Genomic DNA, 72,089 nt, shown 5'->3' with positions numbered 1-72,089 from the left:
AACTCAAGAGTTTATGACCGTAAACTCTTTTTTTTGTGACCACAAAACCATAAACTCCCTAATGGAGTTTTCCTTGAACCCCAAACACACTAGCCTTTCCCTACAACACTTAGATGTAATCCTTGGGACTTATAACACTTGTATAAGGTGTTTAGCATGTCCTAGGGTGTCTTAACTTTGGTTATTAGTTGTTTAAAGACTAATTTGATACATCTATGTCGTATTATATGTTAACTAGGATCATAGAGTATGTTCAAGACTTCACTTGACACCTAGCAGTCCTACATCTTCAGTTCATCCGTACCACTCACTACATGTGAGTTCATACCCCTTAATTATCCTTTTAAATGTTTATAAATACTTTTCTGGGCGGGGGGGGGGGGGGGGGGGGGGGATACAAGTAAAGTTACGATAGTTATTATCTCAATCACATGTGATTAATAACTATCAACAAGTGAATCTCTTACTTTCAAATTGTTTTACTTCAAACTGTCTTAAAAACTCTTTTGCATATCAAATGATTTTACGTAACTTCTTTTATACTTTTATATTGTAAATTGCAACCCTAGATATGTATAGTTATATAAGTAATGTTTGAAGGACTTAGGAAGGCTAACCCGCCTTATTTCCTTTTCCCCGTTGGGATGTGGTCTGGTAGGATATCGGGTATCCGTCCGAAGTTCGTTTAACTATTAGTTATATATCATGTGTACATATATAGTCATAAAGGTTCTTCCAGTCAATTCAATACCCTGGGTAGCATGGGTATACTCCCATGTTCATACGTACAAGTTATATTACTAATAAACTACAATAGGCGTAGTTTAGGGTTTTACTAATACTAATACTAGAGCAATGAATCATACAAAGAGTTAGTTCATACATGATTCATAACTTATAGTGATGAGAAACAAACATAATACATAGTGATTAGAAACAAACATAATACATAGTGATGAGAAACAAACATAATACATAGTGATGAGAAACAAACATAATACATAGTGATGAGAAACAAACATACATGCTAGACAGAGAAAGAACACACAATACAGCTAACACATACATTACATATACATTACATTCAGTTATGTGAGCCATTAAATGGGTCATGGAACTACCTGTCATGACCGTTTTTGTATCCAGAATCTCCTAAATTGGGGAGCATATGAGTTTGCGTATAGATCTATATTGGATTGACTATCCTACACCTTTCTGCTCGCTACAGTGGGACTTGCAAGTCTACGGGTGCCAAATGTCATTTCTTACGGCATTTTACAACGTCGTTTTACTATTGAGTCGGTAGCAAGGTACAGGCTGATCACATGGTACTTTAAATGACAATTGGTTTAAGGTAGTTAGTACAGCAGTAGTTACTTAATACAACACTATAGTACTATAATATTTTTCCCTTTACATTCACTTCGTGAACATTCACACGATGGACGGTAATGTAAAAACTATATTTTTGGTTAATGATAGTCAGATTTGGGAAATTACACACTCTTACAAGAGACACACACAGTTACTAGATGCCTTAGTAGAAGGTTACTTTTAGTAGGACACATAGGGTTTTCTAGGATAGTTCAAACAAATACAATCTTTACAAAACTTATACATTACATCTTACAAATGCTTTCATACAAACTCAGACACTAATATACTTATGATCTCACCAGCTTTAAAGCTGATACTCGCTTTTGAAATAACTTGTATTCTCAGGTCACCAATAGACAGGTACCGGTGCCAGGTTTTTGAGAAGATGGAGCTTGTTCAAGACTCCTATTTTATTTTGATGTACTTTTGGTATCTATATAACTTGATAGAACACACTTGTATGAAATTATATTATTAATGCAGTGGATGATGTTGTTGCTTGTTTACTACTTTGCATTGTTGTGATATTATACATGACGTCTTCCACCCCCGAACGATTCCGCCATTCTGGTTTTGGGGTGTGACAGATTGGTATCTGAGCATTTTTTATAGTGAATTGAGTGTATCAACCCATAAAAGATATACGAACTATAAACATAAGTGGGATTAAATTTCTCTGATAAAGAGTTTATACTTTTAAATAATAAAATATTTTAACCAAGTATACATACCTGCATTCATACTAAAATCAGTGTCACTAGGACAGAACAAAAGTATTACGATTGTTGGACAGCACAAGTAAACTTAGAGACATATGGTCAACCCTGGGAAGATGTAGCCTGATCAACTATATTATCCGAGGAGTGACTAGCTTGTGCCTGAGGATGGTTGTGAGGTTGCAACAAGTCTAAAAACTTACCAACACTACCACAATAAGAACAGTAGAACATAACATTAAGCTTACAATACTATAGGAGTATTTTGTGTTACTATAATTACTTATCTAAGAACTAAATGTCTTTATTAGTATGTCAATGGTTATCCAATGGATACACTATGGTTATATGTACCTAGGGTGTCATAGACTAAGAATCTGTGAATCTTTGCTTTATCTCCTATCCCCGTTGGGTTGTGGGCTAAGAGTTAGGATCACTTATTCGAAGGTCTATCATGTTCCGGAATACGTATAACTGGTATGCCCTAGACAAGCATTGGAGTAACTGATAAAGATCACCTTATAATTATCTAGTTAGTCCGTCTATTAATTATTTCCTTACCCCTTTTCTCGCATAGATATCATGGCTGGATTCCATCATCATGATGACCCATACTTTCCACCCAACGGCAACGTTGGATGGCTTGAAGCAGAGTCTAATGATGAGCATCAAATCCCTTTGGATGATCATCAAGCAGAAGGCTTCTCGGATGGATCTGACTCCGAGCCCGAAGTCAACAACCTACCTCAAGTAGGTCAAGCCCAGAATAACAACCCCCAACCCGCATTTCAAGGACCCACACCTCTGTGGGAAACAAACTTGAATACATGGAGCCAGGAACAGGGTCAACCCATTCCCTACAATGGAGACAGAAGTTTCTACAACCTCACTGAGGGAGGTTCTGCTGACAGAGTCCTACATGTCATGGTTCGTAGGATTTCTCGGAACACGATATTGGTTCAATGATGAGAATTGTTATCGAGAATTTAGAAAAGAAAAGATAGATTTGAACAATTAAAGATGAAGAACACAAAGAGTAAATATTAATCAGATCTCATATTGATTAACACTGATTACAGAATAAGCAGAAGAGTGTTTCACTTTCGTATCTCTCTACTTCTAGCCTAAGTCCCTATTTATAGGGAACATACAAAAAATATACTAAGTCTATACATTTTCACTTCGCATACAAAATGACTTAGTAAAATAACATAAAATGCGAAACAACACTATACACTATTTTCGACTTTTTACAATTTACATCAACATTCTCCCCCTTTGTAAACAGTCGATGCAATTCAACTCAAAAGCTTTTGAATTGCAGAGTGAATTGTCCTTCGCACTTCTCCATACTAGGAGATCACCTTCTTCAGATCTTTCTTGTATCCTTCGTTATTCTTCTTGCAGTTATTCATACGTACAATGAAGTGCGTATATTGTGAAGAATTATATCTTTCAATCTCTGAGACTTTGAACAAAAACTTCTTCGGATTTCCTTTTGTATCCCTTCCCGAAAACACCATGCCAAATGGTTTCAGGCATATTTCACCAACAACATACTTCGACAAAGCAGATTGAGTCAAAGTCTCCTCCCATGGAACTTTTACTTCTCTTCCCAGCACATTCGCTAATTCTTCATTTGTAAGAGCCAAACAGTCGAAATAGTTATCGATGAATGTCTTCACATGTGCGAAGCCAACCTTGAACACATCTGTCTCAGAGCCTTTAAGACTATTTTCTTCCATACGCTTCAGGATCAGAGCTACTTGAATTAAATCATTGCAGTTCATCAATGGAAAATCAGCTACTGTGAAGTCATATTGTTTGTTGTCTACTCTGATAACAAAATACGGAAAATTTTGAAGCATCTCTTCAAACAAAACATCCTTCTTTATTGTCACTACCTTTTTAATCTTCATTAAAGACCAAACTTCATCTGGATTCTTCGCCAAGACTGCATGAAATCTGATTTTCATATGAGTATAATCATCAGGATTATCAAATTTCTCACTGATCTTGTATTGAGCATTGATGAACAGCATTTCGTTTATCGGGAAATCCAATTGACAATGATCTGAGTTCGCAATATCATAACTTCTTTTCGGCTTCTTCTCGAACTCATACATCTCCCTACACACAACTTTCGACTCTATTGTTTCATAAGAGTAAAGTTTCGCAGGATCTCCTTTGTTCATGGAGGGAGGATCACTTGCCCTTTGTCTCATGATTCTTTGAACTTGTCTCATCCTCTCCATCTCAGCCTCTGCATCAGCTTTCAGCTCCTCCTTTGACTTTTCGTATAATATTCCTTTTCCTCTTCCTACAACATCTTTCTAAGATTTTGAGCTTGAACCTCCTTCGTTTCTTCCAATAACAATACCTTTGGAAACTGTTTTTGTGGTAATTGTATTTGAAGAAATCGGTTTCATCGGAATAGGAAGAGTAGCTACAAGTTGAGTCGATATCACTTTTCCAACTGTTTTTATCTCCTCTTCTTTACTTCGACTTTTCTCTCCCCCTTGCACCCCTGTGTAAACAGGCGGAGCACTCTTCGGTAGTAAAGAAGTGAAATTCGTAAGTGGAGCAAGAGCTTTTTGAATAGCTTGTTCTAAAGTATTAATCTTTAGAGACAAGAATTCAGGAGTAAGGATTTGAGTTGATGAAGAATGCAAAATTGTTGTTTTAAGCTCAGTGACTAACTTTATCAGCTCATCAAACTTCTCCGTTGTTGCGACTTTATGAGCTTCAAGAACAGGAATATTATTAAGCTTTTGAAGTTTAGAAGAAATCTCCACAATTTGCTTTTGAACATCTGCTTGTTTCGTATGAACATCCTGAAGATCCTTCGCAAGTTCAGACTTCAACTCCTGAATTTTGAAGTTGACATCCTCACGAACTTTCTTGACATCTTGTACAAAAAGAATATGACGTTCTTTTGTAGCAGCTTTGAGATCTTGAACAGCAGAAGTAAAATTGCTCCCTTGTGATTTAAGTCTGAGCTCATTATTTTTATCTGATTGATCAATCTTTTGCATGATCCGTTTCTCAGCTCCTTTTATCATAACATCAACCTCCATGGCTGATATTGAAGACATTCTACCAGAATCAGCTTGCGTTTGAATAATGGTCTTTAACTTCTGATTCAGAATTTTAAACTGTTTCTTGTCATCAGCATATGATCAGGAATATCTTCTTCGTCTGAATCAAAAGGAATATCATCGAGTATCCCTCCAAAGGCACCTCCTTCGACTTCAGTATCAGACAATTGTTGCGAAGGTTGAGGATTTTCGGGTGACTGAGATGGAAAAAGTGTTGTGAATGGGTTTTGAAGGGCATGTTCAAAGATGGATGAAGTGTTAGATAAAGTTGTAATAGGTAATGAAATGGGTAAAGATGTTTGGATTGTTGGTGCAACACTCAGGATAGGTGAACCCCGTATCAGATACGTTGGCAACCGTATTGGAAATAGGTACCTCCTCAGAAACTGATTTGGTAAGAACTATTTCGAGTGGTTTGGTTTGCGAAGTGTGAATTATTGGTAAAGAAACATTTACCATAGATGTGACGGGTGGAGTTTCCGGAATACTTCTTCATCAGATGATTCATTGCGAATCACCATCTTTCTCCTTTGGACCAGCGTACGTTGCATATTTTTAGCAACATCTTCAGCTTGCTATCTTTTCTTGCCTGGAGACACCGGTGCAGGAATACTACGAATAGTAACACCTTTACTACTCACTTCAGCTTTGCGAATTTCCTTCAGTACCCCAGACTTAGAAGGTAAGAGTTCCTTCTTCGATTTTGATAAAGTTTCTTCGGTTGGAATAGCTTTATCTTGTACTGTTGGTGAGGATGAACCGTTCGCATTTTTCTTGCTAACCTTCTTTTTCTTTGATGGAGTAGCAACGTCTAGTAATACTCCAGTTTGATCAGTTGTATCAATATTTCGCAAATATCTCACCAAAACTTTCTGAGTTGGAGAAACTTTGCGAAGCATCGCATCTAGAATACGAGCCACACGAGAAAAAATTGCTTCATCATCTTGTACAGTTTTTGGAAATTGATAGAAGGAAAATTTAGCAACTTCAACATCTGTCATCACTGGAATTGCTTCTTTCTCATAGACTTTTTCCAGGATTAAGCTCCAGTATCTTGCACATGAAATCCCCTTCTCTGAATTTGTATTTTCCAGGCTTTTAACAAATTCCTTCCACAACTGAGTTGCATAATCAACATTGATATCATAGTATATGCCCATTACCATAGCATATACTTCCACTCTTTCTCTATCCAGTCTGACTGATCTTCCTGTAAGACACCTTAGAAAAATACCAAATAAGAAATTCCAGATACATGGCAATCCAGACTTTCGGAAGTCACTTATTTTCTCCAACTCCGGTTGATGCCCCATCTCATTGAACATATGAATGATCTGCGAGTTGACACGTTTGACAAACGGAGGGTTTTTTGGAATCTGCAAGATTTCCACAAAAAAGTTCTTGGACAGTTTAACCCGTTTGTTGTTGGTTAAATTGAAAGCAATCACATCCGCCGTGTGATTGTATGATGTCGTTCAAGCTGCACGAGATAGCCACACATTGGAACCGAGAATGAACTGAACATGGCAGTTGATAAAGGTGATCGTTTTAGAGAAACGATAAGCATCTTCAATTCTTCTAGATAAGCAGAAACTTTTGGATCAACTTGGTAATTGGTGCTTTGAATCTTCATCAGTGATTGAGAAAGAACCTCATCAGTGTTGGAATTAGTGGCTGCCATTGTTAGGGTTTTGAGAAAGAAAGTTGAAGTTTGGATCAAGGTTTAATCTTTGAAGTTTTGTGAGAGTTCTTGTTTACGTAACCGTACATAGTGTTCATGATCCCCCTTTTATAGGTTACTCAAAATTAATTTGAAATTAAAGCGGGATACATTTAATGTTATCCGATGTGGCACCTTGAAACTCGGTTCATGACTGCAAAAGATAACTATATTCCAAAAAGTAACTGTCACATCTCCTCGAAAACCAGATAGAATACCAACCATTTTGAGTATACAGCCTGTCAAGTATCCGTTATAGAATTCAAACTGGTAAAACCCTTCGCATGGAAGCAAGGCTCGTTCACTTTTGGGATTTAAAGTGAAGTCATATGCCAGACTTGCGAAATCATCAGTTTGAGTTGGTTTTACTCAGAACCTCAAGGATTTCATATGTGCATTGTGCCAACGAAATAAGATAAGAAACAAAAAAAATTTGTAATGTTGTGATGTCAAAAATTCAATTTTACATGAATGCAGTAAAACCCCAGGCAAAGGTTGCTTCGTTAATCATCAAGAGAGATAATCAACAGCTTGTGTAGTTTCCCGTGAATTACAATCGAATACTTGTAGAGAAGTATCAAAGGGCTTCTTTTAAAAGTCATTTTGGATTGGTTTGAAATTTCATTACATATCATCCTTAACATAAGGTGAGAAATTGTAAATGAAATTACTTGTTTGACCAGTGTAGTCAGTGACAAGTTGGCTTGTGAAAATATTTATCATGACAAGGATTTGCGAATAAAACTTACACTGAAATCATATTCAAAAGAAAATTTGTTCTGGATCTTGTTGGGTAACAAACATTCTTGGTTGTGAATATTTGATCAAGACCACACATGCGAATTGAATATGATTTGAAGTTTCGAAATTTTTGATACTGAAACAAAGGTTTCGTAAAAATCTGGAACAATGTTCCCCGTCAATTCCTTAAGGTTTATGATTTTTGGGTTTCACTTTCATCACGGACTCATGATGTTAGATCCTAAACACAGAGTTGTGATTTGTCTAGGTTTTGATTGGTTTGATCAAAGACCTCAAGGACAAATCTCTTCAAAAAAAATTTGGAGTGTAAGAATTGTTTGGTTTAAAAAGATTGGATAAGAATCGAAGTGTACCTCTGTTATAATGGAAAAAACAGAAAACTCTTAACTCATTTGAGAAGAGTAAGGTAGCTCGTTTTGACTTATGCGAATATAAGCCTTTTTGGGAAGAAATTTTCATGTGATAATTTCATTAAGGCTTTCTTTTCACACATAGAGTCGTGTTGAGGCTTTTGGTCTACATACAGCAGCATGCTTCTAGGGACATCCTAACTAGTTTTTTAAAGAAATTTAATACCTTCCCATAGAAACAAAAATGTATGACCTCTTCGCATTTTAGCCCTGCATTAAATTCTCAGCACACATTTGAAAGAACAAAGAAAACAAAAATATTTTTGTTATTTTTGAATTTTTCAAAATTACAGAAAAAAAATAAAATCTTTTTGGATTTTTAATTTTGCAAAATTGAAAGCATAACAAAATAAAATCTTTTTGTATTTTTGATTTCTCAAAAGTAAAAACAAAGAATAAAATCTTTTTGGATTTTTGATTTTTCAAAAGAAAAAAAAATTATTCGTAAATCTTACCTTAGTTGTTATGAGCTCCGATGCGAAAAGATGTGGATGCGAAGCCATGCGAAGCCTCTGAATGAACAATAACCTCTGAATAATATTGACTCATATCTGTTGAACAAAACTTTTAGTCTTGTGTTGATGAAATTGAATTCGCATTAATCATCCCCAAACCTTCTAAAATTCTAACAAATGATTTTTCATCAAGAGGCTTTGTAAAAATATCAGCAAGTTGTTCAGTTGTTTTGACAAAATGAATTTCAATATTCCCATCTTCCACATGATCTTTGATAAAATGATATCAAAGAGTAATGTGTTTTGTCTTTGAATGTTGCACTGGATTGTGACAAATGCGAATCGCACTTTGTGAATCACAATACAAAGGAATCTTTTTCATGTTTATTGCATAATCACGAAGTTGACTCTGAATCCAAATAATTTGGGAAGTGCAAGCAGCCGCAGATATGTATTCTGCCTCAGCGGTTGATATAGCCGCACAAGTCTGTTTCTTTGATTGCCAGCTTACCAACTTTCCATCCAATAGTTGACATCCACCAGTCGTACTTTTTCTATCCAAAGTACATCCTCCTAGATCGGAATCTGAAAAAGCTTGAATGAAAAATCCTGTTTTCGCAGGATACCAAAGTCCTAAAGAAACGGTTCCCTTTAGATATCGAAAAATATTAATTTTCGCTGCAGTCAAATGAGGTTCTCTTGGATAAGCTTGATATCTAGCACAACAAAAAACCGAAAACATAATATCAGGTCTACTTGCAGTTAAGTACAATAAAAAACCTATCATGCTACGATACAATGTTAGATCAACAGCAGGAGCATCTAACGAAGGATTTAGTCTTGTTCCTACTGCCATAGGTACTCTGAGCTTTGTGCTATTAAGCATTCCAAACTTTTCAAGCAAGCTCTTCATATATTTTTCTTGATTGATTAAGATTCCTTCCCTGTTCTGTCTTATGTTTAAACCAAGAAAATTATTAATTTTTCCCATCATGCTCATTTCAAACTGACTTTTCATTAAATTTTCAAATTCAATTGACAATGCTGGATCAGTTGAACCAAAGATAATATCATCAACATAAATTTGAACAAGCATTAGATGACACCCAACTTTCTTGCGAAATAATGTGGGTTGACTGATCCTTGTTTAAATTTAGATTGTTTCAAGAAATTTGAAAGTGTTGCGTACCAGGCCCTTGGTGCTTGTTTTAACCCATATACAGCTTTATCTAAAATATAAACATGATCAGGATGCTCATTGTTTACAAATCCTGGTGGTTGTTCAACATACAATGTTTCTTCAAGTTTTCCATTTAAGAATGCACATTTAACATCCATTTGATAAACATCAAAGTCTTTGTGAGCTGCATAGGCTAAAAATATGCGAACTGCTTCAAGTCTTGCAACAGGTGCAAATGTTTCTTCATAGTCAATGCCTTCTTGTTGCGAATAACCTATAACCACTAGTCTTGCTTTATTTCGAATAATATTGCCATCTTTGTCGGTTTTGTTTTTAAAAATCCATTTTAATCCAACAATTGAAACATCAGAAGGTTTAGAAACTAATCTCCAAACCTTGTTTCGTTCAAATTCAGCCAATTCAAATTGCATAGCAACAACCCAATCTGAGTGTTCCATAGCATTATTTACTGTTTTTGGCTCTATTTTCGAAATAAAGGCATTAAACATACAAAGTTCTTGGTTTGCATTCAGTACCTCATTTTTCGCACGAAGTTGAGCTCTAGTCAACACACCTTCTTGTGGATTACCAATTACCTGTTCTATTGGATGATTTCTTGTCCATTTCGCAAGTGGTGGATAATTTGGATCAAATTCTAATGGTGCATCTTCATACATATCTTCATTTTCAGATCCTGCAATAGAAAAGTTATCATTAAATTCATGAAATTCTACATTTTTATCAAGATTAATTGTCTCTGTTTCATCATGCTCCCCTTCAACATGATCTGCATTTTGATACTCCCCCTCAAAATGATGTTCATGTTGATTTTGCGAATGTTCCCCCTCAACTTGATGTTCCTGTTGATTTTGCGAATGCTCCCCCTCAACTTGATGATTCATAATTTCTTTCTCCCCCTCAAAAGTTGGCAGACAATCTTCATGGATACTTGTGTGTTCCTCCTCCATATGAACATCTGGTGTGCTTTCACAAGTTATCGATGTTGTAGTTATCGTTGATTCATCAGTATGTTTTGAGGATTTTGATGTTTGATTATCAGGAGCGTTATTTTCTGCATCAATTGCCCTGTCAGAAATTCCGAAAATTAAGTCATAATCAAAATCATTAATTTCAGAATTATCAATTTGAGTATTTGAATCCACAAGTATTGGTTTATTATCGAATTTACTATCAATTTGTTTAAGATAGTAATCATCAAATGTTAAATTGAAAGTTTCTTCAATTTTTCTTGTTCATTTATTAAGCACTCTGTATGCAACTGAATTCTGTGAATATCCTAAGAAGATGCCTTCATCAGCTTTAGCTTGAAACTTGGACAAATTATCTTTGAGATTCATAATAAAGCACCTGCAACCAAAAACATGAAAGAATTTTACATTAAGTTTCCGATTATTGATTATTTCATATGGAGTAACATTGAATCTTCGATGAATGTATGATCGATTCTGAGTAAAACATGTTGTGGACACAGCTTCTGCCCAAAGATATTGAGGTAGATTCGCATATGTTAACATGGTTCTGGAAGCTTCACATAGAGATCGATTTCTTCTTTCAACTACACCATTTTGCTGCGGAGTATATGGTGATGAGAAATTATGCGAAATGTCTTTGCTTGTGAGAAAAATGTCAAGAGTTTGATTTTTAAACTCCGAACCATTATCACTTTTAATTTTTCGTACATTCTTTTTCAGACTAATTTCAATCTTTTTGATAAAATCAATCATCGTCTGAGCAACTTCAGATTTTAACCTGAGAAAAAACACTCACGTGAATCTAGAGAAATCATCTACAGCAACTAAAATATACTGCTTTTTATTTATTGTTGCAAAAGTAAATATCACCATATTTACTATTTTTGAATCTATCACAATCGGATGACCTTTTCGATGTTGTTTTTCTTGTTCGCAAGCTGCACACAAAGAATCATTGTCAAATTTTAGTACTGGTAACCCTCGAACTAAATCTTCAGTATCAAGTTTATTTATATTTCGAAAGTTCAAATGTAACAATCTTCTATGCCAAAGCCAGCTGAGATCATTAGATGCTTTTGATAGTAAACACACAGCTGGTTTTCCCACAATTGGTTTGATGTCCAGTGTAAACATATCACCATATCTTTTGGATTTGAGAAGTATTTCATTTGTCTTTGCATTTGAGATGATACTTCCTTCTTCATTAAATACAACTTGATTTCCAGTACCCACAACAAGTTGTGATACACTTATCAAATTATGTTGAAGTCCTTCAACATAGGCAACTCTATTTACTGTGAAGTTTCCATTTGTGACTTTCCCATACCCTTTCACTTGACACTTGTGATTATTTCCAAATTTGACTACTCCAGCATTTTCCAAGCTTCTGTAATCTCGCAAATTTTCCTTTCTTCCAGTCATATGACGAGAGCAACCACTATCAATATACCATTTCATATCATATTGCTCGTCACATATCACCTGCATTTATTGAAAAATTTTAGGAACCCAAGACTTATTGGGTCCATCATTAGTAGAATTAAACAAATTTTTGGAATTTAAAAACCATGTTTTCACTTTGTTTGTAACAGAATCCATTATATCAACATCATCAGTTCTAGATATTGATATATAGTCATTCAATAATTTTGGATTCCCATTGATTGTAATCTTATCCTTCACAACATTCGCATTTTTGATAACTGGTTTCCATTTTTGAACTGGAACTTGCGAATTATGAGATGATGCACTAGCAATTGAAGAATTATTTGTGAACTTATCAAATGCTCTTTTGATTTGTTCTTCTGAAAACTTCCCACTTTGATATTTCTTTCCTTTCCCTTCAAACCAATGATTGATCGTACTTACATCAGATTTTCCTTTTGTGTATGAAACTTTGGTTGGTTTTGATATTGAAGGATTTGGAAAATTTGGTTGTTTTGGTGAAAATTTGACTTTGACTTGAGTTGAGTTCTTCAAACTTGATGAGTATTCATGAATTTGCCAACATTTTGAAACTTTTGATTATTTGCAATTTTTGCGAATTCTCAAATTTTTGATTGTTGTCATATTTGCGAATATATGGAACTTTGTCAACAGAGTTTATTTGTTTATGAAAACTTGAATATGTATGTGTGTTTTTGTTTTGAAATTTTGATGATGTTTTTGAAATTTGTTCTTTTTCATCTCTTGATTTTTCGTTAGACACAACTTACCAGAATATTGCTTTTCTTGCTTTTCTTTTTGAAACATTATTTTCTGTTGAATAATTTTCAACCATCAATTTGAATCCATGAGAATTTAGTTTCACTTCAACCTTTGAGTTTTCAACTTTTTCAAAAAATTTGTTTAATTTTTCACCTTTAACCACCCATTTTTGTAATGACTTTTGTTTTTGAAACACATAAGGATTTTGGGTTAAATTTTTTTCGTCTGTGTTTTGATTTACGAAAAAACCCTCAGTCGTGGACTTTTGATTATCTTTTTCAATCATTTTATTGAACTCAGGATGAACTTTCTCAGCATTTCCAGTAGTGACAAAAACTTGATTTGGAAAAATAGTTTTATCAGTACATACAAAATTTGGATATACCACTGTGTTGGTTTCCAAATAATGTGCGCCTTTGTCATTTAAAATTTTGCCAAATTCTTTTGTATTTTCAAACACTTGATCAACCACAACCCTTTGAGGTGTTTCAGTTGAAATTTTCTTTTCTTCTTTATTTTCATCAGTGTCATCAGATTTCCAGCTTTCAACTTCCACATTATTAAACTTACAATGTTGCGAAGTTGAAGATTTATCAATTTCATCCTCTACTATTGAATCAACTATTATTTCTTTACCTTTGATCTTGGATGTGATATTAATGATTGACCATTGAGAACAATCAACCTCTTCTTCTTTTATCTCACTGATTTCACTCACATTATCAGAATTTTCATCAATATTAGCATAATTGAATTGTGAGGCAAGAGTTGAATTTTCGGTTTTCTTTATGATTTTCACTTGTTCACTCTTTGTCAAACTTTCATTGATAATGTTAACCAACTCATCAGCATTCAGAAATTCATCAATTTTGACAATACCATATGAATATCTATCATCAGGTATTTTGTCAAATTGAGCAATTGTACTTTCGCAATCATAAGAAACAACATCAACTTTTTCACGTTCATACTCAAGAAAAGGTAAAAGTTTCCTATGTTGTTCTTTGCTAATATCAGAAGAATGATGTAAAGCTGTTAATTTTGCATACAATCGTTTTGCAGAATTACAATATATGTTTCTTTGTGCTAGCAACAACCTAACATCATTAGTAAGATTATTCCTATCACAATCTATATTTTTGACTTGCATTTCCAATTTTTCAACTCTACTCTTCTTTATTTCTAAATCTCTTCGTGTCTCACTAAGTTGCACATTTAATTTCTTAGCTTCATTACTAGAAGACACAATAACATAATCAAAATAAGCCACAGTATCATCAAATGAAACAATTTCAGCATCATAAGCATATAAAGGAATATTAAAAGATTCAAGAATTGCACGTACCTTGGTTGTCATGGGTGACTTGTCAGTGGATTTAGACACAAAACATCGCCCTGAAATGTTCTCTTCGCAATCCTCAAAACTTGCGAACATTGCTCCATGTGTGGGATGCCTCATTTCCTCATCATCAGATCCTGAAGACCAGATCTGATAAGTTCCACTTTCTTCTTCAGCAGATTCTCCCTTAGCAACTAAAGACACTCCTTTGGTCTTAGCACGTAATTCTTCAATCTTTTCGGAGTAGTATGATTCATCTTTACTTTTTCTTTCTTATCTTCTTTCTTTCGCAACATGCAATCAGCTGCGAAATGATTCACACCATTGCAATAGTGACAGTAAATTCCTGAATCACCCTTCAACTTTTTCTCTTCATTCGCATTTTTCTGTTTTTCATCTATTTTCTCCATTTTCTTCCTCTCCTCCCCTCCAGTTCTTGTGACAGCATTTTTCCCATCACTATTCTTTCCTTTTGGATTAAAAGGCTTTTTGAAAAACTTCTTAACTCTGTTGTTTGAATAGAATGCTACAGCTTCATCGTCGAAGTTCATCAAAAATCCATCTTCATCTGAACCATCTTTTTCATCAGTTTCTGATACCTTTGAAACAAGAGCCAAAGGACCACCAATAGCTTGTTTTGATTCTTCATACATTTCTGTGACCTCACATTCATGTGTGTAACAACCCGAAATTTCCATATCATTTATTGTAACTCTTTCGTAGTACAATTCACGCAACTGATCGTCGTTCCGACTTCGATTTCCGAATCTTCTGTTTAATTAAGTCATTATCTAGTACACATTTAAAATGACTTAATGGGAGTCTTAATACATTTAAAAATCATTTTAACACTCAACTTTAGTGATCGAAATATTTCTAGATATTACCGTATCGGGTTACGGTAACTTAATCGGGTACGACCAAAAACCCCGTCTAACGCCGGTATCGGGTAGAATTCCACCGTGTCCAAAACTTAAACACTATATAAATGTATTTAAGACTTCATTTGAAGCCTTTGGCCAATTTCTCACTAAACTCTTACAACCTCTCTCCTCAAGCTAGAATTAAGGTCCAAATCTCAAGTTTAAGGCTTCAAATCTTTAAGGTAACCTCCTTAGCTTGTTATTCAACACCTTTAGCCTTCAAATTGATGAACTAATTGAGTTTTAGGTCCAAGAACATGAGTTTACGGCCAAGGAGCAAGCTTGGGCCGTAAACTCCATTAAATGGGGTTTTAAGCCCTTAAACTCCTTCCTAAACTCAATTGGACTTTAGATATGGCTATGGGACTTCAAGATATGGACTTAGAACATTTAAAACTATGATTTTGAGGACTTTGAAGGAGTTTATGGCCAAGGCATAAGCTTGGGTCGTAAACTCATGTTAATGGGGTTTTTCATGCCCTTAAACCCTTCCAAATCACTTCTATGGCTTAGATATGAATTATAGGACCTTGGTTTTAGCATTTGGACACTTGAAACATGAATTTTGGGGGATTTAGATGAGTTTACGGCCAAGGTGAGTGCTTGGGCCGTAAACTCCCCAAAACTTGACATAAATCCAATTCTAAGGTGTTAGAAAGCCATCCAACACCACCAAAAGCCTTGGAATAAATCAAGGGACCAACCAAAAATACTTTAAGGGCCTAAAACACATCATTCATGGGATTTCTAAGAGTTTACGGCCAAGGCTTGTTCTTGGGCCGTAAACTCCAAAATTTTTGGTGTTAGAATGCAAACTAAACACCCCTAAGACTCTTAGATGAATTTTAGAAGTCCTTTCATGCAAGTTTTAGACCTTGAAACACTTTGTATGACCCTATATAAGAGTTTACGGCCATGAGGAGGGTCTCATGGGCCGTAAACTCCATAACACCCCTCAATTGTCCCATAAAACTCATGCTAGGTCTTGGAATAATCCTATTAATCACATGTGATTTGTTTTAACAACATCTAACACCATTTTCATGAAAATTAAGGAGTTTACGGCCAGGAGCCTATATTAGGCCGTAAACTCCCATAAAATAATCATTTTGATGATTTAAATTCATTCCAAGTGTTCCAATGCATTTTAGATAATCCATTCTAGCAATCCCCATGTCCCTTTAAGCCCTTAGATCATCAAAACCACACCAACATGAGTTTACGGCCGTAAACTCATGTGTGAGTGTGTTTTATGGTTGTAAACTCATTTAAATGTTTACTTATGGAGAGTAAACTCAAGTTCCAATTCCCTAGTGCCATTACAAGTCCGAAGATGTCACCCGGGTCACTCCAAACGCTCGTTTTGAGATGTTTAACCTCATTGGAGTGTAATGTTCCATATGATTAGTGAATGTATCTCTAATTATATATATATGGACATTATATCATTTTACATAGGGTCATCGTGAGTAATCAAACCCCGAACCAACGTATAGCATTCAAAACCGACACGTTTCCGAGTCCGGTGAGTTCATACCCTTACCCTTTTTCATTGTTTTCACTGTTTTCAGGGGGGAACACAAGCAAAGTACAAGGGAATTCTTGTACCCAAAACATGTTTTCAAATGTGTGCTTCGTAATTCATATGTTTTTATTACTGATTACCATATCCGATAACCACTTGAACATACAGATCACGTAACATATATTTGTGAAATAGATCTTTAAACTAGTATGTTTTGCATGTATTTCACAAATGGTTTTCCCACATTTTATCAGTTAAAAGCATGACATTGAAACATTTGAACACAATACCTGTACACTGTTTTGTCCTCGGTAACACTCCACACACATATACGAGTGGAGGACTATCATATTATTACTAGTAAATTTGTTATTCCTGTATGATTGGAGACACGTCCTCGGAGAACACTCCACCCAGGTTACGCGAGTGGAGGACTACACCCATAACCAGAATCTCTGGTATTTAGAGAGCGTGACTTGAGTGTATAGATCTATACGGGGCTGACTACCCCACACCTGGCTGCTAGCTACAGCCGAACCGAAATGGTTCAAGGGTGACGAAAGTCATAAGTATGTGGACGACTTATTTCCACATGTGGACTACTTATTGCCACAGGTTTTAGTCTATTGTATGGTTATGGAACTCGCAATTAGGGTAACAGAGATTTACTTATAGTAATGATGAACCACTTTATACATCTTTTACATCTTTCACGTTCTGTAACTAACAATCAGGAAAGTACGGGACTTTCCTGGGGAAACATGGAAACCAATCACGATTACATCTTTTACATCTTTAACATCGTTTACATTAGAAACCTACATGTAGGAAAGCATGGGGCTTTCCTGGGTAACACTTACATAATTAGAAAGAGTAACAAACTGAATAACATTACACCTTTTACAATTTGTAACATACAATAAGGAAAGTATGGGACTTTCCTGGTAACACATGATAAGTAAACAGAACAGTTTAACCAGTCAGATAACCAACTATACATTTTCACATGAGTAGACATGTTTTCAGCATACAAACTTACTATACTTTACATTTGTGAAACAATAACCAACTTTTAAGAAAATACGGGATTTTTCTTGGTGTTCATAACATTTCAGAAACAGAAAGGAAACTCGGAACATTTTTCACAGACAAAAACCACTTATGAACTCACCAGCTTTATGCTGATTTTCAAACCACTTGTGTTCTCAGGTCAGCGTTAGAACAGGTACCCGAAGATCCTTTTGCTCGAAGACGGAGTACATGAAGATCCGTTTCATTTTGTTTATATATACTATGTATTACAACTGTACAAACTTTACTTTTGAAAAAACTGTAAAACTTTATTATGTAATGTAATGGTTGTTTTACTTTACATACTATGTGCATTGGATTTGATACTCAACGTGGAGTCAACCCCGGAAATGTTTCCGCCTTCGGTTTTCGGGGTGTGATAATGTGTTTTCAGTTGATTGTAAAGATCATTCAATGTAGTTGTATCAAAACTTTGTTGATTCTTAATCATCATGCTCACACTTCGCCATTCCTTGCGAAGACCCATAATGAAAGTTAAATTGAATTCCATGAGAGATCTAGTGATACCATACCTATTGCAGCGAAACATAAGCTCATTCAGACGATCATAGTAATTTTCGAGAGTTTATGTATCCTTTTGTCTGAATTCCTTCAGTTCAACTAGACATTGCTTCACAGAGTTGATCTTCGTCTTTTCGCTACCTTGATACTTTTCTTTTAGAGTATTCTAGATATCTTTGGCTATTTTACAACTACGAATGTAATTGTAAACCACAGGAGGTAGAGCACCTCTTAGTTCCCTCATGCACCTCTTTTCATTATTCTTCAGTCGTTTTCGTTTTTCTTCAACATCAGTAGATGCAGTGGATGATCCAATTGGTTGAACATTAGCAGGAGCTTGTACTGTTCCATCGATACAATTCCAAAGTTCTTCATCGATTCCATTTAAGTAAGCTTCCATTCTATCAGCCCATTGATCATGGTATTCTGGAATTAACATCGGAATTTTGGTTGAGGAACCAAGCAAGTGAGAGAAAGAAGTCATTGTATTCATGTTGAAGTTCGCCATTGATGAACACAGAAAATATCCAAAAACTTGAAAACTTGATGAATTTCAGAATTTGATCAAATGAATTGATCACAAATCACTAATCGATTACTTGACTTAACAATTCAAATACAGAATCAATTCAAATCTGAAGATCAAAAGTGATTTTCAAAACCAAAAATGCGTGGAAGATTTTGAGTAAATTTGTAACTCAAAAAGCAAATGATTCTTATACGAAAATCAGATCTAAGCAGTTTGAATCCTGCTCTGATACCAATTGATGTCTCTCTCTCACTCTAACTACCAAATGGGTTTAAAGGCTAAAGCACCATATGCAAGTGGGTTTTACAAAAGTCAAACATTTACAAAGTCATGAATGAAGAACTTTGCACCCCAACAGTCAATCAACTATCAATCGAGTCTTGGAGATTGACGCCAATTCAGGCGTTAACACTGTCTGCATTCGCCAACTAGAGTCTGCTCACGAAAGGGCTCTGGTTCACAATGCAGCTCTTTGGAGGGAACTCGCTAAAACCCGAGTTGAAGTTAGAGAACTTCGAGCTCAGCAAGCAAGAGTTGATAGGCGCATTAAGGACATGGAACGTCTCCTGTCGGGATCAAGAACTCACTCTGGTAGTTCTCATCGCTGATAGATTCTCATCAACTTCTCTCTTTTGTATATAACCTAGTTATGTAAAACTCTGGTCTAATTCCCTATCTTTGTAAATCATAGGACTGTTAGGTCTTGGTTAGGTTGTGATTCTGTCAAAAATTTCCCATTTTGGTTTATGTAAAGCCTCCTACTGTTGGCCGTTTATCCCAAACTTGTTACATATGTAATTTCCAGTAATATTGACAGATACCTAATCTTATGGGAATTATTATCCAAATGTGATCATGTATTAGTTCTAGATCTACATTCAAGAGTATTGTTGGGCTATGAAGAGTTAATCCATGAGTCATTTTCATCAATTCTTCCATTAAAATTCTTATCAATGTTTTCATCTTCATAAACTTATAGATCAAAGATGCCATCTCACAGAAATCCAAGGAGAAACCCTAATAACGAAACACCACCTCCACCACCACCTCAACCACCTACTCCTCAATTTGACATGACAACTCTAAATCTTGTCGTAGCTACGGCTGTGGCTACATCCATGGCTCAATATCATTCATCTGGTTCCAGTGGAGGAGGAACCCCTATCCTATCTACTCAAGGTGAAATCCCGATGCGCTTGAAAGAGTGCTCCTACAAGGACTTCACCAACTATAAGCCATTGTCCTTCAAAGGGACGTCATTTCCCTCTCGCAATGGTTCGAGAAAACCGAATCCGTTTTCGAAATCTTCTCCTGTCCAGAGGAGAGCAAGGTCAAGTTCGTAGCTTTCACCTTTGAAACCAAAGCCCTAACATGGTGGAATAGCCATGTTAAGTCGCTATCTATAATAGCGGAAAATGTTATGGGTTGGGATACTTTGAAAGACCTCATGATCGAGAAGTACTGCCCGAGGGGCGAGATCTAGAAGCTGGAGGAAGAACTGTGGAGCCTAACCATGAAGGGCTCCAACGTAACCGCCTATACCGCCAGATTCTGCGAACTGGTGGCCCTCTATCCCAACATGGTTCATACATAGGGAAAGAAGATTGAAAGATACATATGGGGGTTGGTGCCGCCATACTAGGGAAATGTCTTGGCATCACACCCCACTACATTTGATAGTGCCAAACAATTGGCATAGTGGTTCATAGACCATGGGGTTCGTACCCTAGTCGCAACAACAACTACCCTGTCCATCTCAGAACCCGCAAGAACCGCTGATTCCAAGCGGAAGTTATGGGATGACAAAAAGAAGATAAAGACTGCAAAAAAGCAGCAAGTCGTGGCAGTACATGCTGCAATAGCACCTTCCGTGTAACAGCCCATTATTTCAAGTCAGTAAAAATCGAGTCCTGTAACCTTTTTGTGAAAGGAATTAGAATATCATCGAAAAATGAAGTACTCAAAAACTCTATTTCGAGTACACTATGTGGTAGTTATCGTCTTAAGGTTTCCAAACATATAAATAACACAAAAATCCGAGTTATGACGAAGAAATTATGATCATTCTAAGTTTTCCGACAAAAACCAGCAATGCGAAGTTGCGTAAAAACGCAAAGTTTCAATAAAACACTTTCTGACCTTAGGTGTCTAAATGGAAGTCATAGATATCGTTAAACTACAAACATGCATAAAAAGAACGCTCAAATCGGACATCGTAGGAATAAGTTATGAATTTTTAAAGAAATTCCTTAATCACGTCATTTTAATAAATAAATAATAAAAATAATTCCATAATTTGCCAACGGAATCTAAATGAAAGTTGTAGATCATAGTCTCACCTTCGCGGGGATATAAAGAACGTCGAAAACGGAGTTCGTATGAAGGAGATATGAATTTTCGAAGTTTGATAAATAATTTATATATAATTTTTATTAAAATTCGGTATTATCCGAAGAGGAGTCAGCGTCCTCATCCGAGGTACGTGCTGCGTACCCCTGTACGCCCTGCGTACCCGAGGAGCTTGGCCTCAAACCGTCCACGTCGCCCTATGCGAGGCTACCGACCCGCCCGTCCGACCCGCCGTCCCATCCGACCCGACAGCCTGAGCCGTCCCATCCGAGGCCGAGGCAGTCGAGGCTTCGGTCACGCATGACATACGCGTATGCGCTGTGTACGAGCGTACGCCCCACATACAAGGCTTCTCAGACCCCCCCTATAAATAGCATGCGAGGGTTCCCGGGGAAATGGCTCATTCTCTCTCCTTTTTCTTGCGTTTTACCTCGTTTTCCGTGCTCGCACTACCCCGAAGCCCTGGTCATTTTGTGCAAGTCCCGAAGGTCGATTTTACTCCCGAGGAATCCCGAGATTTCCGAGGAAAATCCATTTCCCGAGACGAAACTCCACCCGGTTTTCCATTTTGCTCTCTTCAAACTTTCAAGTGAGTTCATACCCCTTTCAAACACACTTTAAATACATTTTAAATGCTTTTATACTCTTTTAGGGGGGGAATACAAGTAAACATATGGTTATTATCGTGTATTTTATAAAGTTTCACTTCACTTGTTTTATCGAATAAATCACTTGGAACTCATTACTACTATGGAAAACTCTTGTCATACTTTGCGTGCATTAGACTTATACAAAGTATATAATGATTTCAAAGTACCTTTCATTGTTAAGTCGGTTTATACATTCTAAAAACTTATGATTTTGCTTTGTCAAACATTGTGAAAAAGGATAAACTTTGCATACAAAACTATCAGTTTAATACAGGCTTAGTTGAGAATCCATGAGACGTGTATATCTTTAAACGTTACTTTTCTTTATTAGAAAGTAATGTTGCAAGTCCTGTCTATAACCAGAGTCTCCCGTTCGGAGAACGTGTCAAATGTGTATAGATCTATACGGGAAATCATGATCCCGCGCCCTGACTGTTAGCTACAGTCCGTCTTTTGGGGTGACAGTTGTCATAACGCTGCGACGCCTGAAGAACGTCGTTACAGGCATATTATGTTTAGTATGGTTATAAAACTCATCGGATATACAATTATTATGGTATTATGCTTTTATGAACGAGTAGCTATTAAAACTATTCTTCATCTAACAAATGCGATCTTCGTATAGCTTTATTAATTAAAACTATGACACAACTTTTGAACGTCGGTTTCTTGCAATTTTCGGCCTTAGAGACTGCCATGTATGTTAGGAAAATAAGGGATTTTCCTGGTGCAATTATTTACAATTTATAACACGAACATTCATATGCATTTCATACTTTTATAAGAAAATAAGAGTTTTTCTTGGAAAACACAACAACTCGTATCTCAACCATTAGGGAAAATATGGGATTTTCTGGATCTAATACATTCACTTTAAACACAACAAATCACAACTCTTTACATTTGAAATGCTGCGTTTTCTGGAAAACATACACCCATTTTGGAATGGCATCCAATTTTTCTAAACTACTTATGAACTCACCAACTTAATTGTTGACACTTTTTCTTGAATTAACTTGTATTCTCAGGGAACCGCTAAGCAGGTTTGGGAATCAACTTTTGGGATTAACGCGCTGGCGTTAATTACTTCTTTTGAATGATGTTTATGTATTTATCTTTTGAACATGTAATGAATACAATTATGTAAACATCTTGGAAACTGTAATATATATGGTGGTGTGTACTTTCCTTTCTATGAACTGTTATGATACTGAATATGACGTCCTCCGCCCCCGAACGTTTCCGCCGTTCTGGTTTGGGGGTGTGACAGATTGGTATCAGAGCTTTGTTTATAGGGAATTAAGTATATCAAAACCATTCCTTTTTGATATACAACTATAAACTCAACTGGGCAAAAACACTCTGAGAAAATTCATACTTTTGAAATTAAATCTAATTAGTTTTAAGGTAAGCATGCACTCATTTTATACTAATTACAGTTTCATAATAAATAACTTTAGTAGTATTATAAATAAGTTGTGCAGTACAGGTACGCCTTGGGACATGTAATCGGATCTGGGAAGAATATAGCCTGATCAACTATATTTGTCCAAGAGCCGACTAACGTATGCCAAGGAGTGTCTGCAATGGACAACAAATTTAAAACTTACTAAAAGCATACCGCTAAAGGATACTAAGGGAGTATTCAAGTGCCGTCAACCATTAAACTTAAGGGTAAGTTTCATGTGCTCTAGCTTATAGTAAATTTTTCACTCTATTCTCGTATAGTCTAAATGGCGGGATTCCATCACCCCAATGACCCCTACTACCCCAACCAAGGTAATGGAGGGTGGATCGAAGAAGATCCTGAAGAAGACGAAGAGCCTATAGAGTTGGAGGGAGGGGATGAATCTGGCACAGATTCGGAGCCAGAAATTATAAATCCACCAATCCCACAACCTCCTGTCCACGTGAGGAACTTCCAAGGACCCACTCCAGTGTGGGGAAGTCACCTCCATCATTGGAGCCAACAACAAAGCTTACGCCCTCCCTACGGCATGTGCCGAGACTTTTATGATGTGAGAGGCGGGGGATCAGCCGACCGAGCACTTCCGGTCATGGTTGGCAAACTCGCCAACCAGTGCTATCAATCTGGAGTGCAAGCCAACCGAATCCGAGAGGTCAATGTGGAAGTACAAATCCACACGGCCGATATCAACCGCCTAGAGTTGTTGCAGAACGACATCCACATTCGCACCGAAGCATTTCAAGCACAAGCAAATGCGGCCTTCGCAGAATTAAGAGAACAACAAGCCGCGTTTGATAGACGCCTCATGGAGTCGAAGTAGTCCGACACGGAGTCGAGCTCCAAACACAAATCGCGCCGCAAGTAGCACTTGCCCGACTCTCAAATTTTGTTATAGATTAGGACTTCGGATAAAAGTATTATTTTCTTCAAATTGTTCTGTAATCGGAGGCCTTTAGAAAGGCCAAGAACTTTTGTCTAGACCCCGCTGTAACACAACTATATGTTTAATATATATAAGGGTATATCCCTTTTCTTGTTGTTGTTAATCATGCGCAATTCGTTCAATTCATTGGTACATCTATTCAAACTTTACTTCAAGCTCAAAACATTGTGTTGGTCAAACCCAACTTCTTAGAACTATTAGAAGTTAACTCAATATCATTCAACTCTGAACTGCCAAAACTTATAAATTTTTCCATTTTTTTTTCTTTTGGCAGCGCAATGCCTCCTCGTCCAAACCTAAGGCCCATGCCGGGTACGGCACCATCACCACCTCCACCACCAACTTATGACCCAGCCATGGTCCAGGCTGCTATCACAGCAGCAGTAACTGCAGCCCTCTCGCAAATAAACTCCCACGGAAATGGAGGGGCGGGAAGCAGCACGAATCATCCAAATCATGGCACTGGTCATGGCAAAGGAAGAGAATGTACTTACAAGGAGTTCTCTAACGCTAAGCCAAAAACTTTTAATGGAACTGGGGGAGTCATTGCACTAATGCAATGGTTCGAGAAGACCGAAACAGTCTTCGAGATCTGCTCATGCCTAGAAGCAAGCAAAGTCAAGTTCGCAGCTTGCACTTTCGTAGATCGAGCCCTCACTTGGTGGAAAAGCCATGTGAATTCGGTGACGCTCACTGTCGCCAACACCATGAGTTGGGACGATCTAAAGGTTCTACTACTGGAAGAATACTGCCCAAGGGGCGAAGTGCAAAAGCTTGAGCAGGAGCTCTGGAATCTGAAAATGACTGGGTCTGACCTAGTCACCTACACAGCTAGGTTCAACGACCTCGCTGCACTGTGCCCTACCATGGTCAACCCAGAATCAAAGAAGGTTGAAAGGTACATTTGGGGGTTGTCACCCCAGATTCAAGGGCATGTCCTAGCTTCCGGCTCAGTTACCTACAACAGCGCTAAACGCCTGGCTCAGCGACTCATCGACCACGGAGTAAAACACAGTATCATTTCAACAACCGCAAATCCACCTAGGGAGGCTCAGGGCCAGAGTAGGCCTTGGAACAAAAGGAGGGGACAAACTCTCCAGGAAAACCCCAAGAAACACCAAGTAATAGCGACCCACGCTATGACTGTACCTGCCAACCCTGCCCCCACAAGCTCATATAATGGGAAACTTCCTAAGTGCAACCGATGCAGCTTCCACCACCACGGTCCTTGCAATGATCTTCAATGCACCAAGTGTAATAAGAAGGGACATACAGCCCGCTATTGCAAAGAGCCAACCCAACCATCCGTCCCCACTACTAATACCGGGGTAAGCCGCGCCTGCTTTGAGTGCGGAGACACGGGGCACTACCGCAGGGACTGCCCAAAGGCAAACAACCGGAATACCGGCGGAAGGGGCCGAGTTTTCGCAATGGGACAAGATGAAGCCATGGCGGACCCTACTATTGTTACGAGTACATTTCTTCTCGATAACTCGTATGCATGCATTTTGTTTGATAGTGGAGCGGAAAGGAGTTTTGTGAGTCACGACTTTAAAGGCCTGCTAAAATCAATACCACAATCATTAAGTGAACCATTCATAGTAGAAATGGCCAACGGGAAAATCGAAGGCACTAAGGAGATATACGTAAACCGCACCCTAACTTTAAACGATAACCCCTTTTCAATCAACCTCATGCCAGTCTCGATTAAGAGTTTCGATGTCATCGTTGGCATGGATTGGCTGAGTTCTCATCATGCAGACATCCTATGTTACGATAAGGCCGTTCGCCTTAATCTGCCAACCGGCGAAACTTTCATTGTCTTGGGCGACAAACCCAGTACCACTCTTCGTATCATCTCAAGTATCCAAGCTCGGAAATGCCTACGCAAAGAGTTTCACGCGTTCTTGGCACATGTTGTAGATGTGAAACGCGAAGTCCAGGACATCAAGAGTGTGCCCGACGTATGCGATTTTCCCGACGTTTTTCCCGAGGACCTTCCGGGAATACCTCCCGTGAGACAAGTTGAGTTCAGAATCGATCTGGTTCCCGGAGCTACCCCAGTAGCCAAAGCACCCTATCGATTAGCCCCGGCAGAGATGCAAGAGCTGTCCAGCCAACTGAATGAACTACTTGGAAAAGGATTCATCAGGCCGAGCTTCTCGCCATGGGGAGCACCCGTACTGTTCGTGAAAAAGAAGGATGGATCATTCAGAATGTGCACCGACTACCGAGAACTCAACAAACTTACTATCAAGAACCGATACCCCTACCCCGAATCGATGACTTATTTGACCAACTCCAAGGAGCCAACTAATTCTCCAAGATCGATCTGAGGTCGGGATATCACCAGCTGCGAGTCCTGGAGAGTGATATTCCCAAGACAGCCTTCCGAACACGATACGGACATTACGAGTTCGTAGTGATGCCGTTCGGACTAACCAATGCCCCGGCTATATTCATGGATCTTATGAATCGGGTATGTCATCCATTCTTGGATAAATTCGTGATAGTATTCATAGACAACATACTCATTTATTCAAAGAATAAAGAAGAGCATGGTCAACATCTGAGGCAAGTTTTAAAGACGTTACGGACTGAGAGACTGTATGCAAAATTCTCAAAATGTGAATTTTGGATTAGAAAGGTGGACTTCCTCGGTCACATGGTCAGCAAGGAAGGAATCCACGTGGATCCATCAAAAATCAAGGCTATCAAAAACTGGTCTGCACCAACTACACCAACAGAAATTCGCCAATTTCTAGGTCTTGCTGGTTATTACCGAAGATTCATCCAAAATTTCTCCAGCATCGCAAAGCCTCTTACCGCCTTAACCCAGAAAGGTGTGACCTACAATTGGGGAGAAAAGCAAGATGCTGCATTTCAGACTTTGAAACAGGCCCTTTGCAGTGCGCGCATCCTTTCTCTCCCAGAAGGGACCGAAGATTTTGTGGTGTATTGCGACGCTTCGAAGCAAGGGCTGGGTTGTGTACTAATGCAGAGAGGAAAGGTTATTGCATATGGCTTACGACAACTGAAAACGCATGAGGTCAACTACACCACTCATGATTTAGAACTTGGGGCGGTGGTCTTCGCTCTTAAAATCTGGAGACACTACCTATATGGTACCAAATGCACTATCTTTACAGACCACAAGAGCCTACAACACATCTTCGACCAGAAGGAGTTGAACATGAGACAGCGATGTTGGGTCGAATTGCTCAACGACTATGAATGTGAGATTCGCTATCATCCAGGAAAGGCTAACGTCGTGGCAGATGCCCTTAATCGTAAGGAGTACTCTGGCCGAAGAGTGAAGTCATTAGCCATGTCAATCCATTCGCACCTGTCAACACAAGTCAAGGAAGCTCAAATCGAGGCCCTGAAACCTGAAAACGTGACAGGTGAGACCCTTAGGGGAATGGACCAGAATTTAGAAATCAAGAGTGACGGAGCACACTACCTCATGAACCGAATATGGACACCCAAGTTCGGTGGACTTAGAGAGGTAGTTATGAGCGAGGCACACAAGACTCCATACTCCGTACACCCCTGGTCAGACAAGATGTATCAAGATCTCAAACAACTCTACTGGTGGCCAAACATGAAAGTAGAGATCGCTACATATGTGAGCAAGTGTTTGACTTGCGCCAAGATCAAAATAGAACACCAGAAACCCTCAGGACTACTCCAACAACCTGAAATTCCTGAGTGGAAATGGGAGCAGATTTCCATGGACAACGAAACTGCCCAAAACTCAGGGTGGCCAAGATACTATTTGGGTAATCGTCGATAGATTAACCAAGTCTGCTCATTTCCTACCGATCAAGGAAACGGATAAAATGGAAAAGCTATCGAGAATCTACATCCGAGAGATCGTACGACTCCATGGAGTGCCAATGTCTATCATCTCGGATAGAGACAGCAGATTCACGTCTAGATTCTGGCAGTCATTGCAAAAATCCATGGGAACAAGATTGGACATGAGTACAGCCTATCACCCCCAAACTGATGGACAGAGCGAAAGAACGATCCAAACCTTGGAAGACATGTTGCGAGCATGTGTAATTGACTTTGGTAAAGCATGGGATGTTCACTTACCTTTGGTTGAGTTCTCTTATAACAATAGTTATCATACTAGTATCAATACTGCTCCATTTGAATCCCTTTACGGCCGTAAGTGCAGATCACCTCTGTGTTGGACGGAAGTGGGCGACACACAACTAGCAAAAGGTCTAGTCCCTGATAGCACCCTCACTGGTCCAGAGATCATCAGGGAAACTACAGAAAAGATCGTGCAAATATGAGAACGACTGAAATCCTCAAGGGATAGGCAAAAGAGCTATGCCGACAAAAGACGTAAACCCTTAGAATTTCAGATTGGCGATCGGGTACTACTGAAGGTCTCACCCTGGAAGGGCATGATACGCTTTGGAAAGCGTGGGAAGCTAAATCCTAGGTACATTGGACCCTTCGAAATCATTTCAAGGGTTGGTCCAGTAGCCTACAAACTCCGACTTCCAATCGAGCTTAACAAAGTACATCCAGTATTCCACGTATCAAACCTGAATAAGTGTTTGTCCGACGAAACACTTGTAATTCCACTCGATGAGATCGAACTAAATGAAAATCTTAACTTTGTGGAAGAACCCGTCGAGATCATGGATAGGGAAGTTAAACGAACTAAACAGAGTCGCATTCCAATAGTAAAGGTCCGATGGAATGCTAAGAGGGGACCTGAGTTCACGTGGGAACGAGAAGATCAAATGCAATAGAAGTATCCACATCTCTTCCCCAGCCCCTAACACTCTTCTTTGGTATTAAAATTTCGGGACAAAATTCCCTCTAACGGGGGGATGATGTAACAGCCCGTTATTTCAAGTCAGTGAAAATCGAGTCCTGTAACCTCTTTGAGAAAGGAATTAGAATATCATCGAAAAATGAAGTATTCAAAAACTCTATTTGGAGTACACTATGTGGTAGTTATCGTCTTAAGGTTTCCAAACATATAAATAACACAAAAATCCGAGTTATGACGAAGAAATTATGATCATTCTAAGTTTTCCGACAAAAACCGGCAATGCGAAGTTGCGTAAAAACGCAAAGTTTCAATAAAACACTTTCTGACCTTAGGTGTCTAAATGGAAGTCATATATATCGTTAAACTACAAACATGCATAAAAAGAACGCTCAAATCGGACATCGTATGAATAAGTTATGAATTTTTTAAGAAATTCCTTAATCACGTCATTTTAATAAATAAATAATAAAAATAATTCCGGAATTTGCCAACAGAATCTAAATGAAAGTTGTAGATCGTAGTCTCACCTTCGCGGGGATATAAAGAACGTCGAAAACGGAGTTCGTATGAAGGAGATATGAATTTTCGAAGTTTGATAAATAATTTATATATAATTTTTATTAAAATTCGGTATTATCCGAAGAGGAGTCAGCGTCCTCATCCGAGGTACGCGCTGCGTACCCCTGTACGCCCTGCGTACCCGAGGAGCATGGCCTCAAACCGTCCACGTCGCCCTATGCGAGGCTACCGACCCGCCCGTCCGACCCGCCGTCCCATCCGACCCGACAGCCTGAGCCGTCCTATCCGAGGCCGAAGCAGTCGAGGCTTCGGTCACGCATGACGTACGCGTACGCGCTGTGTACGAGCGTACGCCCCGCGTACAAGGCTTCTCAGACCCCCCCTATAAATAGCATGCGAGGGTTCCCGGGAAAATGGCTCATTCTCTCTCCTTTTTCTTGCGTTTTACCTCGTTTTCCGTGCTCGCACTACCCCGAAGCCCTAGTCATTTTGTGCAAGTCCCGAAGGTCGATTTTACTCCCGAGGAATCCCGAGATTTCCGAGGAAAATCCATTTCCTGAGACGAAACTCCACCCGGTTTTCCATTTTGCTCTCTTCAAACTTTCAAGTGAGTTCATACCCCTTTCAAACACACTTTAAATACATTTTAAATGCTTTTATACTCTTTTAGGGGGGGGAATACAAGTAAACATATGGTTATTATCGTGTATTTTATAAAGTTTCACTTCACTTGTTTTATCGAATAAATCACTTGGAACTCATTACTACTATGGAAAACTCTTGTCATACTTTGCGTGCATTAGACTTATACAAAGTATATAATGATTTCAAAGTACCTTTAATTGTTAAGTCGGTTTATAAATTCTAAAAACTTATGATTTTGCTTTGTCAAACATTGTGAAAAAGGATAAACTTTGCATACAAAACTATCAGTTTAATACAGGCTTAGTTGAGAATCCATGAGACGTGTATATCTTTAAACGTTACTTTTCTTTATTAGAAAGTAATGTTGCAAGTCCTGTCTATAACCAGAGTCTCCCGTTCGGAGAACGTGTCAAATGTGTATAGATCTATACGGGAAGTCATGATCCCGCGCCCTGACTGTTAGCTACAGTCCGTCTTTTGGGGTGACAGTTGTCATAACGCTGCGACGCCTGAAGAACGTCGTTACAGGCATATTATGTTTAGTATGGTTATAAAACTCATCGGATATACAATTATTATGGTATTATGCTTTTATGAACGAGTAGCTATTAAAACTATTCTTCATCTAACAAATGCGATCTTCGTATAGCTTTATTAATTAAAACTATGACACAACTTTTGAACGTCGGTTTCTTGCAATTTTCGGCCTTAGAGACTGCCATGTATGTTAGGAAAATAAGGGATTTTCCTGGTGCAATTATTTACAATTTATAACACGAACATTCATATGCATTTCATACTTTTATAAGAAAATAAGAGTTTTTCTTGGAAAACACAACAACTCGTATCTCAACCATTAGGGAAAATATGGGATTTTCTGGATCTAATACATTCACTTTAAACACAACAAATCACAACTCTTTACATTTGAAATGCTGCGTTTTCTGGAAAACATACACCCATTTTGGAATGGCATCCAATTTTTCTAAACTACTTATGAACTCACCAACTTAATTGTTGACACTTTTTCTTGAATTAACTTGTATTCTCAGGGAACCGCTAAGCAGGTTTGGGAATCAACTTTTGGGATTAACGCGCTGGCGTTAATTACTTCTTTTGAATGATGTTTATGTATTTATCTTTTGAACATGTAATGAATACAATTATGTAAACATCTTGGAAACTGTAATATATATGGTGGTGTGTACTTTCCTTTCTATGAACTGTTATGATACTGAATATGACGTCCTCCGCCCCCGAACGTTTCCGCCGTTTTGGTTTGGGGGTGTGACATTCCGTTGTTGCTCCGGTAAAGCAGTATGCTGGAAGTTTGCCCAAGAGCAACAAGGGCAACTTCCATCACATCGGTGCCTGCAAAGAAATGCAGTGTTTGAACTGCAATAGAAAGGGGCACACTGCCCATTTCTGTAAAGCTCTGGTGAAGCCAATCAACCAATTCCCCGGTGCAGGAGTGGACCAAGCTTGCTATGGATGTGGCGAGGTAGGCCACTACAAAAGGAACAGTCCAAAGGCAGGGTTTGCTGGTAGAGTGGCAAGAGTTTTGGACATAGGCCATGAGGAAGCGGTAGCTGACCCCACAGTGGTCACCGGTATGTTTGTCCTCGATAACGCTTATGCATGCATTCTATTTGATAGTAGAGAGGAGAGGAGTTTCGTGAACCAAAAAATTTGCTCATTTACTTAAGCAAAAATCACGAGCACTTAAAGAACCGTTCACTATAGAAATGGCTAATGGCAAGACAGAGAGCACAAGCAGTATATTCATAAGGTGTACCCTAACTTTAGATAGCCATTCATTTTCGATCGATCTCATGCCGGTCTCAATTAAAAGTTTCAACGTCATTATCGGCATGGATTGGTTAAGTTCTCATCGTGCCGACATCATGTGTTATGAAAAGGCTGTTCGCCTAAATCTACCGTCTGGCGAAACCCTAATAGTTTATGGCGACAAACTCGACACAAACCTTCGTATCATCTCGAGCATTCAAGCTCAGAAATTCTTGCGAATGGAATGTCGAGCATTCCTTGCTCATGTGGTCGATGTGAGCCAAGAAACGAAAGACATTCAGCTAATTCCAGTAGTACGCGACTTTCCGGACATCTTTCCAGAAGAACTCCTGGGATTACCTCCACAACGTCAAGTCGAATTCCGAATCGACTTAGTTCCAGGGGCTACCCTAGTAGCCAAATCGCCCTATCGGGTAGCACCTGCAGAGATGCAAGAATTGTCCTATCAACTTAACGAACTGCTCAACAAGGTCTTTATAAGACCAAGCTTCTCACCCTGGGGAGCTCCAGCCTTGTTCATCAAGAAGAAAGATGGATCGTTTCGTATGTGCATCGACTACAGGGAGCTCAACAAACTTACAGTCAAAAATCGTTATATGTTGCCACGAATAGACGACTTATTTGATCAACTTCAAGGAGCGAAATTCTTTTCAAAAATCGACATAAGATCCGGATATCACCAACTACGAGTGCTAGGGGAGGATGTTCCGAAGATAGCCTTCCAAACTCGTTATGGGCACTTCGAATTTGTAGTGATGCCGTTCGCATTGACAAACGCACCCACTGTATTCATGGACTTAATGAATAGGGTGTTTCGTCCTTACTTGGATTAGTTCGTCATCATCTTCATTGATGACATAATTATCTACTCTCGTAGTAAGGAGGAGCATAGTCAACATCTACGACAAGTCCTCGAAACATTACGTTCGGAGAAGCTCTACGCGAGGTTCTCGAAATGCGAATTTTGGATTCGACGAGTCGAATTCTTAGGGCACGTGGTTAGCGAAGAGGGAATACACGTGGACCCTTCCAAAATCAAAGCCATTGAGAACTGGTCAGCACCGAAGACGCCTACATAAATGCATCAATTTCTAGGCCTCGTTTGCTACTATCGCAGGTTCATTCAGAACTTCTCCCGCATAGCGAAACCTCTTACAACACTGACCCAGAAGGGCGTGACCTTTGACTGGGAAGAGAAGCAGGAGAGAGCGTTCCAAACGCTCAAACGATCCTTGTGCACTACACCAATACTATCCCTTCCCGAAGGAATAGAAGACTTCGTTGTCTATTGCGATGCCTCGAATCAAGGACTCGGATGTGTTCTGATGTAGCGAGGTAAGGTCATCACCTATGCCTCGAGACAGCTGAAGACACATGAGGTCAATTACACGCCCCACTATCTTGAACTAGGAGCAGTTGTGTTTTCTCTGAAGATCTGGAGACACTACCTATACGGTATGAAGAGCACTATCTTTACAGACCACAAAAGTTTACAACACATATTCGACCAGAAGGAGCTCAACATGAGACAACGATGGTGGGTCGAGCTACTTAGTGATTACGAAGGCAAAATTTGTTATCATCCGGGTAAAGCCAACGTAGTAGCTGATGCCCTAAGTCGGAAGGAATATTCTGGTCGTAGAGTCAAATCATTGACTATGGCTATCCATTCACACTTGTCGACACAAATTAAGGTAGCTCAGCTCGACACTTTGAAGCCTGAAAACGTAATGGGTGAATCCCTGAGAAGGATGGATAAGAACTTGGAGGTTAAGGGTGGCGGAGCATATTATTTCATGGACCGGATCTGGACCCTGAAACTAAGTGGTTTCAGAGACTTGGTCATGAACGAGGCGCACAACACTCATTATTCCGTGCACCCAGGTTCAGATAAGATGTATATGGATCTTAAAAGGTTATAATGGTGGCCTAACATGAAAGCAGAGATTGCTACCTTCGTGAGTAAATGCCTTACTTGCGCCAAGGTCAAGGTCGAATACCAGAAACCCTCTGGTCTACTACAACAGCCGGAGATACCAGAATGGAAGTGGGAGCGGATTACTATGGATTTCATAACCAAGTTGCCCAAGATAATGGGTGGACTTGAAACCATATGGGTCATCGTCGATAGATTGACCAAGTCTTTACACTTCCTTCCGATCAAAGAAACAGACAAGATGGAGAAGCTTACAAGAACTTACATTAGGGAGATTATACGACTGCACGGTGTTCCCTTATCCATTATCTCGGACATAGATAGTAGATTCACTTCGAGGTTCTGGCAGTCGCTACAAAGTTCCTTATCAACTAGGCTGGACATGAGTACAGCCTACCATCCACAAACAGACGGGCAAAGTGAGAGAACTATCCAAACCTTGGAAGATATGTTGCGAGCCTGTGTGATCAACTTTGGGAAAGCATGGGATACTTATTTACCCCTTATCGAATTTTCCAACAACAACAGTTATCACACGAGCATAAAGGCTGCTCCATTCGAGCCCTCTATGGTCGAAAGTGCAGATCCCCTATGTGCTGGGCTGAGGCGGGTGATACCCAATTAGCTAAAGGACAAGTTCCTGACAGCACTCTCATAGGTCAGGAAATCATACGGGAAACGACGGAGAAGATCGTTCAGATCCGTGAACGATTGAAAGCCTCCAGAGACCGACAGAAAAGCTACGCGGATAAACGAAGGAAACCTTTGGAATTCCAGGTGGGTGACCGTGTTCTATTGAAGGTCTCACCATGGAAGAGCTTGATACGCTTCGGAAAGCGTGGAAAGCTAAATCCAAGGTACATTGGGCCTTTCGAGATTCTCGTAAGAATCGACCTTGTAGCTTGCAATCTCAAGAGCAAACTCCAAACACTCTCAACTACCATCCCGATTTTCACCCGATTTCCCGAGAAACGTAAGTACTTCTTGGCTTGATTTGTTGTTATATCATAACAACTAGTGATTATACATCTTTTAATCCATCAAATTTCATGTTTTGATTAGATTTCCAAAACACCAAGAACACACACTAGTGTTCTTGGACTTTTAGCTCATTTCAAGCTTCCATATAGTAAGTACCTCTATCCTAGAATCTTATAAAGCTTGATATACATCTTTACATCAAGGAAATGTGCCAAGAACACCAAGAACAAGGTGTTCACGGTTTTGGAAGCTCCCAAAACCGTAAACACCAAGTAAGGTGCCAAAGGGTGCCCTAAGGTGCCTTAGTCCTTCACAATGCCTTAGGGACATGTCTACATCCTTCCTTGATGTCTTTATCACATGAAAAGGCACAAAAATCTCCCATTTATATGTGTTTACGGTTTGGGGAGCTCCCAAAACCGTAAACACCCCAAAGTGGGTATAAATGACCCACATTTCCTTCCTATGCCTTAGTAACTAACATGGATCCATTCTTTGATGAACTAAGGACTTGAAAACCCCCAAAATACCATAAACCTTATGAGTTTATGGTAGTAAACTCAAAGGAAAATGGTTTAGAAACCGTAAACTCCATGTAGGAGTGAAATGGTGCTCTAGTTCCTTCCTTAGTCACATACTTCAAGAAGAAAAGGTTCTAGGGACTTTTAAGGCTTCAAACACCAAATGGTCAAAAGTGTGTGAGCTTACGGTAGTAAACTCAAGAGTTTATGACCGTAAACTCTTTTTTTTGTGACCACAAAACCATAAACTCCCTAATGGAGTTTTCCTTGAACCCTAAACACACTAGCCTTTCCCTACAACACTTAGATGTAATCCTTGAGACTTATAACACTTGTATAAGGTATTTAGCATGTCCTAGGGTGTCTTAACTTTGGTTATTAGTTGTTTAAAGACTAATTTGATACATATATGTGATATTATATGTTAAATAGGATCATAGAGTGTGTTCAAGACTTCACTTGACACCTAGCAGTCCTACATCTTCAGTTCATCCGTACCACTCACTACAAGTGAGTTCATACCCCTTAATTAACCTTTTAAATGTTTATAAATACTTTTATGGGGGGGTACAAGTAAAGTTACGATAGTTATTATCTCAATCACATGTGATTAATAACTATCAACAAGTGAATCTCTTACTTTCAAACTGTTTTACTAAACTGCTTTACTTCAAACTGTCTTAAATACTTTTACATATCAAATGCTTTTACGAAACTTCGTTTACACTTTTATGTTGTAAATTGCACGCCTATATATGTATAGTTATATAATTGATGTTTGAAGGACTTAGGAAGGCTAACCCGCCTTATTTCCTTTTCCTCGTTGGGATGTGGTCTGGTAGGATATCGGGTATCCGTCTGAAGGTCGGTTAACTATTACTTATATATCATGTGTACATATATAGTCATAAAGGTTCTTCCAGTCAATTCAATACCCTGGGTAGCATGGGTATACTCCCATGTTCATACGTACAAGTTATATTACTAATAAACTACAATAGGCATAGTTTAGGGTTTTACTAATACTAATACTAGAATAATGAATCATTCAAAGAGTCAGTTCATACATGAGTCATAACTTATAGTGATGAGAAACAAACATAATACATAGTGATAAGAAACAAACATAATAAATAGTGATGAGAAACAAACATAATACATAGTGATGAGAAACAAACATACAGGCTAGATAGAGAAAGAACACACAATACAGCTAGCACATACATTACATTCAGTTATGTGAGCCATTAAGCTGGTCATGGCACTACCTGCCATGACCGTTTTTGTGTCCAAAATCTCCTTAATTGGGGAGCGTATGAGTTTGCGTATAGATCTATATTGGATTGACTATCCTACACCTTGTTGCTCGCTACAGTGGGACTTGCAAGTCTATGGGTGCCAAATGTCATTCCTTACGGCGTCTTACATCGTCGTTTTACTATTGATTTGGTAGCAAGGTACAGGCCGATCACATGGTACTTTAAATAACAATTGGTTTAAGGTAGTTAGTACAACGGTAGTTACTTAATACAACACTATAGTACTATAATATTTTTCCCTTTACATTCACTTCGTGAACATTCACACGATGCACGGTAATGTAAAAACTATATTTTTGGTTAAAGATAGTCGGATTTGGGAAATTAGACACCCTTACAAGAGACACACACAGTTACTAGATGCCTTAGTAGAAGGCTACTCTTAGTAGGAAAAATAGGGTTTTCTAGGATAGTTCAATCAAATACAAACTTTACAAAACTTATACATTACATCTTACAAACATCTTATAAATGCTTTCATACAAACTCAAACACTAATATACTTATGATCTCACCAGCTTTAATGCTGATACTCGCTTTCAAAATAACTTGTATTTCAGGTCACCAATAGACAGGTACCAGTGCCAGGTTTTTGAAAAGATGGAGCTTGTTCAAGACTCCTATTTTATTTTGATGTACTTTTGGTGTCTATATAACTTGACAGAACACAGTTGTATGAAATTATATTATTAATGCAATGGATAATGTTGTTTCTTGTTTACTACTTTGCATTATTGTGATATTATACATGACATCCTCCACACCCGAACGATTCCGCCGTTCAGGTTTTGGGGTGTGACACATCGGACGTCGAATAATGAATAATAAGAAAGTTATTCTATCGAGATTGTAGCTAGCAATCGCAGGTGGGGTGTCAATATCCATATACATTCATACATATCTTCCTAGCTCTCGCAATACTAACGATTATAGGTATCAGGGAAGCCAAATTTAATCAAGGCTATTGAATGAATACTAACAGCTCACTAACACATTAACCTTATGTACTTTATCTTTTATCTGCTATCTGTCCTATAGTTATCATAATATAAACCCCTTTAATTTTATATTTGATAATTATATCTTTTATATCTCATATATATATATATATATATATATATATATATATATATATATATATATATATATATATATATATATATATATATATATATATATATATACCCTAACTATGGTTAATTTGATAACTCTATATTTAGGCGGAGTAACGATTAGGTGCACTGCATATCCCTATATTTGACCAACATAACTTCTAGGTACTATGTTATCCTAGGGAGTTAGCTATTATAACATCTAGGTATTATCTCTTCCTAGACTATCAGGAATCATAACCTTAAGCTTAATATCATATCTTACAAACAAGTATAGTATCTATAGCTATATTATCGTAAGGTTTCTAGCATTATAAAACGAATGCTATTTATGGATATAAATATATTTTGATAAAGAAATTTGATAAACATGTATCCCCCCTCTCCATAAAACATTTTAAATAGTGAAATTAGGGTTGTGAAGTCACTTTAGTAGTGTATTCAGAAACATCCAAGCCATTGCATCTGAAACTTTGCGCCATTAAGAGGACTTCCGAAATAGCTTGAGAGGTATAGAGAGAGTATTTGGTATGAGAAAATCAGAAAGTGAGCACCTATATTGATATTGGTTGTGTGCGCGGCACACTTTATGCGTGATGTGCACTTGCTTCATGGCTCCATCCAAAGCTTACCCCGTGTCACACTTCTGATGGTCCACGTCTCCCTAATCTCAACGAATCTGGGTGTCAAGCGTGCACGACGAGCATGGCGCGCATTTGACATGTGTGACAACCCGAAACTTCCATTCTGAACAAACCATATCAAGCCAATAGAAGTTAGAACAGTTACAGTGAAATTCCAGACTTTAGGTATAAGTTTGAGTATTTCAGGTTTAGCACTTAAGGAGATATCAGGAGAGTGAATGTACTAGGGTTTTATGCAACACTGTTATTCCAGTACTCTATGATATTAGAGTTCATTCTGGGAATAAAATATTTTCTACCAAAAATCTCAGGACTATATATAGAAATCTGAACCATATTCATTCATTAGTCGCATTTCCAACTAGAGAAAAGTCGAATTCTCTCTTACGAATCTTCGGGTTTTTATCCCAAATCGTGAGTACTTCTATCTAGTTATATTATATAGCTTAGATTGTAGTTTATAACATCAAAATCGGATTAAAACCCCAAGATTTGGGAGTTTACCGCCCAAGAACACTTGGAGAGTAAACTCCTTTTTAAAGGCCAAAAGAGTGCCCAATGTCCGTCAAAGCCTTGGAACTCAAACTAGAAGCCACCATTACATGTTTTAGACCACAAAACAATTTAAAATCAAAGCTAGATGTGAGTTCACGGCCAAGGAAGTTCTTGGGCCGTGAACTCCATGTTTTTGTTCCAAAATGCCCTAAAAAACCCCATTAAGCCAAGAGACTAAATTGGACATGTACCTAAATGAGTTTAGGACTAGCAAACACACTTAGAACACCAAGAGTAAGGTGTTCACGGCCCAAGAAGTCCCAGGGCCGTGAACTCCATATAATGGTGCCAAATGGTGCCAAAAACTCTTCTAATGCCTAGTACAAGAGCCTAGTTTAGTTCCTAGTTAATTTAGGGACTTGAAAACACCATAAACATCCTCCCAAGGGAGATTATGGCCGTAATCTCCAAGGGATATGGTCCCAGGGCTGTGAACTCCTCAAAGGAGTTAAAAGGAAGTCCAAACACTTGTTTAAGCCTTGAAGCAATTCACCACTTGAGTTGTAATAATGTTAGGCTTCATTTAGGAACCTTATTGAGAGTTTACGGTCAGGAGTTTACTCCCCTGGGCCATAAACTCCAACATATATGGTCTTTTGACCATAAACTTCCATGAGAGGTCTTGCACTCCTTTGTTGCAACCCATTAGCCTCCTAGCACTTGACCAAAGTGTTTACCTCGCATTAGAATGTTTATATATGTTTAATTAGTGTTTTAATCACTAATTGTTTATATACATATGTCTTCATATGTAATTAGGATCATTGTGTGTGTGTGTGTGTCTAAAGTCTTCACTTGACACCAAGCACTTGTCCGATCCTTCCTTACGATACAGGCCGTTCAATTCCAGTCACTTACTACAGGTGAGTTCATACCCCTTAATCAATGTTTTAACTGTTTTTAAATGTTTTATGGGGGGGTACAAGTAGAATCATGCTAGTTACTATATCAATCACATGTGATTAGTAAGCAGCATTCAAATGATTGGCTACTCATTAGCCGTTTGACCAAACAGTTTCCTTCAAATGATTTTCATAAACATTATATATGGTTAAAACCCCTTATTAAATTGTACATTTTTACTCTGTACATTTCATTTCAAACTCATTTACAATTGTGTTTCAAACAAATGTTCCTCTATACTTAAACTGTTTTATCAAACCCATGCTTTCAAACCGTTTTGTAGATTGACATCAAGTCGATCTTTTCTTAGATAATAATTATGTTCAAAGGTTTTACAAAACTTACTTTATGCTTTTATTTTATAAATTGCATGCCTATATATGTATATTTATATGAGGAATGTTTAAAAGACTTAGGAAGGCTATCCACCCTATTTCCTTTTTGTGCTTGAGATGTGGTCTGGTGGGATATCGGGTACCCGTCCGAAGGTCGTTTAAATATTAGTTATATATCATGTGCACATATATAGTCATAAAGGTCCTTCCAGTTCATCCAATGCCCTTGGGTAGCAAGGGTATACATCCATGTCCATACGTACCAGTTAGATTACTAGTAAACTATCATAGGGGTAGTTTAGGAAGATACTAGAACTACTACTAGAACGCGATATCATACAATGAGTCAGTTCATTCATGAGTCAATACTTGCTAGATAGAGAGCACATACATTACAGCTAGAACATTACAGTACATTACTATACTTGCTAGATAGAGAGAACATACATTACAGCTAGCACACGTAGAACATTTCAGTACATTACATATACATGAATACGTTGACATAATTGTGATCCACTGTATTAGAGCATGCCTTCAATGGCATGGCCCGAGTTGTAGCCAGAGTCTCTTGGAGGGAGAGCGTGAGTTTGCGTATAGATCTATACTGGATTGACTATCCTACACCTTGCTGCTAGCTACAGTCGGACTTGCAGGTCTGCGGGTGCCAAACATCATACCTTTTGACGACCTACATTTGTCGTTGTTAACCAGTCAATAGTATGGTACAATTAATCACATGATGCCTTAATATAAACCCGGTTTAAGGTAGTTAGTACAGCAGTAGTTCTTATAGCACTACATTACAATACTACATTAATTTTCCTTTTACATATATCTAGTGATTCTTTTCAGTTAAATATTAAATGTAAAAACTATATTTTGTTAATGATAGTTACACTTAGGAAAATTACACGCTTTTACAAGAAACGAACATTTAGAACAGTTAAGTCTTGGTAGAAGGCTGCATTCAGAACAGTTAGGTCTTGGTAGAAGACACCTTTATATACTAGTAGGAATCATAGGGATTTCTTGGGTTTCTCAAACATTTACAGTTGTTTTACAAAACATTTTCAAAACTTACAGTTCATATACATTTTCAATACTTACGGTTCATATACATACAAATACTTACATACAAATTAAGACACTAAAATACTTATGATCTCACCAGCTTCAAAGCTGATACTCTCTTTCAAAATAACTTGTATCCTCAGGTCAAACATAGATAGGTACCGATGCAAGGTTTAGAGAAGATGGAGCTCGTTCAAGACTCATCTTTTATTTTGATTTATGCTTTAGTGTTTATCAAAATTTGACAGAACACACCTGTATAATAATTATATTATTAATGCAATGGATGATGTTGTTGTTTGTTTACTACTTTTCATTGTTGTGATATTGTACATGACATCCTCCACCCCAGAACGTTTCCGCCGTTCTTGGCTTTGGGGTCTGACAACATGCACCTCTAAATCTTTTATAAAAATTAATAGCTTTCTTATATGAATCTTGTTTCTTACCCTCTTTAAATATTTATGTAGCTCCCTACTAGTACAACTTTCCTTTAGGTTGCGTTGCCAAATTTGAACTTTTATTTTTAACCTGTATTTTATATTTTTCTAAAAATCATACCTCCTTCATACGAACTCTGTTTTTTTTACTTTTTTTCCTTTCAAAATGCTTATCTCTCATGCCACTACGATTTTCCTTTTTGTGACATTAGTCGAAACTCAACAGATTTCATTATGCCATTTTGGCGTTAATAGCGTTAGTAACGCGGTTGGTTTTTATCTTTTATAAAATCATAACTCCCTCAATTAGAGTAAGATTTTTGCAACACTTATATCATTGGGATCACTTTGTTGTGTACTTTCCAAATACACCGACCATTATGGAAAGTGATATAACTTTTTAGTCACTCATTTTTGACCATTTTATTATTATCTAACTGATCATATTTTTCCTTCAATATGAAAAGTTCTATTATCATCGTTGGTTGATGCTAATCTCTAGTGAAGATTGGTGACGGGAATTTCCTAATTGTCACACCGCGAGTGGAGGTGTGGGTGTACACTTGGTAAGTTAAATGTAAACTCGGGAATACAAAGGTCTTGGGATAACATCCCGGGGTACAGGGTTCCAAGAGGCGCGCCCATGGCAAGGTCTACAGGCAACACCCCTTGCGATGTCCAAATGACAGAGCCCAAGCGGTGGTTTCACTTTTAACCACTTTTCAGGATAAACTATAGGCATGTATTTTACCTGCCAAAACCTACTAATGACATCATGGTGATGTAGGCGTCGATTTTGTACAGTAACTACCCTTTTTGGTGCAACCAATTTTAACCATTTTTCCTTATGGTATAAATGGAATCTAGATGTTACAGAAAAGAGGTTGATCATTTACATATACAAAATTGATCATTAACTACTATCTATCTCTTAAGAATACTAATTATCACAACATATTCAGTGTTTATGATTTTGGATTAGTCCTGTAATCCAAATCAAAATTTCTTGGATTATCCTAGTTCTTGATTCGTGTAACCCTAGGCAACAAGGGACAAATTACAAATTTCATAAACGGGTTTAATCACGATCCAAGTACTATTTATTCCGAAATGCTTATATTTAACATATACAAAACAACTATATGTGTTAATGAAGATCATGGAGTATCTTGCATTATATCTAGACATTCCTTTTGTCAGGATCCAATACATCACTATGCTTGAAAAAAAATCTCTACTATTTAGAGAAAATTGTATTAATAATCTTTAATATATAAATAAGATTCCAATATATGAAATAAGTTATATTTATTTGTCTTCAAAAATCAATTTCGTAAGGTTGGAATGTGTATCTTATTTGCATAATAAAGGTAACAATATCATAAATAAGTTTGATTCAAATCATATTTGAGTCTAAGGGTGTTTCTTATACAACTATTGTTTAGAAAATATTGATATTTACTTTATAATTATATTAAGAGATCTAATAGTCAAAATAAGAATAATTATTTCAGAATATGAATGTAATCGTTTAAAAAATATTAAGTAAATTATCAATCATCTAATCATATAACTAAGACAACTATTTAGCCAAACTAAATGTAACATATATTGTTTAAAACACACATTGTTATACAATACAAGTCCTTTATGTTCAAAATATAAATAATAAACTCCAAATGTTTTAGTCTTCGACCTTTGGTTCTTTGTTCAAGTAGAGTTAAAACTAGCTTGTTCTCAACCTCTTACTATTCTTGAACATCTAAATCACATTTACAAATATTAGTTTAACACTTAGTATCAAGTAATCAAGTATTAGATGAAAAGTAAAAGTTATATCATATAAATACTTGAAGGGCCCAGTATAGGCATTTTATGGGCCCACTATATGGCTTGATACATCGATTAAATCATCAAAATGTTTCGATTGTGTTTTATGAGCTTCTATATATATGAGAGAGGGGGAAGGGGTAGCGGGAGGTAGATGGATAAGTATATATATACAACTTCCGTTGCGTCTAAGAACCATTCTTAAGCTTTAGTGTTAAGTAAGAAAGTTGTTAGTGTATAGCTTTTCTTATTAAGGATGTATTGTAGGCATAAGATATTTAGGGTATTAGCACTTTGGGATGTATACAGAACTTTTACAAAATTCATTTAGTATTTTTAATATTTAAATCTTTATGATTAATACCATTTATATATGTAAAACATTAATTATTAAAATAGGACCCAAGTTGCAAAATAAATAAATGATTAGATACCATTTATCTCATTTATTTAATCAAACAAAATAGATAACGGTTATCAATTATATTCCAATATAATTCATAGGGGTATGGGATCGTTAACAACTTTTGTTATTTGACATGTTTCATCTCATATATGCCCTGAGTCTCTTAAAGTTAGATGTCCTTTATCGTAAAAGAATCGTAATCAAATCATCTAATTAGAAAAAACATTTGGAAGTGACACTCAGTGGTTATGTATCATTTATCGAACTAGAAATACCAATATTGCATTGGCCATCAAAAGATAATAAAAACGTATCATTTATCCCACAAGTATTGTACAAGTGGCGTGCAAGTGCTTTGCAAGTGCTTTTCAAAAGGATGGAACAGCGCATTTTGAAAATGAGATCTTATATGTTTTATAATTCTATTTTTTGTAAAACATGTGATACCAGGTTATTGCATGCATTTTGAAAATGAGATCTTATATGTTTTATAATTCTATTTTTTGTAAAACATGTGATACCAGGTTATTGCATGCATTAACTAAGCAATGATATATTTTGTTAAAATCATATTTTATTGTTAGGTTCTTTATAAAATCCAATTTTATATTTTGACGCTTTCAAATTTTACAATTAATATCTTATATTAAAGTTTGATGTTTGAGTGCTAAAAAATCATTTATAAACATTTTAATAAAACTTCATTTTATTATTTAACGTTTGGCGTTTGAATAAATCTCTAAAATCATAATTTTGAAATTTTAATTTTAATCATCAAAATTTGTTGTTATAGAGTTTTAAATGATAAAACTCAATTTTGTTTTAAACTCATTTTATACATTTTATGTTTAAATTTTTTTTTTTTTTTTAAAAAAAAAAAAACAAACTCCGTATGATTATTTTTTATGTTCAATATATTATCTATCAATCATTAATCTTTTTTTATCAACTAAGCATAATATCAATATAAAAACAAACATCACAAGCATAATATGTGCATAAATCAAGCTATAAACTAGTGAAATTTAGTGATCACAAAAATGTTAAATCCATTTTTAAGGTATATAACCAAAAAAAAATTATGATTTTCTTCATGTTTCCACTTCCTTAAATTACTACTTGCGGCAAGTTCTTGAAAACTCCATGAAGAGTTCTAAAAACTCTTTAAAATCGTGGACATGGTTATTTGCTCTTCAAAATGTAAACAATCTTCAATCATATTATACTTTTATATAAAGTAAACTAGTGTAATACTAATCTATTATTTATAAAAATAAATAAGATGAACACTATCTGTTTAATTATCGCATTCCATATAAATAAATAAATATTTCAACCTATTTAACAACTCAACAAAATCAACATCATAAATGGTTTATGACTAATTTATGCATTTTAAATACAAATCTACATAAAAACAACACTATGTTATTTAAAGATAACTTTTATTATAAAAAAAAAATACATGTTAACTTTGGTCATATAAAATAACAATTATAATATTTTAAAATTTTCATAAAAATATATATGATATTTTCTTACAAAAGAAGATCATCTATGTTCTAAAAAAAACCAAAGATTATCCAAATAATCTTATAATCTAGAGTAAATTACATGAATGGTCTCTATGGTTTAGGATACTTTACACGTTTTGTCCCTAACTTATTTTTTTAACTCGCGAAATTTCTACTATTTGTTTTGGATACACGTTTGGTCCTTACAGTTGGTTTTTGTTATGCGCTTGGTCACTATCTTATCCAAAAAGATTATTATTTAAATAGGGAAAAATTATGAGGTAGGTAAGGTAACGTAAAGTAAGGTGTGGGGGGTGAGATTGAGAGTGTTTATTTATATAAATTAAAAAATCAATGGCAAAATAGTTTTTTAGGTAAGTGGGACCAATCGCGTAACAAAAACAAACAGTAGGAACCTTCCGAGTTAAAAAAAATTTAGGGACCAAACGTGCAAATTCTCCTAAACCATAGGAACCATTTGTGTAATTTACTCTAAACCATTCATTTTTTCTAATACCAATTATTGCATTTTAATATAAATTTCGTTTTCTAAAACCACAAAATTAACAACAAGAAGCATTATAAGTTCAAATAACATAAAACTATTCACTACAAGGAAAAAGACCATTATCGGCGACAAAAGTCGCCGGTAATACTAATAGCCGCAACTTATCGCCGGTATTGAGTCGCCGGTACTGCCTCGTCGCTATTGATCAGTTTGTCGCCGCTAATGATAAAAGTCACCACTATTGACCTTGTCGCCGCTAATAAGCTAGTCGTCGGTAATGACTTCTGTTGTCGCCGGTAAAAGTGTCGTTGGTAAAAGTGTCTCCGGTAATTGTTTTTCAATTTTTTTAATTTTTTTTTAATTAATGATGGTTGCCGGTGATAATATCGTAGGTAAAAGTATCGCCGGTAATAACAATCTTCGATTAAATATCAAAACCAATAGTGTAGACGCTAATTACAAAACAAACATCCTATTAAATATCAAACATAATAGTGTGAATGCATACAAACAAACATCCAAATACAATTAAATATCAAAAGTCATAATATCCGAGTAGCAAAACAACAAAATTTTTACAATCTACCAAGTAGCAAAACGTGACAACACATGCAAATAAAACCATCCTTACATACCATCATCGTCGTTCCCATCGTTTCCTTGATTATTTTGGGATTGAAAAAACGAATAAAACTCATCCTTACATGCCGGGTCGCCGAGCATTGCACGAAGATTTTCCAACTACATAATTAATAACAATATATATATAAACTTATAAGTTAGATCGTCAAACATAAACAAAAACTATCAAAATACATTTTTATTTTTAAACTAAGATAGAAAACCAAAGTACATTGCTATTTCTTGCACTTGAGATAAAAACCAAATTACCAAACTTTTTAGCAAATAATCACCACAAAATCAAAACTACCAATTGAACATGCATTTTACGATGCTAAAGTAGATTGCTATTTTTAAACAAAGATAGAAAACCAAAGTACATTGCTATTTCTTGCACTTGGGACAAAAACCAAATTACCAAACTTTTTAGCAAATAACCACCACAAAACCAAAACTACCAAATCAACATGCATTTTACGATGCTAAAGTAGATTGCTATTTTTAAACAAAGATAGAAAACCAAAGTATATTGCTATATTTTGCACTTTGGACAAAAACCAAATTACCAAACTTTTTAGCAAATAACCACCACAAAACCAAAACTACCAAGTCAACATGCATTTTACGATGCTAAAGTAGATTGTTATTTTTAAATTAAGATAGAAAACCAAATTACATTGCTATATTTTGCACTTGGGACAAAAACCAAATTACCAAACTTTTTAGCAAATAACCACCACAAAACCAAAACTACCAAATCAACATGTATTTTACGATGCTAAAGTAGATTGCTATTTTACCTGTGATGGTTGTGATGGTGGTTGTGATGGTTGCGAAGGTTGTGGAATCATCGGGAGACTAGAAGGTTTACGGCCAATGCCTCTAATGTGGCCACGTCGCTCTCCTAATACTTTCTCGAAAGTCACTCTTTCTTGAGCGGGCGTTAACTCACTTTCACCTTGAGTTTGTTCTAACAGCTCTTCAACTAACCAATTCTGTAACTCCCAAAAGTGAGTAACAATTAAGTATAAATAAACATTTAAATATATGATAAAATTATAATTAAATACTTACATATTGTTGTTCCGATTCAACAGTAACAAATACACCATTCTTATCAGTATGAGTTTTGCGAAATGTTTCCACTCTCTTAAGGTTCTGTTTAACTTTAAAAATTAGATTATATTTTAAATAAATAATTACGTGTATCGTATGGTACCTTCTTATAGCAAGTACTGCTATACGAGTTCGAACCCCCACGATTCACATTTGTTTGCTTTTCACGGATTTTTTTGTTCCTTTCTGAAGCAATTATGTGTTTGTCAGTTTGAAAATACTCAACTGTCTTCGCCTAGTTATCAACAAGCATACCATCCGGAGGATTTGCCAATGCTCTCGGGATATCTTCATACCCTCCGACCATCTTGAAATATTCTTTTGCATCGGCTTTACGCTCTCGAAAACCTTTTAACAAGGCTGCTTGAAAACTCTCTGTCAATAGAGTAGCTTGTGCATCGTGGTACATTTGATTGAGATCAAACTTTGTCTACGAAAAAAAAAGTTAACCAAGTAAAAAACAATTATAGTTAAACCTATAAAATATACTTAAATAAATAATTACTGCTAAATGTTGTAATATAGTGTCCTTTATATCAGGGGAAACTCTTTTTCAACTCCATTTGTCAAAAGGGACCATCTGTCACATTGTTTTCCTAACTTCTCGGGAAAACATGTCTCCCGCCTCTCCTACGGGATTAAATGTGATATCCCTATCATATTGCATGCCTATTGGTTTCCCCTGGTTCTGCAAGATTGCTTTTTCAAGCTTTATATTTTTTTCTTTTCCTCGAACTTTCCTTCGGGCACGTTCCTCAACTACAAATGTAATTAAAAATTATTAGAAACGACATTTAATTTATGATAATTGAAAAAAAATAGTAAATAAAATTTCATGATAAGACTTACCATCCTACTCGTGCTGGCCAGGACCTCTACCACCTGGGAAAGGTGGGTCCTCAGCTCCATCTCCCCCATGTCCACGACCCATGACAGCAGCCATGGTAAAAGCCACACTCTCATCATTTCCTGAAAAATTATAAGATATACAAATACAATTTTTATTATAGATACACATTACATAGAAATAAACATTTAGATAGGAATAAACATTTAGATAAGAATAAACATTTCTATTTAAACTAGAAATCCAAATAAAGTTTATATTACAAACACATATTACAAATACACATTTCTAGCTAAGAAGAATCTTCCTCATATCCTTCAGTATCTTCTTAGGTATCATAGTTAGAATCGGTGTCATCGTAATCAGTCACACAATCAAAAACATCATTGACTCTACCAGTTGGCGAAGGAACTTCAGATGCACTTTCTACATCAACAATGACTCTAGGAATGTTTTGAAAGTACATGCTGAAATCGATAAAAAGTGGAGCATCGGATGAAGAGATATTTTGAAGTACATCGATCCATCGGCTCTCTTTACAAACGGGACAAACTTGCAATGAATCGTGTTCTTTCCAAAAGAGACAACAATCGTTTTTGCACACATGTATCGACTCATACCCCAAGCCAATAGACTTTAGGTTCTTTTTGGCTAGATAATGTGAAAGGGGAACCTTGTTGCCTTTGGGAAATGCTAATTGCAAGACCTCAAGGAGTTGATCAAATGAACTATCAGTCCATTTGTTGTTCACCTTGATATGCATTAACTTTGCTAGAAACTCAAGGGAAGAAAAGATGCAACCAGTATATAATTGAGTTTCCATTTCTTCCAACAACTGTGAAAAATCATCATCCACACCGCTACCCCTTGTATTCGAGGTTCCGTCATCGAGGTTGGTATCATTTTCTCTCGACTCCCACATCACATCGTCGATTAAATTGGCCATTTCGTTACTTGGCAAGACGACTGGAGGAATAAAAGATTCACCATGATAGATCCAAATTTTGTACGCCTTACTGAAACCATTTATAAATATATGGCGTTCAACTGCAGTCGGGTACTTGAAGTAACGGTTATCACATTTTTCACACGCACATCTGATTTTACCATTACTATCAAGGTGTGACTTAGACTTCTCGATAAAAGCTTTGAGTCCTGCTTGGAACTCGGGATGGTTTCGATATGGATTAGTAGTCCAGCTTTTATCAATAGACTTGATGTTGCTGAAACATAATTTTGGGTTTAGAGTTTAGTATACAAAATTAGCATTATTTTTTTTCCAACCCACATTTTTTTTACATCTAAAATAATACAAAAATTAAATAATAAAAAAATAAAAAAAATAAATTAAAAATTTTTATTTATGCATTTTTTTAATTAACTTTAATTAAAATAAATTAAAAATTTTAACTAAACAATTTTATAATAGACATTATGTTGTTGTTTTGTTCTTTTTTACCGTCGAGATTAAAATACATAACATCCTTTAACCTATTTTTATAGTAACCGATTATTATTGGTTATAGAAATATAATCTTATGAACTAATTTGAAGATTATAAGTTAACCATATAACTTATTGGTTAATTAATTTGGAGTTAGTTTGGGTAAAAACTAAAACTTTCTAGTTTTTGTATATAAGTTTTTAAACAATTATATATATATATATATATATATATATATATATATATATATATATATATATATATATATATATATATATATATATTGTATGTTTTTTTTTTCCAATTATAACAATAATGAATTTTTACGTATATAAGTTTTTAAACAATTTTATAATTTTTTTTGTGTTTTTTTTTTCAAATTATAACAATAATTTTTTTTTTCAATTATAGCATCCTACTTATACCAAAACCACATAGTTTTATATAATACATAAGAAGATGAAATTCACATACTTTTACATACATATACCACATATACACCAAATACAAATACATACACATACACACAAAATAACATCCTACTTAAACCAAATACACATAATTTCACATATATACATAATAACATCCTATTTATACCAAATACAAAAGTTTCACAATCATATATCACATTTACAACAAACATACATACATTCACATACATACAATAACATTCTACTTATAACAAATATATATAATTTCTACCAAATACTAATATACCACATATACATCAAACACACATACATTGGCATATATATATACCAAATTCACATATATTCAAACAAATACGAAATATACAATCTAATTTTCACATAATTTCACATATAAATACAAAATTCACAAAAAAAATGAAATAATAGTACCTGTAGTGGCGGAAATCAACGGATATGTAGCCGGAAAAACTAGTCTTCACCCGAAATTACCCTCACCGGAAAAACTGAACAACACCACCAAAATCACTGAAATTGAACAATTTATTGTAATTTAGTCATCAAAATCAGCTTTTAATAATCAACAAATGTCCCTAAATGCTAAACTACAATTGGAAGTTATACAACTAATTGAAATTCAATAAGCACAAACAAGAAATTGAATAACTTGCTTCTAATCCAAAACAACACCACCAAAAACAAGAATATGAACAATTTATTACCATTCAATCACTAAATAAACCTACAAATCGAAATTAACATACAAAATAAAAATAAAATCACCAAATAAACTTACCTTTCTTCAAGAAATGGAGATAGAAATTGATCCAAAGGCTTTAACCACACCAAGAGATATTTGCTTGGAACAATGTGGGGAGAAATTTGCTTGGAAGAAGCAAAGTGAAGAGAAAATCAGCCAAATGGTGAAGGAAATTGGAAGCAAACAGAAAGCAAAATAAAGAATGAAAGGTTTCTGTGCGTTTTTTTTTATCTGTGATAGGCAATAGCGGCGACACCTTTAGCGGCGACACCAGACCCTTAACTAGCGACAAACTGGAGGGAAGGGTACCGCATCATTTTTAGCGGACTATTAGCGGCGACTTTTTTTAACCTTTAGCGGCGACTTTTGTGTCGCCGGTATTAGGTTATACTGGATAACACACCCCACCCGTTGGATTGGATATCTCATCGAACGGTTGAGATGCAACAGAAGAGGAAAGTGCGAATTCGGGTGTCAATCCTTTAGCGGCGATACTATTACCGGCGACATGGGGCTTTACCGGCAACTTTATCTAAAGTCGCCGGTAAAGCCCCATATCGCCGGTAATAGTGTCGCCGCTAAACAGTATATTTCTTGTAGTGATTTTATTTCTTCCGGGGATCATTTTGCATGTATAAAAAAATTAATATAACCATAGAAATCAATAATAACAACATTTGAAGTCTTTGATTCTTTAAGAAATACTGAAAGTTTTCGGAGTGATGACAAGAATACAAAATAAGAATACAAAATGAACTCCTGTGGAAGAATTCGCCAATAATTGCCAAATTGAGTTGGATGCGAGTGAAAGATTAATACATTGGTGCCTTATTTCCCATCGCTAGAATCCACTACATTTGATCCAGCAGTGAAAGATTAATACCTTTTTCGATACTTGAGAACTTAAAAGTTTCTTTACCTCACAAAGAAGATCTATCATATATACACAATCCTTAGCAAATACTAGTAGATTAATTGGAATCTGTCGTACATATATACACAATCCTTGGCAAATACTAATAGATTAAATATATACACAATCCTCACCAAATGCTAGTAGATTAGTTGGAATCTATCACATAGATTAATTGGAATCTATCACATAGATACACAATCCTAACCAAATACAAATAGATTCATCGGAATCATGGGTACGGATGTCTCTCCACCTTGTTAAGACGACTTCTTTGGTATCGTATTAATGGCATGTTCTACAAAAATAGCTGGTAGTGGATAACGTTTTCTTAAACATTACATTGAGTAGCATTTGGATTTAAAACGTTTTGTTTAAAGTAAAATAGAAATATTTGTTTGTCAAACGAGACTTTCTGTTCAAAATTAAACATTTTATGAAATACTAAAAGATCTCAAAAATTCTCAAACTTTCCTTATCAAACACGCTAGATGGATGAATCAAAAATAATAACCTTACTAAAAACTATTTCACTAGAATAGGTTGCGTGTAGCAACATATACAAAACAAGTCGTAAATTAACGTGTTTTGCGGGGATTTCGCACAAAACATGCACACAGGATACCCGGATTTTGTCACAAGCAATTTGATTGGACAACAAATAGTACAAAGACATAGGGATTCCATGAAACTTTGGGCTTAACTAAAAAAACAATACATGATAAGATATCAGTAATTAATAATGGTGTCAACCAAGCAATCCGCCACCGGAGGAACCGTAAACCGGAGGTGGTTCAAGAGGTTGAGATGATAAAGAACCACCTACATTACGCCCTACGCCACCACCCAAATGCAATTCAGATAAATTTGGTATGTTGGAATTGTCTCTTGTTCCAGCTCCCTGATCATACAGGAACCCTTTGAACAAATGACCACCGATTGTCACGCATGCTTGGTATGCATATTCGTCGTCTCCGTCTTCTACAGCCGTTACTCTCACACACTTGAAAACTGCCGGAGCACGCACTTGAACCGGCAATGATTGCATAAAACTTGGATCTAAGTTTTAAAGAAACCATTTTGTTAGTGTCCCATAAAATGATGAAGCGATATAACTCCGCCATTAACTAAAGATGATGGTTTGTCAATTACCTTGGTGATGATGGCTAGAACTAGTGTCGAAGCTTCTTGGAGGTGTGGTATTTGAAGTTGAAGTGTGTGACGGAGTCGTGGTGCGCGAAGTGAGTCGAGGTTTCTTGGTGACGGAAGTAGACGCGGAGGAACCTGCTGCAGCGCCGCCGGTGGATGGCATGAGCTGACGTTCGCGACGGCGAGCAGCTGGGACCCAAGTGCTTTTCACGTGGGTAGCACAATCAAAACCTCTACTTTTACAGCAAGTTCTACACCGTCGGTGATTGCAGTCTTTCTTAGCTTGGTTTCCGCAGTCTTGACAAGTCAGGGTGGATCCTGACGTTGACGCCGACCCAACACCACCGCCGCCTCCGCAAAATCCATGATCGGAAACTAACGATTTTTTTAAGTAACTTTGTTGTGGATGCGATTGCCAAAACTGAATGCTATTACTAGTAGTGCTCGCGTTGTTACCTCTAATCCCACGATTACCCACCATACCGTCATCTAGACAAGGGGTGGCGGTTATAAGCGGGATGACACCAACGCCAAGCGCCGTCGCAGTGGCGGTGGAAGCATTGGAGAAAGGTGCGTTGAGAGAGTGAGCATGCGCATGATCAGAAAGATGATGGCTCGAGGGAGCAACCACAAACATACCCATTTCAGCTGGTACACCATAGTTGATTTGCCGAGCAGAGGCTGACGACCAAATACCCGTCGAGCCTCCACCGGGGGCGGCGGAACCGGCATTGAAGCCCAAGGAGAGGTCCTGATCAGAAGGTCTGAGAGCAGAGGAAGACGAAGGATTAGCCACCCAGTCTGCAAACGCACCTGAATCAGAAGGCAGCCTAGTATTCCTGCTAGAAGCCACAACTACAATATTTATTATAACTTCCTGTATTAATCTTCTTCTGAATGGAACTTTTATCTTACAATCTACAAACCCTTTGTGACATAGGGCTGAAACATACAAATCGAAGATCCGAGAAGATCTACTTTAGCTTACAAGCGCAATTATTAGATTTGCAGACAGCAAGAGATGATATACAGAGATTTTCAGTAAGATCAGAAGATACTGCCACTGCAACAAACTAAATCATAAATTCATTGGTTCTTGATGTTCTCCGTCTCGTGAGCTTTTATGGCGTCTTCTTGGGAAGCGAGAGACTTTTGGTGGGTTGGGGTTTAATTTCTCTCTCCAATAATCGAAGAGTGACGGGTACGAAGAGTTTCTTTATTTGTAGTTTTTTGTGGATGGGAAGAGGTTTTAAAGTCACATGAGAGAACCCCCACACTACCCTCTTCCATTCTCTAGGGTTGCTACAACTATATCGCTAGTACTGTCAAGACTGCTGCTAACTTCTCAAACAACATAAATCCTCACCTTTTTTCAAGCGCGTAAGGTACAACATATTTTGTTATATTTTTACGTGTAATTATTTTTGGTAATATATTTCTTTAAGATGATTCTTTTAGTAAATATAGTTATATTTTACAACACATATTGTGTTTTGTTATGTTTTTACGTGTTATTATTTTTGGTATTATCTTTCTTTAAGATGAATTTTTTAGTAAATATAGTTATATTTTTCATTAAATTTATAACAATATTTATGAAATATCAACATAGAAAGTTACCAAATGTTACATAATCGTTCCTAGTTACTTTTTTGCGCCAAATGGATCTTGAATACATTTAACTTTATGATGATGGTTATCATTTTTGTAAGGATTCGATATATATATATATATATATATATATATATATATATATATATATATATATATATATATATATATATATATATATATATATATATATATATATATATATATAGAGAGAGAGAGAGAGAGAGAGAGAGAGTGAGTGAGTGAGAGATGATGATGATTCAATTGAGAAAAAAAACGTTGACAATGATCGAATCATTTCCAATCAATCATTTAATCTAAGCACAAAAAGACACAGTGACAAACTTATAAATATGATAATAATCTTCGATCTCAAATACATAACTGTACAGAATTAGATAACACTTCAAACTCATTCCTAATCGATCGTTCATCATCCAAATTTGTCTTCCAACCTTCAACAATCACCCAAATTTCTTCAATTAAATCGTCATTAACGTCAGCCACTCTTAATCATTCATCGAACTTCGTCAGTAACACGTTTATCAACACCATTCAACAATTGACAATAAAAATTCGTTCTTTTAATTCAACCTTCAATTCTGTTTGAATATGATCAAATCTTCAACATCTACGATTAATTATACTCTCAATGTCATTAGATCAACATCATCGATAATCAACAAAAAATCGACTTATCATTCATTGAACATGGATCATCAAATAAAACATCAAAATTAAGGTTAGAAAATGATAAAATCGTTTTTTTTTTTTTTTTTGAAAAATTTCATATAATTCTCTATCAATCTATTATTTTGTAAGATTTAAATAGTCAAAGTATTATGTTTTTAACATTTAAAAAAAAAATAATTTGTATGAACTCCAACTGTTTGATGAAATGTATAAACTAAGTTACCATGTTATATTCACATATAAATATGTTTTTTTTCTCACCTGAATAAGTATAAGATTATTAAAAACAAAACAAATATATAAATCTGTATGTTATTCATATGTGAATAACATATAAAAATTATATATATTTGTGAAAACACATTGTAATATTCATATGTGAATATATTGTGTAATATTCATAAATAAATATATCATCTAATATTTACAAGTGAATATATTATGTAATATTCACATGTGATATACCATATAATACTATATAATATTTATATATGAAAATATCATTTAATATTCATAAGTGAATATAATATCTGATATTCACAAGTGAATATACAATGTAATATTCATAAGTGAATATATCGTCTAATACTTAAATATGAATATACTATGTTTATTATATGTTATATTCATATATGAATGATTCTTAAATTGTAAAAAAAAAAATTAATCATATTTTTTATTCATAAGTGAATAACAAATGTACTGTAGTAAAAATCTGATACAGTTTTATTCACTTATGAATAACAATAGCTGAAAATATCAATATATATATATATATATATATATATATATATATATATATATATATATATATATATATATATATATATATATATTGATCTTAAACTATATCAATATAGATGTCTATTTGTAGAGAATAATAAACCATAAATTTTGGTATATTTAAACTCATTTTCAATAAAAATAGTTTCTTAAAAATTAAAAAAAAAAAACGAAAAAAACTATGTTTTTGTATATATTAAGGTAATAATTAGTATAGTTTAAGAAAACATATTTTGTTGGAAAATACATGTCTATTCATTTCCCATTTCCGTTTGTAGGACGGAGGCTTTTGTGACAAAAATAAATGATTGGATGACAATAATTCCCCCATTCTCAACATTTTTTATTTTCTCAATTGAATTTACATCTCTCTCTCTCTCTCTCTCTCTCTCTCTCTATATATATATATATATATATATATATATATATATATATATATATATATATAGTCCAGTTCCTGTGATGACTCATTTTAAAGTGAGGACACCTTACAAAAATTGAAGAAAAATACAAATCATAAAATCGAGCATAAATCTAAATCCGGGAGAAAAAAAAATGGAAATTTTTTTTTGCATCATTAAAATAGAAGCAGTGTGAATGTATATAAATATTTAACTGCCCCCAATAACACGTTACGAAGAATGTCATTCATTAAAATCTAATTCCCAAAATCTCAAAACTAGAATTGATATATAAGGTAACTTTATCATTTACCCATTTGCTATAGACATCTTGTTGAACATGAGGCTTGGATCACAATCAATCTCATTTAGTGTTTAACTTTAGGTAACACACGTTAGATGTGTTTCTCTCAACATATAAGAGGAACAAATCTCATCTTAACTACATAAGCCTCTTGCATAATTCACACCACACCTGATAATGACTTTGTTAATGATCAACATTTGACCACATCAAATCATAACACTCACTACACTTAAGTCCAACTATTTATCTCATGTATTAAGGATACAAAGATAATACCTTTTTATCAAGTATCATTCACAAAAGCGATCCATGGGGTGGTCTTAATGTCGGTCCGTCAAATACCAGTTCTCTTACAAGTATCTATCAACCTTGGTTACAACCCATTTCACAATTTCATCTTATAAGAGTCAACCAATCCAATTTATATTAGTCTTACTTCATAATTGCTCCTAAATTTATAACTCACTATGAACTTTTAGAATAAAAAGATTATTTATGGATTAAACATGTTAATATAAAACACTCACTACAAAAAATATGTCTTTTAGTGGCACAAAAAAGTGTCTCTAAAACTGTCATACCCACAAACCAGAACGGCGGAATCGTTCAAGGGCGGATGACTTCATGTAGTATCGTAACAATTGAATACATAGTAAATAAAGTAAAACAACCATCATATATATAATTTAAAAGTTACATTATTGAATTATACTTGTTCAAAATAAATTACAATATGATGACAAAAATAAGTTTTAAACTAACGTCTTAGCGTCCCTTCTCCAAAAGCTGGGGTTTACCTGTATTACTGAATCCATGAGAAATACAAGTAGTTTTGAAAGAGTGTCAACAATGAAGTTGGTGAGTTCATAAGCGTTTATGTATAAAATTTGTAAGTTTGGTATAAAATCACTGAGTTTATTACTGAAAAATCCAATATTTTTCCATGAGTGTGTGGTAGTTAAAAAGTTCAAAAACTGTAATGCATTAGTAGTTTTTGATGTCTAGAATAACAAATTTGAGTATGTATAAAATTACTAAGACATTTGATAACCCTGTAAATCATCGTGTTTTTAATACTCCATGTGAGTTTTATTTCCATGCTATTGACCTAGACTACCTGTAACAACGTTCTTCAGGCGTTGGAATGTTATGACGTTTATCACCCCAGACCTGCCGGTCTAACTGTAGCTAACAGTTTAGGTACGGGATTGTCAGTCCTATATAGATCTATACACAAATATCATGATCTCCCTACAAGAGATTATGGTATATAATACAGGACTTTAATTACATACTTGAAAGTACGTGAAGTTGAATGTAACACCAAAAGTTTGGAAGGCCAAGAAAAGAAAGAAAACCTTAATTTTAAGGGAGACTCGACGAGTCCAAGGATGAACTCGGCGAGTCCGAGCGGGACCCGGGTCGAGGAGTAAGTGACCGACTCGGCGAGTCTGGTCTGTGCAAGGAAAACCCTAAAATCGGGACTTGGAGCCTATTTAAACGTCTCATTCTCTCCCCTAGGGTTCCTTTACTGCCCCTTTCACCCAGAACATCGAACCTTAAGCCCCATTGTTGCACATTCAAGCTTCCAAGCCATTTGTGGGGTGATTTGAAGGAAGAAGAAGAAGGGGAATCATTGAAGCTTCAAGGATTGGCCTTGGATCCGAAGATTGGAGAAGTTTTTTGAGTTATTGAAGGTATTAAGTCGTTCTCTCCTTTAGATCTAGTATGGTTGTGAGTTTTGGGGGTTTTCTAGACATGATTAGTTACTTCTTTTGAGTTAGAAGCTAGATCTAAGGTTGCTACTTCAGATCTAAGCTCAATATGGTTTTCAGAAGCATAAAGTAGCAGCCCTTGAGTTGATTATGGAGCCTCTTTGCCTTAAACCCTAGTTTATGGTGTATTTTGCTAAGATCTCCTTCTTTACATGTAATGTTTGCAAATTTACGTGAGAAATAGGCTTGGGAAGGGTAGATCTACAGTTTGGAGTCCATGCATGACTCAAAAGCCCTCTGCATTTAAAGGGATTTGAATGGACTCGACGAGTCCTTTGAGTGGACTCGACGAGTAACATGAAGGTGAGGAGCAACTCGACGAGTAGGATGAACAACTCGTCGAGTCAGATGAAGATTGCCTTATACTCGGCGAGTCTGTTCTTGGACTCGGCGAGTCAGGTTGCGAAACCCCAAACCCTTCGAGTTGAGACTCGAATCAGTGAGTCGGGTGGAGACTCGGTGAGTTGGACAGGTCAGGACTCGGAAATCGGTAGACTCGGTGAGTCATGAACTGACTCGGCGAGTCGAGACGCGAAAGGAAGGACTCTAAATATATGAACTCGGCGAGTTAGTAGGGTGACTTGGCGAGTAAGGTTGACCTGGAAGGTTGACCTTGACCAGGACTTTGACTTGGACCAGGGTTGACTTGGTTGTCTTCGGGGGTCAGTTAGGCTCAGTGTTGCTTTGATATTGTTAGTTCGCGGAGGAAGGAGAGCAGGAGTTCAGTACGTTGCTGGGCAGCAGCTAGTGAGATCATCAGCAAGTTCAGCCAGTGCAGGTGAGTTTCTCATTGTGTGAATGGGTCTAAGGCCACAATGCCGGCCCATGTAGTTATGAGTAGAAGACCCGGGGGTTAGCCCTAGGTACAGTATGCTAGTATGATTTTCAGGACGAGGTCCCTTAATAGTGGGCGGGTGCCCAAGGATTTGTTTATATGATAGTCTATACTTGTTGTCTGTGTGATATATGTATATGCCTGGTAGGGAGGTGAGTGTGGGCGAGGTCCTGTATCTCACCAATAGTAGAGTGTGGATGGTGTTCCACATCTCATTAGTAGCAGAACAGGGGCGAGGCCCAAGCTAGAAAAGGAGTGAGAGTGGGCTGGGCCCGTATCTCACTACCAGTAGGAGCGTGGACGGGGTTCCATGACTCATCAGTAGTAGGACAAGGGCAAGGCCCAGGATAGGCGAGGCCTTAGGACATGATCAGTCGTATGAGTTTAACTTATGTGTTGTGATATGTTATATGATATTATTAGTTGGCGGGCAAGGCCCTGTGATATGTGTATGTGTAATTATTTGTTGGCGGGCGGGGCCCTGTGATAGGCGAGGCCTAAGTAAAACAGATCTGTATCCGAGCGGGGCTCGAAGCCAGGCAGGGCATGGAGCGGCGGGGCCGTTGTAGCGGGCGAGACCCGAGGTAGGGGGCGAGGCCTAAGATAGCAGGTGTGGCCCGATATGTGCAGTATGTGGTTATGAATGGTATGTAGTAGGGTGGGGAACTCACTAAGCTTCGTGCTTACGGTTTTCAGTTTTGGTTTCAGGTACTTCCGGTAGCGGAGGGACAAGCTCGGGGTTATTGCATGGTACACACCATAGATTAGACAGCCTGGGAATGTTTACTCTGATAATGAACATGTGTTTTGAAAACTTATACTCAGATTATGTTTTGGAATGATGACTTTGCTTAAAGTAATGTTTTATTAAAAGAAATTTTTGGTCTTAAATTTTGGGTTGTTACAAGTTGGTATCCGAGCCTTGGTTTGAGGGATTCAGACATGCTCTCGGGTGTGTCTGAACTCAAACTGAGGAATTGGTATAGAAGTTTTCAAAATGAAAAGACCATTTCGTAAAAAGAGAGTTTTAAGAAAGAAAACAGTTTTATAAAGCAAAATGAGTTCAGAAAGAAAAGAACTTTGAAAAGTGAAAAGAGGTGTGGTGCATGCAATCAACCGAGCTCAAGTAAGTACCCCAAAATACCCATACAAGTCTATGTTTTGATTAATTAGTTAATAGAACAACATGTTAGATTAGGACTAAGGATCTAGGGATGATGCCTTATGTGCCTATTATATGTGCTTTTGATCTGCATGATAGTGCTGAATAGATAGTAGTAGGATAGCCTGTTTAGGTTATGCCTGAGTTTATGAGTTGTGTTGCATGCTAGTTCAGATTCTTGCTATGTGGATATGATTGCTTGAGTATGTTATGGTTAGATTTTCCCTTTGTCTGAATGCTGCTTGCTTTGTGCATTGAGGGATTCTGAGTGATGGGAGTTAGCCATTAGGTGGATACGACACGTCACATGTGATCAGGGTTGAATAATCTCAGAGTGTTGGATTTGGTCCTATTACGCAGCTCTTGTTTGAGTCCAACCGTTGTAGGAACGAGTCTTCTACTTGAAGGATTATCTGAGCCTCGTCACATGTGATGGTATTCAGGTGATGGCTAATTGGCATCACAAGGAGACCTTCAGCAGCTGAGGGCTGGTTTGAGTTGAGTCAGAGGTTTCCCTAGGGTAAGCCTAGGATGAGGTAGTGCTGGGAGCAGTAGTAGTAGAAAAGGGACCTGGTGGAGTCAAAGCAGTTCTTGAGGAAAGTACGGATAGATGTGGAAGGTAGTATGGGCCCGTACTACTGAAAGCAGAGGATCCGTACTCGATTCGGGAAAGGCCGAGACAATAACGGGAACCTGGTAGTGAGTATGTTTGGTCTCGCAGCAGTGAGGAGTATTCTGATAGTGGTTATGTTATATGTTTCAGTATGGTGACGTTGCGAGAGAGACCAACGGGCGGATCAGGCGCCGGAGAGGGATCGGGCCCGGGTTCAGGGGCCGAGCAGCTCGAGGAGCGGATGAGAGAGTTGATATCAGCTGAGGTTACACGTAATATTCTAGCTCAGACTCCTGTGATCTTTGGCACGGTCAAGGAGGGTATATTGGAGATTTTGAATGAGAGGCTGGAAGCATTCCGTACTGAGATGATGGCATTGATGGGAGCACGTACCTTGACATTTCGGGAGTTCAGGGCTTGTGGGGAACCAGATTACCATGGGGCTAGGGACCCCATTGCTAGCAGCAGATGGTTGGCTGATGTTGCCAACGCGTTCCGTACGAGCCAATGTCCTGACGAGGACAAGGTAAAACTCGCTTCCTGTCTTCTGAAGGACAGAGCGAGGGATTGGTGGGAAGAGATTGGTCATGCTTTGGGTGATGATGCCGCATTGGACGCGATGACTTGGAGCGATTTCTCAGCTAGGTTCAGGGTGGATTTTTCGCCAATTATTGAGGTGTAGCAGCTGGCCCAGGAGTTTCAGGATTTGACACAGACTACTGAGACTGTGGCGGAGATCACCGCCAAGTTCAGGGAGAGGGCTCTTCTTGTACCGCAGTATGTTGTGGATGAGGAAATGAAGAAGGCCCGATATCACGAGATGCTGAGGGCTGACATAAGGGAGTTTGTGAGCAGGTCCAGTTGTAAGACACTGGAAGATATGATTTCTCGGGCCAGGGAGAGGGAAATTGATTTGGAGCAGATCCGGAAGAGGAAGCCAGATGAGGTTCAGGTAGTCGCGAGTTCGGGAAAAAGGCCCAAGGGATCGGATTCGAGATCGAGAGATTATAAGGACCGCAGTCGATGCAGAAAGTATGGCAGGGCGCATGGGGGCGCGTGCAAAAGTGGTAGTGGTGGTGAGTCTGGATGCTTCAGGTGCGGTCGGACTGGTTATTTTAGCAGGGATTGTACTGTTACCATCACTCAGGGATGAGACTTGATATGTTTTCACTGCAATCAGCGGTGCCACAAGAAGGCCTAGTGCCCCAGTTTGTTTTTAGCAGGATGGGTGATGGAACCTGCCCGTACAACCTTGAGGATCACAGACGACCGTCAGGGCCGTGCGGAGGCTCCTGCGGTAGGAGGCAGAGCTTTTTAGATGGCTACTTTGGAGATGCGAGCAGCGCCAGACGTTGCAAGTATGCGATTTCCGTTTCAGTTTTTTTGTTTGTGCATGATATTATATTGTTATGGTTCTACATCATTATCGGTATGAGCATTTCATTTTTGAGCGGTTTGATTGTGATCGAGTTACATGCCATCTGCATACATTGGATATTTGGTTAGTAGTTAAGGGATGGGTTCTATCGAAGAAGGTTATTTAGGGTGCAGTAACTGTAGCATGCCTTGGAGGGACTCGGTATGTCTCGCTAGTTTGGAGCCGTATAAGTTTTAGAAATGGAATGGTTAGATCCCTAGCTATGGTAAGCATGGGATTCCTCAACAGATTAATTATGGAATGGTAGCAAGGATTGGGATTTCTATTCATTAAGCAGCAAGGTCTGAGCAGGATCGAAGTGGGGGAGAATCCTCCGAATGTACAAGGGTAAGAGCACGCAAATGCAGAAAAAGTACGTGATTTCTGAGAAGGAAAAGAGGTAGTTCAACATTTGATGGATTGAGTAGTTCAGGGTTGGGAGTTTGAGAAACTCCCCATCAGTTCGTGCATGTAAATGGTAATGGTGAGTATGTGGTTCGGATTCAAGTTGAAGGGTCGCCTGTAGGACTTGTGTGAGTCGGAATGAAGATCTTGAGGTCAGATAGCGTGGGATGCTTTCGTGTTAGCAGTCAGTGGCAGAAGCAGCATGTAGAGCATGGAAGAGTGGCGGGAGAGCCTCAGCTTTTTTCAGCAGCAGTCAGTGGTGGAAAGTGATGTAAGACTACGGGGCAGCCGTAGCATTCACTAGCAGTCAGTGGTGGGGAGTGTTGTAAGACTACGGGGCAGCCGTAGCATTCACTAGCAGACGACGATAAAAGGTGATGTAAGACTGCGGGTAAGCCGTAGCATTCCATAGTGGCTTCATTGGCGGAGTCGGGGCGAGGCCCTTATCTCCTAGCATTCAGATAGGGATCAGGAATGGGTAATGGATGAGAATGGTAAGGATTTTGCCTGTATAGCCCTTGAGAGGTGTGACCTTGTGAGAGGCTGCTCTAGGATATAGTCGGGTGAGACCCGTGGGCGAGGCCCATATGAGAATAGTAGTATAGGTGAGACCTGAGAGCAGGGTTGCTTAGTAGTATGGTTGGGTGAGACCCGTGGGTGAGGCCCGTGTGAGAGTGGTTAGACAAGTGGGACTAGAAGGATAGGGGCGGGTGAGACCCGTGGGCAAGGCCCGTGAGTTTTAGCAACACAGGTGGGACTTGGTAAGGATCTTAGTGTCTAGATAGGGGATCGGGGATCCCAGGAAATTGTAGTGCCATCATGGTAGAATAGATTGAGCAATATAGGTGATTGAAGTTTCTTCGAATATCGCTAGGAGCGACTAGTGGTTGTGTTGGATCAGCGATCAGTGGGAGTTGGTAATCCAAATATTGATAGGTTGGTAGGGACCAGGGTGGTATCAGTTCATCTGGAAGTCCGATAAGGAATATCAGAATTTCCAGTCAATAGCAGTGTGAGTATGCAGTGTATGGTGGAATTCAGTTAGTTGATCGCAGGGGGGGGGTGCTCGACACCAAATGATAGTAGAAAGAATGCCCAGTGGATACTGGCAACGATGACCTGTACTGTGAGTAGCGGGAGTAATAGATTAAGTGAGGAAAGGGTCTTCACAGTGGCAGAGGGGAGAGATGGTTACGGAGCATTGCCTTGGGGAGGCAAGGAAATCACACAAGGAAAGAAGGGGTGAACCCCTATGGGGTCAGTGCAGTATTTGGAGATTACCAGAAAGACTGTCGGTTGAGTAAGTTGTGTTTCCAAGATGTTCAGGGTCAGGATGCACCCGAGATTATTATCTGTAAGGATTGATGTTAGTCTGAATGACTGAGCGGAAGGCGAGCGAAGGTAGGCAGTTGGTGTTAGAATGAATGGTGGGGTATTGGAGGCAGATCGCAGGCGGTGGATCATAGCAAATGTCGAGGACGAAGTTTAGTTTAAGTGGGGGAGAGTTGTAACACCCAAAGTTTGGAAGGCCAAGAAAAGAAAGAAAACCTTAATTTTAAGGGAGACTCGACGAGTCCAACGATGAACTCGGCGAGTCCGAGCGGGACCCGGGTCGAGGAGTAAGTGACCGACTCGGCGAGTCGGCCAAGGGGACTCGGCGAGTCTGGTCTGTGCGAGGAAAACCCTAAAATCGGGACTTGGAGCCTATTTAAACATCTCATTCTCTCCCCTAGGGTTCCTTTACTGCCCCTTTCACCCAGAACATCGAACCCTAAGCCCCATTGTTGCTCATTCAAGCTTCTAAGCCATTTGTGGGTGATTTGAAGGAAGAAGAAGAAGGGGAATCATTGACGCTTCAAGGATTGGCCTTGGATCCGAAGATTGGAGAAGTTTTTTGAGTTATTGAGGGTATTAAGTCGTTCTCTCCTTTAGATCTAGTATGGTTGTGAGTTTTGGGGGTTTTCTAGCCATGATTAGTTACTTCTTTTGAGTTAGAAGCTAGATCTAAGGTTGCTACTTCGGATCTAAGCTCATTATGGTTTTGAGAAGCATAAAGTAGCAGCACTTGAGTTGATTATGGAGCCTCTTTGCCTTAAACCCTAGTTTATGGTGTATTTTGCTTAGATCTCCTTCTTTACATGTAATGTTTGCAAATTTACGTGAGAAATAGGCTTGGCAAGGGTAGATCTACAGTTTGGAGTCCATGCATGACTCAAAGCCCTCTGCATGTAAAGGGATTTGAATGGAGTCGGCGAGTCCTTTGAGTGGACTCGGTGAGTAGCATGAAGGTGAGGAGCAACTCGACGAGTGGGATGAACAGCTCGTCGAGTCAGATGAAGATTGCCTTATACTCGGCGAGTCTGTTCTTGGACTCGGCAAGTCAGGTTGTGAAACCCCAAACCCTTCGAGTTGAGACTCGAATCAGTGAGTCGGGTGGAGACTCGGTGAGTTGGACAGGTCAGGTCTCAGAAATCGATAGACTCGGTGAGTCATGGACTGACTCGGCGAGTCGAGACGCGAAAGGAAGGACTCTGAATATATGAACTCGGCGAGTCAGTAGGGTGACTCGGTGAGTAGGGTTGACCTCGAAGGTTGACCTTGACCAGGACTTTGACTTGGACCAGGGTTGACTTGGTTGTCTTTCGGGGGTCAGTTAGGCTCAGTGTTGCTTTGATATTGTTAGTTCAAGGAGGAAGGGGAGCAGGAGTTCAGTACGTTGCTGGGCAGTAGCTAGTGAGATCATCAGCAAGTTCAGCCAGTGCAGGTGAGTTTCCCTTTGTGTAAATGGGTCTAAGGCCACAATGCCGGCCCATGTAGTTATGAGTAGAAGACCCGGGGGTTAGCCCTAGGTACAGTATGCTAGTATGATTTTCAGGACGAGGTCCCTTAATAGCGGGCGGGTGCCCAAGGATTTGTTTATATGATAGTCTATACTTGTTGTCTGTGTGATACATGTATGTGCCTGGTAGGGAGGTGAGTGTGGGCGAGGTCCTGTATCTCACCAATAGTAGAGTGTGGATGGTGTTCCACATCTCATTAGTAGCAGAACAGGGGCGAGGCCCAAGCTAGAGAAGGAGTGAGAGTGGGTTGGGCTCGTATCTCACTACCAGTAGGAGCATGGACGGGGTTCCATGACTCATCAGTAACAGGACAAGGGCGAGGCCCAGGATAGGCGAGGCCTTAGGACAGGATCAGTCGTATGAGTTTAACTTATGTGTTGTGATATGTTATATGATATTATTAGTTGGCGGGCAAGGCCGTGTGATATGTGTATGTGTTATTATTTGTTGGCGGGCGGGGCCCTGTGACAAGCGAGGCCTAAGTAAAACAGATATGTATCCGAGCGGGCTCGAAGCCAGGCGGGGCCTGGAGCGGTGGGGCCGTTGTAGCGGGCGAGGCCCGAGGTAGGGGGCGAGGCCCAAGATAGCGGGTGTGGCCCAATATGTGCAGTATGTGGTTATGCATGGTATGTGGTAGGGTGGGGAACTCACTAAACTTCATGCTTACGTTTTTCAGTTTTGATTTCAGGTACTTCCGGTAGCGGAGGGAAGAGCTCGGGGTGATCGCATGGCACACACCATAGATTAGACAGCCTGGGAATGTTTACTCTGATAATGAACATGTGTTTTGAAAAATTATACTCAGATTATGTTTTTGAATGATGACTTTGCTTAAAGTAATGTTTTATTAAAAGAAATTTTTGGTCTTAAATTTTGGATCGTTACATTGAATGTCTCACAAAACTTAGTATCAAATAGATTTACGTATGAAAAGTCCATTTGTTCGTGTATATGAAAGTATTTCCTTGATATAGTACTTATAGTATGTAAAATCTCATGAATATCGAGTAAACTATACCTATTATAGTTTTTCCAAAAGTATGTTTTGTTTGTATGGTGAACCCTAGTGTAGTGTCGACTTTGTATGTAAAGTATAACATTATTCGACATTTATACTCAAAATACAAATAAAGTTTTTGATATTTATATAAAAACATGTTTCATTCCAAAAGACAAAGTGTTATCATGATACGTTGTATGAGAAGGTTTTCGTATGATAGTTATGAATCACATATGATTGATTATAACAAAAAGTATAGCAAGAGATTTATGTTTTTCACACGAGGATAATCGTGTGTTGACTTGTATTCCCCCCCCCCCCTTAAAAGTGTATAAAAGCATTTGAAAACATAGTTATAGGGGTTTGAACTCACTTGTTAGCTCAAAGAAGGTAAGAGGAAAACCGAGCAGAACTTCGACAGGAGAAAATGGGTTTCTCGGGATTCCCATCAATATCGGGAGCGTAAGACTTCCTTCGGGATTTGGGTATGAAAACCGAGGCTTCAGGATATTGCTCGCACGCAAAAACAGAGTAAAAACGCAAGAGAAGTAGAGGAAATGAGCAATTTTGCCTGGAACCCTCGCATCCCTGTTATAGGGGGCTGAACCGCCTCGGTACGTTGGGCGTACGAGGTTACACGGGACGTAATGGGATGTCATTGCTTACGCACTTCGGATGGGAGGGCTTCTGTCCGATGGGAGAGCCTATGGCCGATGGGATGAGGCTCCTATCCTCTGGTACGCGGGGCGTAAATGGATTTTTCAAACTTCTAACTTGCATAACTTTTACATACGAGCTCCGTTTTTTGCGTTCTTTATATCCACACATAGGTGAAAAGGTACTCTACAATTTTCATTTAGACTCCGTTGGATAGTTTTGACTTTATTTTAATTATACTATTTTTAACAGGCCGGGACACGAAAGGTCCGTTAAAAATCCGTAACTTCTTCATCCGATATCTGTTTTCGATAGAATTTTTACCGTTGACTACCATCGTTGAGGTCTTCGATTCTAATTTAGATTGTCTCGTTCAAAAATTCCTCGATCTCTATTTCGAGTTTTTAGTTGTCTATTGCTACATCTGAAACTTCGTAAAATGATAACTTCCTAATACGAAGTCAGATTTGTGCGTTGTTTTTATGTATGTTCACTGTAACAACCCATATTTCACGTCCAAAAATTTCATTTTTAAATCAATACTTTGGAAAGCATTTGTAAATAAAACATTGTCTGATCAAATCATTTCACAATCATATAACGTGTTTGAAAAACCCAAAATATGTAACCAACTGAATATCAGAGTACAAATCCCATAACAATCTCATAAGGCGGAAAATAGTGTATGTGTATGATGTATCGCTACCGCGCCAGCTCCTTCCCCTTTGATGAAGAGGTACCTGAAACCAAACTGAAAACTGTAAGCACGAAGCTTAGTGAGTTCCTCGAACATACCACATACCATAGAATCATATAACATACAGTACAATCATATAACATACCATACTTGTTAGGTATTTCTAGGGAGCCCGACCTACCCGGTACGACCATTCTGGGATGCTTTCCTTGATTAAGAATTCTCATGGGATTTTAAGATACCCACCAGTTTTTCCAGAGAGTAAGACTTGAACTGTTCATGAGCCTTTACTATTGACACAACAACCATCCATTCAGATCTGAGGCCGTTCATGAAAGTGACCTTTTGTTCAATAACCTTTCTTTCAATTCCATGCTTTATCATCTTACTCAAAAGATGACTGAAGCGATCGAAAGTTTGAACAAGTTTTTCCTTCGGCTTCTGCTTAAAGTCCCCAAACTCAGATAACAAGAGAGTTTGGATAGAGTGTTCCGGATCTTCATTTGTAGAATATAATTCCCTCAATCTATCCCAAATCTCCTTAGCTGTAGCACAAGAACTAACCAAACGAAACGTATCCGATTGTAGAGCAAACCTTATCATCCGTAGAGCTTTGATGTTGCACTGAAACTTCTCTTTTTCATCATGAGGAATGTCTTTAACGTCATTAACAAGCTGATTGTATTCTTTCTGTGTTTTAACAATCTTTGACGCGCTTGAGTGAGCGAATGGGCCTGAAGTGATTGCTTCCTAGATTAGATATCCATTGTCCTCCGATCAAATCACGTAGTCTTCAAAGTGATGCGTCCAAACTTCATAGTCTTGCGTATACAAGATTGGTATTCTTGTTGTAGATTCTATGCTGTTGGAAATATTGATCGGATTGGTTTGTGAATCGTCCATGGACATTGTAAATACTTTTGATCGATAACCAGTAAAAGATCAGACTTGTAATATTTCGTTAGGGTTGGATTAACAGTTAATGAGATACTTCAATAAAGAATGACAACTCAATAAACATCAATCAATGCGGAATTAAAACCCTATGAACTCCTTCGACAGAAGAGGTGTGTATGGATTACACAGTCTCCTGCTCTGATACCAATTGATGAGATCAAAACTCTTAGATCGATTAGATCTTTCACAAGTATGATAAAAGTAATCAAACAGTTTAAGATCAATATGAGAAAGAACACAAAACAGAATCAAACTTATGCTTATGAATCAAAATAAAGTCACGCCTCAGCAGAGCTCGATGAAGAACTTCCGCTGTAGAGGTGAGCTAGGGTTTACAGTAGATATAAAATTAAAAACAATGAAAACGATACTCTCTAAGTCTGCATGCATGCAGCTTATATACTAAACCCTAATACAAAAATTATGCACGGCTGGACAGGCCTAATACCGACATTCAAACTAGGCTATGGACTGAGCCCATGATGCAACCCAAGAGACTCAACAATCTCCCCCTTTGCGTCAAATGAGGCGAGAGATTATTTCTTCTGTGCAGGCCTCACTATCTTTATAAGTTTGAATAGTTTAGGAATAATGGCAAGAAGAGTATGTCGGAACCGAATGTACCACCTCAGCATGTCAACAAATAGTTTCTTATCAGCAACGCTGTTTTGGTCGCACCTCTGTATGATCTCCAAGATATGCTCAAGACAAGACGTTGAGAAGAGGTGTTTATCAACAAGAGAAAACATACATTTTTGACCTTCACCCCTGAGAAACATAACTGTTTGATACGTTGAATCTATCTTCCCCTGGATCATGGTATTGATATTGCCAGATCTGCCCATGCTTTTGATCGTTGGTCGCTTGTGTATGGCAGAGGCAATCTCCTGGTCCATCTTCACTACCTCATGAATGTAGCAAACAAGAATATGCTTGACATGATTGATTTTTGGCTGATACTCCTGAGGATTTAGCAGAAGAATGTTGCTGAGGAGTATCCAGTCATGGGGGTTGAGGTTTGGTAGATCAACAAGGGAAAAATGGTAGACTGAGCCTTCGGTTCCTCGAGTCACCCTAAATTTGACATTAATCAATTTCCCTACTGAATAGAGCTTCATCACCTTGACTATAGTTATCTTCTTTAAGCTCCAGGTCAGGTATTGGGGTTGAGCAAACTCCAAGTAAAACTCCAGAAGATCTCTATCTACCTTCGGGTTTGGAGAAGGAATAGCAACAATCGAGTTGAAGCAGTGGAGGATGAATGCCTTTCGAGTGATTGGCATGTCGAACTGTGCATCCTTGGAGTTGTCAAGACCAAAGGACATTATTGGTTCGATCTAGAGAACAGTTGGATCGTCGATTACACATCTCTGAAGCGACTCTTTTGTCTATATAGGAAACATGGACTTTTTCTTTTCAAGGAGCTCCGCCTCCTTTCGCTTCATCTCCAGCTCAGCTTACTGCTTCTTGATGTTTTCTTCCATTTCTGTTTCAGAAGATTTAAACTTCTGGAAGGGATTCGTGGGATTTCAGCATAGACATCTTCTTCATTTTCAGTGTCATCATCGCCGGTTTTCTTCTTCTTTTTGTCTTTGTTGCTGACTAAAGCTTCATTACCCTTCGATCTAGCAGATGGTCCAACGGATGACTTTGATCCAGAAGGAGTAGGTTGCGATGTCACTTTCTCTCCCCCTTGTTTCGGTTGGACCCTGCTAACTGGAACACCTTCGATTCGGCTAAGAATATCCAACCCCGGTCTGAGCTTGTCTGCCAAATGATGCCTGGCAGTGATAGTGTTGACCAGATCATGAGCCTCAACAAGATGAAGAAGGATGGAGTGAACGTCTCCAGCAGAACTCCTAATGACTTCCCTTTCTGACTTGAGGTCATTAAATGCAGCCTCAACAATACGCAACTTTTGAGTTTGCAATTTAAGTTGAGAGGTACGTCGGTCAAGCTCATCCATAATTCGATTCTCCACAGCTAACTCCGCTTCCAGTTGAGTTAAGTGATAGTGGATATTAGCATGGAGTTTCTCGTTGGCTTGTTGAATGGCTTGGCGTGCTGCTTCGAGGTTCAAGCGCTCAGCTTGAATAGACTTTTGAAGGTTCTCGACCGAAGCGTTGACCATTTTAGCATTTTTGGCAGCAGCACCCTGCAATGAATCTAAAAATATGTGAGCTTTGGAGACTAATTTATCGACTTTTGCGGTCGCTTCCTTGCATTCCTTGGTAGAGGCATTAACAGCAATGGAGGCCTGTTGACATTAGGAAGTGGAGGCCGCAATTGCCTTAGCTGCATCAGATAGAGCAGTACTGTGTTCGGTAACAACCGAGGAGAATAAGGCTTTCAAGGCAGCTTCAGAATAGGCACCAAAGGAAGAGGAAGAGGAGGAAAGCAGCTTATCAAGCTTTTCGTTTACTGCCTTTAAATGACGTTTGGTAACAGGCTCATCGTCATCGTCATCACTCTGCACTCTGTAAGGACTGAAGTATGTGGAATCAAACTCCAAATCCTCACCACCCAGAATAGGGGTTGTTTCAGCAGATTGCGTGGGAGATAAGGGTTT

General features: G+C 37.8%; 1 protein-coding gene across 1 annotated transcript; it reads right to left on the bottom strand.

Annotated features, from left to right (window-relative positions):
• Positions 1-52,714: 52,714 nt before the first annotated feature.
• LOC145037473 (protein LATERAL ROOT PRIMORDIUM 1-like) lies at positions 52,715-54,346 on the bottom strand. Its single transcript, XM_078986135.1, has 2 exons — positions 53,371-54,346; positions 52,715-53,277 (listed from the first exon to the last, which is right to left on the bottom strand). The coding sequence occupies exons 1-2, from the start codon at positions 54,008-54,010 to the stop codon at positions 52,967-52,969; spliced, it is 951 nt and encodes a 316-aa protein (XP_078842261.1). The 5' UTR covers positions 54,011-54,346; the 3' UTR covers positions 52,715-52,966.
• Positions 54,347-72,089: the final 17,743 nt, after the last annotated feature.

This window comes from Lactuca saligna, chromosome 3 (genome assembly GCF_052625555.1).
Source record: "Lactuca saligna cultivar CGN05327 chromosome 3, ASM5262555v1, whole genome shotgun sequence".
Lineage (NCBI taxonomy): Eukaryota > Viridiplantae > Streptophyta > Magnoliopsida > Asterales > Asteraceae > Lactuca > Lactuca saligna.
The sequence above is the reverse complement of the archived record's forward strand: the minus strand, read 5'-3'. Positions and strand labels throughout refer to the sequence as shown.

Excerpts from the sequence above, each read along its gene's own strand:
- LOC145037473 (XM_078986135.1), bottom strand. The coding sequence starts at position 54,010 with ATGGGTATGTTTGTGGTTGCTCCCTCGAGCCATCATCTTTCTGATCAT. Across the intron at positions 53,278-53,370 it reads TTCTAGCCATCATCACCAAG|ATCCAAGTTTTATGCAATCA; the intron begins GTAATTGACAAA and ends TTTAAAACTTAG.